The sequence below is a fragment of the Zea mays genome, chromosome 3 (assembly GCF_902167145.1).
Source record: "Zea mays cultivar B73 chromosome 3, Zm-B73-REFERENCE-NAM-5.0, whole genome shotgun sequence".
NCBI classification, from domain to species: domain Eukaryota; kingdom Viridiplantae; phylum Streptophyta; class Magnoliopsida; order Poales; family Poaceae; genus Zea; species Zea mays.
Window position 1 is genome coordinate 150,355,687 of NC_050098.1, and position 72,089 is coordinate 150,427,775.

The 72,089-nt window shown below is 45.8% G+C and overlaps 2 protein-coding genes and 1 pseudogene across 2 annotated transcripts; 2 read left to right on the forward strand and 1 right to left on the reverse strand.

The window, feature by feature from the left end:
* Nucleotides 1-10,077: 10,077 nt before the first annotated feature.
* Nucleotides 10,078-12,539, reverse strand: LOC100279357 (CRR4). Its single transcript, NM_001152374.1, has one exon. It carries the CDS (start codon nucleotides 12,241-12,243, stop codon nucleotides 10,438-10,440), a length of 1,806 nt encoding a protein of 601 aa, NP_001145846.1. The 5' UTR covers nucleotides 12,244-12,539; the 3' UTR covers nucleotides 10,078-10,437.
* Nucleotides 12,540-15,877: 3,338 nt separating this feature from the next.
* On the forward strand, nucleotides 15,878-18,033 carry LOC109945298 (glutathione S-transferase T3-like). Its single transcript, XM_020551141.2, has 2 exons — nucleotides 15,878-16,873; nucleotides 16,955-18,033. The coding sequence occupies exons 1-2, from the start codon at nucleotides 16,103-16,105 to the stop codon at nucleotides 17,531-17,533; spliced, it is 1,350 nt and encodes a 449-aa protein (XP_020406730.1). The 5' UTR covers nucleotides 15,878-16,102; the 3' UTR covers nucleotides 17,534-18,033.
* A 23,393-nt stretch (nucleotides 18,034-41,426) lies between these two features.
* On the forward strand, nucleotides 41,427-42,076 carry LOC109945122 (xylose isomerase-like; annotated as a pseudogene).
* The last annotated feature ends 30,013 nt before the right edge of the window (nucleotides 42,077-72,089 follow it).

Below are 72,089 nucleotides of genomic sequence, written 5' to 3' on the forward strand. Positions count from 1 at the left end.
CGCCTCAGCTCCCCGTATTCGATGGCCACTCAGACCCGAAGCAGTTTTTGATGAGCTACGAAGCAACGGTGTCTTCGTATGGTGGCAATGCTTCAGTCATGGCCAAATCTTTCGTTATGGCTGTCAGAAGTGTTGCTCAAACCTGGTACTCCTCCCTTCGACCAGGAACGATCACTTCATGGCAGAAGCTGAAGGACTTATTGTTAACTAGCTTCCAGGGATTTCAGACGAAGCCGGTCACTGCTCAGGCTCTGTTCCAGTGCACCCAGGATCACGAAGAATACCTTCAGGCGTATGTCCGAAGGTTCTTGCGTTTGAGGGCACAGGCACCAACCGTGCCCAATGAAATTGTCATTGAGGCCATGATCAAGGGGCTTCGGCCAGGACCGTTAGCTCAGTATTTTGCTAGGAAGCCTCCTCAAACTTTGGAGAAGCTGCTCCAGAAGATGGATGAGTATATTCGGGCCGACAATGATTTTCGCCAAAGAAGGGAGGAGGCTTTCAGGTTTTCTGAAATGACCAGGGGCTTCGGAGGGAGGTTCTACCCAAGGCACGTGAGATCAATTCATAACTCTACACAAAATGATGACAGAGGAAGCCAACAGCAAAGGCCACAATGCTCCTCGCAAGCTTTGGGGCAACAGCAAAGCTCCTTCCGACCACCAGCTCCAAGAGGCAGAGGCGCCAGGGGCTTTGGAGGAAGATTTGGAGATCAACCGAGAAGAATCTTTTGCTTATTCTGCGGTGAGAACAAAGGCCATACTACCAGGATGTGCCATGTTACTATTCAGAAGCAAAAGGAAATAGCTGAAGCCGCAGCACAACAAGCTCAGCCGAAGCAGGTCATGCATACAGCTTCGTATCATTCGCCCTACATCCCAGAATATGTGGGCAACCATCCTGCAGTTTCTGTTGCTTCGGCGAGTCAGCCTCAAGCTTCCTGGCAGCAGCCTCCGCCTCCACCTCCGTTGCAACAAGGCCAGCAGCCAGAAGGGAGCCAGTATGCTCCACACCAGAGAGATTTCAGAGAGCAGTCCGAAGCTCGTACAGTCAATAGCACTGTGCCAGAGTCAAAGCACATCTATTGACGAATATCCTACCTTAATAACAATCTTTTTCATTCAGTTTTATTTTCTGTAATAAAGGACATTGTTTAGGTTTCATGTAATTAGTTTCGTTGATTCCTACAAGAAAAATATGTTTTTCTCACAGGCTTGTGATAATAAAAAGAACCTTCGAACTATCGAAAATTCTTCGAAGCAACAAAAAGCCGTTCTAAGGAACGCAGAGTAAGTTTGCCGAAGTCACAAAAAGTCGTTCCAAAGGGAGCGCAGTGTAAGTTTCCTGCTCCAAAGTCGTTCCAAAGGGAATGCAGAGCAAACAGCGAAAAGTCAACGCTGATACCGCCTAAGTAAAAGGCGAAGCGCGAAAAGTCAACGCGAATACCGCTGAAAGTAAAAGGCGAAGAAGCTCCTAAGGGAGGCTTACAGCGAAAAATAAACGCTGATTCCGCTGAAGTAAAAGGCGAAGAAGCTCCTAAGGGAGGCTTATAAAAGATTGTGTTTTATTGCAGGGATGCGTATGTATCTTCGGAATAAACATCATCTCATACATAACATAACATCATCGCATCATCTCGCATAGCATAAGCATCATACATCATTTTGCACATAGCACAAGAGATGGACTCATTATCAATCTACAGAAGAATGCTTTGGAAAAAATGGGAGAAATCATAGTCACAAAAAGATACATCATTGATCTTCGGAAGTGTAGCTTCGGAAAATATTTTCACACAGCCTGGATATTATCAGAACATTGGATATTGCTATGACAAAGAAGAATCCTTCTTCACGAAGCATGAAAAGAAGGGAAGGTGTTTTTTCGTCAAAGACTCAAAAGCGGTATGTGTAAAGTTTCATGCATCGTAAAGAATTGACTAACAAAAATAGGTATTTTACATTTGAGTTACAAAATGTTACACTATATTACATTTCAGAAGTTTTTACAAAAATATTTAATCTTCTCTCAAAACGACTTCTGCAGCCTCGTTCAGGAGCCGGTTGACCACTTCGTCCATAATATCTTCAGCCATCTTCTTAATTTCATCGTCTCCCTTCGGCTGAGGGTCCGAAGACGCTTTAGTCGGATCTGAAGTAAGACAGGATACGGCTACATTGCTATTACAAATCGCAAACAAATCTTAAAACCTAAGATTACAACACGATAAAAACTATTAGTTAATACCTAATTGACCTTCGGCCCCTGCGCTCTTTTCAGTAGCCTCAGCTACTTCTCTAGCATCGTGAATGCCCTTTTCACTTCTTCGAATAATTTCTCCGGCCATTTCTCGGCCACCATTATCCCAGATATCAGTAAAAAATTTTCCACCAATTATGCTAGCTTCAGCCGAAGGATCTCTTGCATCTTCAAAGGGCAAGGCAACTTCAGATTGAGCTAAAATTTTTACATGTTCGCAGCCCTTTTTCTCTAAGATGGTGGCAATCCCTCTGGCACCAGAGAAGGCACATATATCTCCTCGGCTAGTTAAAATTTCTTCGAAAGCTTCAGCTTCGTGGTCAATCCATTCGATGACACCTTCGGGATTGCCTCTCGAAAAGTTTTCCTCACTTGAGAATGCGCCGACCTTGGCGAAGCTAGCCTTTAACTTCTTAACACAATCTATAGATTTGTTATAGCATCTCTTTTTGGACGAACGAAGCTCTTCAACAGTCACTTCTAGGTGATCTGCCCATTGATCGCTGAGTTCACGCTTTGTTTCTTCAAGCATGCGTTCTTCCTTGGCTCTGGCCAGTTGTTTCCGAAGGTCTTCAATTTCGCGCTTCTGAGCTTCAGCTTGACTTTTAAAAGCAGCTTCGTCTTCCTTTATTCTATCTATCAATGAGTATAATATTTTATCTTTTTCAAGACCTTCGTTCCTCAGTTCAATCACTTCGGAACGAAGGTTGCTCAGGGCTATGGTACAACTTTCGTCTTCAGCATCTTTCTGTGCCCTAAGGGCATTGCTAAGTATCAGGCCCTGCAAAAAAAGTATGTGTGCGTCAATAGGGTTGAATAAGCCAAAAATACAAGGATTTCATTTGTCGTACCTTTAAGCTATTGTAAGCTAGGCTGTCGGCCAGATCGTTCTTCGACAGCACCGAGAGCCCGTTTTCTAATGTTGGGAATCCGAAGCTCTTGCTCATCTCCCGACAGACAGAAATCTCCTTGCTGTCGGGAAGACAATACAAGAAGTCTTCTTCTCCACTGCCATTGAATATTAATGCCCCTTTGGATATTTCAGTTTTTGGGCGTAGTGCTGGGCCTCTTGCTCTTCTTTTTCTGATAGTTTTTTCCCCGAAGCATGACGAATAATATAATCACGAATTTTGGGGGATGCTTCGGGGGCAGTAACACCGGTTTCTTCAACAAAAATTGGCTTTGTTATTTTTCTGTCTCACTTTCCAAGGGTTTTATCTTTGCGGGCTCTGAGGGCCCAGCTTCGGCTTCAGTCTCTTGCTCTGGAATTTTAGAACCAGAAGTTTCAACTGTTGTTTCAGGAGTGACAGCAGCCTTCTTCGGAGGTGTGCTCGAAGATTTGATCGTTTCCAGTACATCTAGCACATTAGCCATTCTCTTTCTTTTCGGAGTTACGGCTGGCATTTTTTGATTTTTTGCTGTCTCAATGTTTGCTGCAGGACTCAAAACTTCTGATGTTTTGGAGCCCTCAGTTGCTTCCTTTACCTCTTCCATTTTTTCTGGGGACGGCGCTTCGGCCTTCTCTTTTGTTTCTGATAACAAAACCTTTGATTGCTCCAATTCTATCTTTGATGACACTTCGGCCGTTTCTACGACTTCTGGCAGCAAAGTTGGCTCGCTTGGTTTTTCAGCTTCGGTGGCCGAAGGAGTTTCTCCGGTAAACTCAGGCACCGAAGCTGGTTCAATATAGCGCGGCCGATGCGTAAGGACCTTTATCTTCTTCCTTTTCGGTTCTGGCTCGCTAGGAGCAGCTGCAGCTTCTTCTTTTGCAGAGGTTGTGTTTTTTCTCTTCTGCCTTCGAATGGGATAGCAATAGTCAGGGTAGACAAACCCGATTGCATCGAATACCCGATTCAGCCTCTTCTTCTTTCGGCCTCCGAAGGCTGCTGACATTGCAGTGTCTTCGGCCTTCGAATATGCCCCAAGCAGTTCATCACTTAAATTTTCAATACTTTTTAACCAGTCATCATCTGGCTCGACGAATTTATCTCCAAATTTAAAAGTGTACTTCAACCTGATAAGTCCACCTTCGTCGGCTTCTTTTACCGTTTCTTGTGGCATTTCCCATTTCTCCGCAAGTGGTCATACCCTGAAGGCAATATGCTCTTGAACTAAGTCTCTTGTTCCAATGAAAGAGCAGACTGCGCCGAAGGCCCTCTGGCATTCTTCGGCAGTTTCATTCATTTCAACCTTCGGCCTCCGAAGGCCGAAGCTTTGCCAAATAGGGCGCATAATTATACCCTTGATATCTTCCCGTATTGTCAGATCATTCTTCACATAGAACCATTCTGTCATCCAGTCTCCGGGCCATCTCTTCCGAAAGGTTGGCACGGGGCAGCTTGACCCGGACCGAGAAACGAAACTGTAGCAGCCAAAATTGTTGTGATACTGTTCCTTACCCCAAGGTTTTGTTTCATATGATAATTCATGTATATTGCAGAAGCTTTTTACGTCAGGCTTCAGACCTTGGCTTCTCACGGCCCACACGAAGATATTCAGCTTTATAATTGCTTCCGGAGTAAGTTGATGGATATAAATTTCAAACATTTTCAGCACCTCCACAACGAAGCTGCTCAAAGGAAATCGCAGTCCAGCTTTCAAAAAGCTTCGGTACACTACGACTTCATTCTCTTCAGGGTGTGGGCAAGTTTTTTCCCCTTCATCGGCCCTCACAATGGACAAATCCCGGAAATACCTTCCTCTCATGTTGACAAGATGGTTCTCTTTGATAGTTGATTTACCATAAACTGAATGGCTCGGTCGCCAGGGACGATCTTCGGAGTCCTCGCCACCACTGTCCACATCATAGCTGTCACTATCACCAGTATCTTCGGACAAACCTTCCAGAATCTCCTTGGTAATCTTTTCTGTATTGGTCTTTGACATCGCTATAAGAAACCCCAAGTTTTTCTCTTCGTCAAGGCTCAGCTTCATCTCAGCAACAGTCTTTTTATCTTCAGACATCTTCGGAGACGCTAAAAAACTATTTTCAAAGCCGAAGCTTCAAAACCAAAAGCCTAGCAAATGGCAGGGCACAAGAGCTAAAAAATGAGTAAGCAAGAGCAGTTGGCCAGAAAGCGTGTCAAATGAGTTTGCGGTATGCTCGTATTTATACGCCAAGAGCGTTGAAAATTCAAAGACCCCGCTTGTCAGTGATTGTTGCTATTCTAGCAAAGGGAAGGTGTTTTTTCGGACCTTCGGCGTAAAGCCTTCGTTCACGTCGCAATCTAAATTCGTCATTTTAAACAAATTAATATTGCGAGGGGCTACTGTTGGGGACCTTCGGCATCCGAAGGTCCTCAAAAACAGGATTTAACAGCATTTCTGGAAGTATAATGTGTGACCAGGTACCTTCGGACTTAAGTCGGTATCACGGCAGGAGAAGACCAGGACAATACGAAGGTCTTGATACGGCGCCGAAGATGTTAGCAGGAGAGCTTCGGCGTGGTTGCAGAAAATGAAACCGACTTAAGGATGAAAAGGCTATTCAGACCTCGATAGATTACTATAGAATTATTATCAAATGTAAAGGGCATGTATGTAATTTTGTATGGGCTGTGCCCCGTGCCTATAAATAGGTGAACAGTACCCCCGTACTGTTCACGCTGACTGGGCATTCGCTTTTTGCGTCACGCTTGTACTATCATCTCCTTCCGATTGAAGGTACACTTGTAATTCAACAATGTTTTTGTTTATGCCCGATAATAATATATGATTGTTAACATTGTCTTTTATATTCTTTATATTTCATCCTTCGTCGTTATTTAATAAATATATGAAGGTATGCTCTTCATAACCTTCGTCCGCAAGCCATTATATCCTAAGGGAAATAATGCTTCGGAGGGCGAAGGGCTTTAACGATTAATATTTTCTATGTTGCCTTGTTCTTAATTCATAGCACTTGAGAACAAGTCCCCAACACTCGTGCTCCTATTGATCTTATCGCCATCCCACATTCTAGAATAATGAATTTTGATGCTTCTCGTCGTGCTGAACTGATTATAAAGTTGCATGAACAAACTAAAGCAAATATTAAAGCCATGAATGCTAAGTATGAAGAAGCAGGTAGCAAGGGTAGAAAGCATATTACCTTTGAACCTGGTGATTTAGTATGGGTGCATTTAAGAAAAGATAGATTCCCTGATATGCGCAAATCTAAATTACAACCAAGAGCTGTTGGACCCTTCAAAGTGCTTCATAAAATTAATGATAATGCATATAAAGTTCAGTTGCCTACAGATTTTGGGGTTAGTTCCTCTTTTAACATTGCAGATTTAACACCATACTTGGGAGAGAATGACACGTTTGAGTCGAGGACGACTTTGTTGCAAGAAGGGGAGGATGATGAGGACATCACTATCATTGATACAACTATACCAGTGACCACTTCACCATTCGTAGCTAATCAAGGACCAATGACACGAGCCTGTGCACGTAAACTTAATTATCAGGTGAACTCGTTCCTTGCTATTGAAGCTAATTCTTCTTTAAATGAGGTACTAAAGCCTTGCGATGACTTTATTATGCTCAGGTGTTTGGGAGGTGAACCATCTTGGACTGGAGAAGGCAACAAGGCAATAAAGACTGCTGCACCCGAGAGGATTTCGTAACAGCATCAAGTACAAGTTTAAATGGGGCATATCTTCCAACTTCCAAGGTCGTTTAATGCAAATAAATACTTGTTGGAAAGCTCCCTTCGTCTACTTGCTGGTGGATCAAGAATTAATGGGAGACTACACCCGAGGCGTCCATGAACTGCCGAGGGAACTTCATGACTCCACCAGAATTCCTTCTTCCTATTTCTCTATTTAAGCAACTAGCAGCCACCAAAGAACTTGGGTTTTGTTTGATGTAAGTTTAGCCTTTGCTACTTCCTTGTAAACGCGTGTGTCGGCTAGACCACCCGAATACTTGAAACGGGACCCCAACTTTATCAGATCCGTGCATGTTTGCTTGTTATCTTGTTCTTGCTTGTTCTCGATTGCTTGCAGGTTCAAGGCTGTTCTTGGCACGGCAAGAGCAGCAACAACAGGAGCCGGTGTAACTATCGCTAAGGCGCAGCACCCTTGTGGTTGTTGTAGTCGGATAGCACAACGTCGACCTCCACCCCAAATCGTAGTTATCAGGAGACGGTGTACCTGTCGCTCAAGGCGCCACACCATCTTGGTTGTGGTAGTCGGGCAGCCAACGTCGTTCTCCAACAAGTTTTCCACCTCCATCATCTCTCATCGAAAGATCGGGCACCCTTCTACCCTTTGGGTTCATCAGTACCCCTTCATAATATCTTCTCTAGAACAATGCACAACTTTAGCGAGCTTCCATGGAGCCACAACCCCCAAATCATCTAGGATGTGGCAACTGGCAACCTCTAAGAGTAAAAAGAACCATTGACATACAAATTGGCCATCTAATGCCCACTTGATGCATTCTCTCAATGCAACCCACTAGGAACCACTCTCACATGTTATCGGGCGTGTTCTCACGTGAATAGAGGGCCAATACTAAGCACAAGACTTAAGAAACATATTCCAAGATGCTCTTCCTCTTCAAATGGCATATCACCCTTCAATTTATAGAGGAGAGGGAACAACTAGCTGTTACAAAGACTTGTGCAGTCACAGGTGCACCAAACAAGTCTAGTGCACCACCGGATACCGCACTGGACATGCTAATGTCTCTCTAACAGCTACTTTCCAGTGACTATCAACCTAACTATCTGTCGTTTCAGACATCTAGTGCAAACACAGGACAAACCATCGGACACGTCTAGTGAGTTCTAAGCATGCACTTCTACATGCACTCTTTGTGTTTCTAGAACCTTTGTTTGGTCGATCATTTAGGATAAGATTTTGGCGGTTCTTGGGTATTAGTTGACCCGATGTCTGGACCAACTGATATGTAAACATGTCTCCCCCCTTGGTTGATAAAAGGGGGAGCAAAATAATGATTGGAGAGACTATCGAACTAGGAGACCTCCGGGGGAAGCGTCAACCAATTCATATGATCTTAAAGAGTGCAACGTCTAAGGACAGCCATAAAGGTGAGCTAGGGACTGATAGACTAGAACTCTTACTAGACCCATTTCTGAAGGGAGAGCTAGATGGTCATGTGCCCAGTAGCTTCTTAACTTATAATCTTGTTCATATTTGTGTTCATTAATCATCAGTCACAAGAAGATATAGGATACTACACATACTGTGATTCGAACTTTTGTAAATCGTCTACGTGTTAGTACCCTATTGTGCCCAGTTCAAGACACCATCGCTCACCTATGTCCCCACGCTTCCAATATGTCTAATTTTTTAGCACCATAATACCCCAATGTCATACCAATATTCTCTCCATTTTCAATTATACAAAATTGTAAGACTGGTTGAATTTATATATACATTGCTTTTTACTATGTCTACTCCAACTTGCTTGAGACTTAAAAGTCTTTGTTGTTGTATTGCTTTTAGCGTGCATTAAAATGGTGTATATCTACGAATCTAAAAAAGACAAAGCATCTTATAATTTGTAATAGAGGAAGTATGTAACACCCTGTCAAATCTCTGGACCGGCGGTACTCACTACTGACAGCTCTCTAGGATCATATATCGTCCTCATAGACCAACACGAGTCTTTTGTGCGCACTTTGTTTTCACTCATGCGCACCTGAGAAAACTTTCCGGTCGGTCACCCATCCAAAATTGCTCCAAGTCAAATACGTTTAACTTGGAGATTCTTTCGAAATAGGCTTCCGAAAAAGAAGATATACCTTGTTGACATGGATACTCTATTAATTATATTAATCCTTAGATCATGATATCACCATCACAGTGGCCAGGATACCACAAAGTAGATCCTAGTCTATCAACACAATATTGCAATAGAGGAAGTAGATCCTAGTCTGTCAGCACAAATTTGAAGTAAATCGATAGAATCTTTTGAGCAACCTCCCTATCCACTGAGGCTCTTATTCCAAATACCAAGAGTATGAGTTTTAAAAATATTTTTGAACAACAACTAAATGCATGGAGAAACTTATTTTTCCTACCTATTTTAAAAAGGATTGGCTTTTGCTTTGTACTACTCAATATCAAATAACAGCACCAGAAAACCATTGACAACTCTGCTGGTAATTTAGAAGAGATGTACAGAACTTCATATCACACATTCACTCGGTGTTGTTTGGTTACTCACCTCAAAAGCAATGTCAACGCAAATGAATCAGTTCCACAGCCGCAGTGCTACTCATTGCCAGTTTTATTTGGTTCAGTCGCTGGATCGGAACCCAGAATGAGCTAACCAAACAGCCATTTTTTTCACCTCCTTATTGGTATACAAACTGCAATTACTATAGTTCAATTATATAGAGTGAAATTGTATCAGCGCCGCGGCCCTGTCAGCTTCCGACTCCAACTCGATCTAAGCCCGGGTTTAGGACTTTAGGGGAACGGAATCTGGTGTTCTGGGCTCTGGCCGTCTTGTGCTTGGGAGACCTAACTGCTAAGGGGCATATACAACTCACATAAATGCCTCGTATTTTAAGGGATATCAAGTAAGTATAAAAAAACATAAAAGACAGTATCTTGGTAAAATAACGTCCTTAGCACGGTTCTCTAAGTCTAGATAAGGTTTTATCCATACAACCCACATAAATTAGTTGTATAATAAGAGTTTTTAGTGAATAAGATACAAGACTTAAATACATTAGATTGTACTAAGGAGTTTTTTAGATGTATCCAGTGTTTGTAGAATCGTAACGTGGTATCTAGACTGTACATACTCTAAGGCCTTGTTCGTTTGTGCCGGATTGCATCCAGAATCGTTCCAGCTAATCAAAGTTATATAAATTAGAGAAGCAATCAGGTTAGGAATCGTTCCGACCCACCAATCCGTAACAATCGAACGACGCCTAAGCAAAGCTCTTAGGCCAAATCTACATGCATTGAATGCATGAGAATTTAGGTGAATACTACTATACTAGAGTTTCAATGCATGTGGTTACTGCACTGGAATAATAAAAATATAAAATCATACACGACTACACGAAACATAAAATAGCTAGGAAAGAAAAAAAAACATGAATATCCGACGCATTTCACCTTTTATGCTTCTACAACTGTACTCCTACAGAGCACAAATTGCATGACATTTGGCGAGAAAGTATTGTAACTGACATGACAGTAATTTTAATCAGCAAACCTCTGAAATTAACTCATGATCAGGACTAGTCCTCTCCAGCTGCAAGCCCAGGCCATCGACGACGTTGTAAATCTCAGCTGACCTCGGGTGATACGTATCCTGTACCAGGAACCTGTGCACCTCACCGTCTAGCTCGATCCAGCTGTAGGCGGACAGCTTCTGCAAGTTCTTGCTCCTCATCAGGTCTCTGATCTCCCTCACATCGCCCCAGAGCCCTGCGTCAGCGTAGATGTTGGAGAGGAGAACGTAGATCGACGAGCTATTGGGCTCCAGTACTACAAGCTTGCCCGCGGCGAGCTTGGCAAGCTCGACGTCCGCGTGGGCTCTGCAGGCGCTGAGCAGCGTGGTCCAGATCACCGCGTTTGGCTCGACTTCCATGTCGCAGATGAACTTGTAGGCTTCCCACAGCCTGCCAGACTTGCAGAGGAGGTCCACTATGCAAGCGCAGTGCTCAACTTGAGGAGAGGCATGCTGCTTGTTCTTCTTCATCTCTTGGAAGAATGCCATGCCTTTGTCTACCAAGCCAGCATGGGTACACGCTGTCAACAGCGCGAGAAAGGTGATCTCGTTGGGCTGAACCCCATCTCCTACCATTTCCCCGTACAAGGCGATTGCATCTTCTGCAAAGCCGTTCAGTGCAAGGCCTCTGATCATGGAGTTCCAAGCAATAACCACCTTCTGTTCCATCCGGTGGAAGACATCGCGAGCTCTGGCAACATGCCCGCACTTGGTGTACATATCAATCAGAGCAGATCCAAGGTAGCTGGTAAGTGGCAGTGTCTGACTCTCGATGTAGCTCCCGATCTGTTCCCCAAGTTCATCAGAACCCAGCTGTGCACATGCAGACAACACACCAACGAGAGTAACCTCATTTGGCTTGCAATTGGTCGCCTTCATCCTCTCGAACAGCTCAAGAGATTCATGTGGTCTCCCATTGTGTGAATAACCAGCAATCATGGTGCTCCATGCTACAACATCCCTTCGTGGCATCCGATCGAACTCGCGACGTGCCTCGTCGATAGCACGGCACTTGACGTACATCTCCATCAGAGCGGTGTGGACTATCACGTTCTGCAAGTCTTCCTCGCTAACCCACGCCTTTGCCCGCCTTCCAGTCTCAAGATCACCGGTTTTGGCGCAGATGGAGAACACCGTCGTGATAGTGATAGCATTCGGACTTGCACCCTCGCGCAACATCTGATCAAACAATGTCAATGCTTCCTGGAACTCTCCGCCATGTGCATAGCAAGCAATCATCGAATTCCATGAAGCAGACGTCTTTCTCGGCATACTGTCGAAAAGCCTCCTTGCCTCCTCCACATCCCCTGATCTGGAATACCCAGTGATCAAGCAGTTCATCGGTATCGGATCCTTGATCGGCATTTCCTCGAAGGCCATCACAGCTGAGTCCATGTTGCCATTCTTGGCGTAGAAATCGACCAGAGCAGTCTGCACGAACACATCTCCTAGCATCCCACGCACAAGGGCATGACAATGCGTCTGGGTGCCCTGGCAGGACGCTGCCGACAGCGCACAGGACTTTAGGACAAGCGGGATGCAGCCCGACGGAATGGCGCCACCCCTGCGGTGTAGCGAGGAGACGGCCTCGATGAGCTCCTGGTGCAGCGAGAGCTTTGAGAGAACGGAGACGAAAGCGCAGCACAGGGCGGCTGTCGGGCGGGGCACCGCGTCGAACAGGTGGCGTGCGGCGCGGTAGGTGGACGCGTCGGACAGGAGGGCGTGCAGCGGTTGGGTCTTGAGGAGGCGCGTGAGGTGAGCGGGCAGGTGGGGCTCCATCGGCGAAGGTGGGCGGGGTGCCGTGCGAAGTTTGGGTGATCGGCGGCGGGGATGGTCGACGCCTCGATGGGGTGTGCCGGCAAGGCATGTCGCGGTGCCAAAGGCGTAGGGTGGGTGGCTCACGGTCACGGGCCAAATGCCAGGCGGGCTGTTGTGCCCGTCGCGCCGGCGAGGCGCCGACGTGCGTTAAGCAGATTGCTGCTTGCAGTTGCTTAGAACAGGCAGGGAGGCGCGGCGCACGGGCGCACAGCAGGCAGGGGCCAGCAGCCGGCAAATCTCTAGGCTACCTTGTGCCAATGTACCTTGTCTTCTATGACAGTGAGATATATTTTTTTTAAAAAAAAAGAACACACCAACATACGGCTTCGTCAAAATAACCATCAAGCTGTACAGCAGTTTAAACTTTGCAAAAACATCTGACCAAATCACTATACACTCATAACCTTCACTAAATTTATCATCAAATATAAATCCAATCCAATAAATAATAACCTCCAATAACCCATCAAACAAATTACCCAGACTTAATACAACATCAAGACCTCCACTAAATGTAAATCCAATAAATAATATTATTTACATCATCACTTATCACTCCCCCTCTCATTCCCCGTGATCCTGCCTCCCCACTCCCTCCCCACCCGCGTCGTTGTCTTCATCATCAACCTTTTCCCGCGTGCCACCGTCATCGTCAACCCCTCCTCTCCCTAAAATCATAGTGTTAGCACGCGTATATGCTAGTGTTGTTAAATTATTAAGGAAAGGCAAGACACCGAAATAAACATGGCTAGAATTTACTCGTCCACAATAAGATTGGTTTCCATAGAAAATAATCTTGTTATTTACCTATTTCACTATGCTATTTTTTTGTTGCTGATTTGTTTTATCATCCGGTAAAGGGAAATATTTTATTGATACTATACTCATGTCAGGTTTAGTTATACATACTACATGTTATATAGCACTGGCTCCATGCCAGTTTGTGATACACAACAGGGCCTGGTTGAATGCCGATTATAATGCCGATTATATGCGGGAAACCAAACAAACCATTAGAACTGTTATCTGGGGATGTGTTGTGCCACTGCCGTGTGTCTACTATTGAGCTCTTGCATTAGATTTTCTTGAGTTTATTTAGCCTATTCGATCTTGCTGCTCATAGGTGTAGGTACCCGAAAGCATTTTATACCATCCATTAGAAATAAGGTCTATTTTCGTTGTGAAGCAGGCGAGTATGTTGTATTGTCACGCATTGGTCTCTATGTGTAAACTTGTCGAGAGATGGAATCCAGAAAAGTTAAGTATAAAGAATGTAGAGAACAAAGGGGAGATTGTTGGGTGTGTCCTCTACAGCCGGTCAATAGAGACCGGATTGAGCTTAACCCAACTATCGTTTCTTTTAATCGAGCCATTGATCGAGAGGGCCCACGCTAACCTTGGTTGGAGCCCCCAGACACACGACACTATATATAGGACTAAGGGGTCGCAGGAAAGACTAATGTTAGTACCTCGCCCCAAAACTCTAGTCCCCAGAGACCTCCATCGCCTAAGTGTCGGAGTGTCTGGAAATGCTACAACCTACAATAGCTCGGATTCGATGCATGTTGTTTCTTTGCAGGGCAACATTATGAAGACGGCAACTGCAACTCTCCAACAACAACAAAGGTATGTTTTCCTATTCCTCTTAGTACATCAGATATACTCGTCATTAAGATTATACTTCCAATTACGGATTGGTTTTCTAGGGACTTAGGAATCGATTCTAGACAGTATAGATTCTAACAATCTAATGTTGGTGGCTCTGATGATTTTGTCCACGCTTGCCGTCGTCCTAGCCAGATAGCGCTGCTCACGAAAATTCTCGGCGCTGGCCGCTGTAAATACTGAGAAAATGCAGTTTTTTTAGTTTGAAAACTTCACTCTACGCCCTCTCTTCTTTTCTATCTAAACTAAGGTTTTGCATATCTATATATTTTTTATTTTTTTTAAAAAAACAGCAGTTTCTTAGACTGACCGCAGCGGTCGACCCTACCGCTCCCCCTCCCCTTCCATGTCGGCTGTAGGGGGCACCCTATGGCCGCAGCGGTGCCCCCTACAGCGCCCTCTACGTGTCGGTCCCCTTCTCTCTCCCCTCAGATCTAGCGTGTCACTGTTCATCACCCTAAACACTGTGCTGTGGGTCCACGAGTAATTGTTAGTAGATAAAAAAATTGATAGTTGGTATATAAAATGATATTTTATAGTGGTAGTGGGGTATAGGGGGAGTATTTAGGGGGAACCGATGCGGGAGACGAAAAAATAGAGGAGAAAATAGGGGGAAAAAGTGATATAGGGGGAAAAATTTAGGGGTAACGGTTGCGGATAGCCTTAGACTATCTGCAGCGCTCCCCCCTTCGCACCCCCTCCCCTATCACTGTGCACGCTATAGGGGGTACTGTTCACCCCTTACCGCCGCAGCGGTCGCCGCTATCCGCCTCCCCTCGCCGCCGCCCTCTTCTCTCTCACGCCAGATGCAGGGCGTCACTGTGCACTCCCCCTCCACTTCTTCGCGTGGAAGAATCCGCCCGCGGCACGGACCGGAAGCTTCGCGGTCGTCTTCTCTCCTGTTCGAGGCGACTGCGTTTCGGCGATTCGCGACGAGGCGACGGCGATTCGGGCGCGCTAGGGAGCCGGTCCGCGTCGGAGCTGTGGACGACGAAGCCGAGGTGGTCAGCAAGGTGCTCCGTTCAAGACCGAAGACGAAGAGGGCGCAAATCCGGCTCCCTCCAGGTTCGTCGCCACTGCTTGGTTGCTTTCACCGTCCGACCATCGACTCCAGCATCGGATCCCCAATCCAGCAGTTCGAATCGTCTTATTACCGCCCAAATCTTCGGATCTTGAGGTACGCCCTTGGACCCGTAATGATTATGTTACTCTTCCGCACATCTTTCAACATCTTTTTAATACGGCAATCCAGTTATCCTTTGAACCGTAAGATATTTCATCCGCAAACAACCGATGAATCCCCAGTTCACTCATTTCCGCGGATCTGGTCTGCCTATTAGGGTTTCACACTTCTAAGGTACTGACCCGGTTAATGTATTTCAAACTTGGTCCAACTAATTTTGGTTGTGCTTACAATTCGGGCGTCAGGTTTTTCACCTGCCATAAATTTGTAATCCCTAAACTACGAAGTTGCTTGCATACTGGCTTCAACTCTAGTCGTCTCCAATTAATTTAGGATGACCACTGTCCACAACAACAGGTCATTTTATAAAATGTAGTAGAGTGATAATAGTTGGGTGCCCAACAATGTGTTAATTCAACCAACTCAGTGTAATGTTCATTGTTTATTATGCGTTCCAAAACTCTCATTGACATAATCAGAGGGGGCATTACTTCTGAACTTAGTATGCCTCAAGTTCAACCGACATCTCCTTCGACCCCTCCAACAGATACTGAACCATCTGTCGACGAAGAGGAGTTCTACTGCCCGGATGTGAGTGACGAGTGGTACTTCAGCGACTCAGATAGGTCAACTCGTAATAGCTACTGGAATATTTATTAGTTGACTGTACTGGAGATGTACAAGCAGGATTTGCTTTTGAACAACCCACTAGTGGGGTTCTCGTAGTTGTCATGTTGTCGAACTAGTCGTGTCATGTATGTCTAATTCTCCATGCTACCTCGTCCGCTTAAGTTAGTATGATGTCCAGAACGTTGTCGTCTGCGAACTGTGATGACTCTTAAATGTTCTGATGCTAGTCCTTAATAAGTTGATGAAATTATGGTTCTATTATTTGAGTGTCTTTATATGCTTTGTCTTAAGTTTAACGTACCTCGATTTGTCGATTGGCTACAATGTGTTTCAAAAGACTAAATGTGTGCCATCTCCACATATCCTAGCATGGACCCTGCCAGCAATGCGACATCGTCGCAGGCGATGTCGAATCCGTCAAATGCCCAGCAATTTCCTCCACCACCACCCTTATGGCCAACAGGTTACATGCAGCAGAATCCAGTCGATTGCAACATGATGGGAAACATTAATTTTCCTAGTCCTGGTCAAGGTCCAACTACAATGTGGGCGCCAATTCAGGCAGGGAACACTAGTTCCCAATCAACCATGATCCCTGCTTCCCAATCTGCACTATATTGGAATCACTACATGAATTTTGTGAGGAACCCTCTTGGCTCGGTGGGAATGAGTCCATACACGGATTCATATCCACCTTCACTATCAAGTACACCGTTGCAGGGTTCTAATACTATACCACAAATGCCTGTAAACTTGGAGTCAGATGCTGAACACAGTGTTCAGGACATCAATAGTCCTGAGAAAAATGCACCTCCAGTTCAAAAACAAAAGAAATCTAAGGAACAAAACTTTACAGCCCCAGAAGACAGACTCCTTTGTACTACTTGGTTGCAAATAAGTAGTGACCCCATTGTGAATACTGGGCAAAGGAGGGAGGGTCTCTGGGCCAGAATTGAAAAAAGGTACAATGAACAAAGGGGGGAATTTCCTTGTCGACTTAACAGAGCACTCAGTAGCCGATGGGACAAGATAAGGGCTGATGTCAGTAAATTCTCTGGATACTACGCGAGAGTTCTACGAGAAAAACAAAGTGGTCTAAGTGATGACGATAAGGTACGACTAATGAAACGATGATTATATCAACTACATATGTCTCTGCTGCAACTAATTGTACAATGAATTCGAACTTTGCAGACATCGAAGGCAGCCACATTGTTCGCTCGTGAGGAGGGCAAACCATTTCATTATATGCACTGCTGGCATCAACTGAAGGGGGAACCCAAATGGGAGAGCATATGTCAAGGACACTCTTTTAGAGGATTACATGCAAGATCAATACCTTCGTCGGGGTGTCCATCAGTGCAAACACCGGAGACTGACAGTGGATCCGCTGGACTCTCAGGAAAAAGGCCCCGTGGCCGTGATTTCAGTAAAGCTGAGAGAAAGAAAGCTGGTTCATCTTCGTCCCCGGAGTACTTAAGCCGATTACAAGAAATTACTGAGAAACAAATACAGAGGTCCATTGAAAAGGGGGAAAAAAAAGAAAAGACCACTGAAGAAGATAGGGAGATACAAAAGAAGAGATTGGACTTGGAAGCCCAAAAGTTAAGCATAAGACAAAGGGAACTCAAACTAGAAGAACTCAAATCAGCAGAACAACGTTTGCAGATGCTGTTGTCGACAAACGAAGAAGATGTAGATCCTGAAGTTTGGGTTGTCATGAAGGAACAGAAAAAAAAATTGCAGCAGTTCATATTTACTTTTGAGCAATGATGAAAGGTTGTGTACGCTGTGCGCCTGTGCTATTCACACTTGTTGAGACAATTTTAGGTTACTTCGTTTACGAATTTGTAATATGCGGAACCGTATTTGTTTGGTCGAACCACTGTATCTTAAGTTGTTTGCTGTTGTATTAGACAATAATGAGCTTGGATGTCATAAATGTTTGAACAATATTATTGACAATCGAATGGTATGTTATAAATTGTTCAAGAAAACATGATTTCTTATGTTCCGTTGTGTGTGGTACAATAAAACTTAGTATGTGAACTAAAATGTACAAGGCTGTTTGGCAAATTTGCGAAACGTAGCTTATTTATTCGAATACAAACTTAGACGAGAACACATAACAAGTAGTGATAGTAAGTACGAACTCAGCTGCTACGACACTCAAGTATTACATACTTCCACGGCGACTCCATAAGTGCTCGACAAGATCATTTTGAAGGGAGCACGATCTATCTTGGCGACGTAGATCGAAGTGGTTAATAACCCATTCGACACGTCCTTCCGCTATTATTGTAATATTTTATTATGTACTAAGTATGTCTTAATTAAGAGTAATAATTTAAAAAAATTTGTGAACCAAGTTTCATGTAGTAATGACAACGTGTTGAAAAAAGAAATAAAAATGAAAAAACAAGTTAGTTATGTTAGTTGTAGGGAAATGTATATTTAATGAGTAGAGGGATATGTAGGGGAATATTTAGGGGGAACGGTTGCGGAACGAGTAAATTTAGGGGAGGGAATCTTGCTGACGTGGCTGCATAGTAAGATTTAGGGGGAAAAATATAGGGGGAACGGCTGCGGATAGTCTTAGTACAAACGGTAAGCTTGAACACTACAGCATCTATTGGGGTCGTCCCTGATGAAGGCCTGAACAACCGATTGAGGTGAATCTGGTCTAAATCTTCAGAGGATACGCCCAACTTGTTAACGCAGATCACGCGTTGGGTAAAGTACGGAGGTCGTCCATACCAGCAGATTCGGATGACGAGCAAGTTGACAACTGATCGCATGGAGGATGAAGCTGCCAGGTTTGGGCTGGGCCGCAGATGGGCACGGGTGGAGAGATGGCCTAGAGACTGTGGCTCCGGACGTCCGCTCTGCAGGATGGGCCGCCGCTGATGAAATGTAGGCCCGAAACGGGTCCATGGGCCTGGGCTGGCACTTTCGGTGGTCCTGGCAGTAAAATATACGTACTCCTCCGCCAAACCAAACATGCCTGATGCCATGAAAAGTCCGTCCGCGCAGTCTGAAACCACAGGATACATGCCGAAACAGAGTCCGGCCCGAGGCCCGGCCGGCCGTCGAGCGAGAAAAGAGTCAGACCACCGCTTTACGACGCCTTTACCCAGAGCAATACAATGATTGCCTCCATGATGGTGGTGGTGGATGAACTACGCCTGCATGCGTATCCGGTATCCACCCAGCGACAGCCTGGGTGTGTGTGTGCTGCTGCTGCTCCTCCATGGATGGACTGCGAGCGGTGCTCTGCAGCAGGCTATAATGGCCGGGTGCCCGTCCATCGTCAAGAACAATGGAGCGAAAGATGACGGAGGCAGGCACGGAGAGTGAGAGATCTGGGGGCTGTTTGATTCGTGGCTAAATGTCATACTTTGTCTAAGGTTAGCCGTTTGAATTGAAAAAACTAACCTTAGGCAGAAAAGTTAGGCAAAGTGTGGCAAGTTAGACGTCAAACCAAACAAGCCTCTGGTCTCTCTATCTGGGGCGAGGCCGGCTTCGTCGGTGTCCCGATGGAGATAGCTGTATCGATCCATCGGCTGGACGACGATCTAGCCTGCCTCACGATCCTAACCAATTAGATCTTGTTTGGGTAAAAAGGGATTAAAGTGTATTTTAGGAATTGAAACAAAAATTAGTCATATTACACTTCAATACAACTTATACCACCTCAATCCACTCCAATCCAAGATTACCCAAACAAACTCTTAGGCCTTGTTCGATTAATCCCATTACCCATGAATTGGATAGAATTGAAAAAAATTAATAAGAAGTTTGACTTACTTGGGATATAAATTCACCCAATCTCACTCAATCTACATGGATTGAAAGCTAACCGATCAAGCTCTTAATGAGTTTTTCAATCTCATCTAGTCCACATGAATAACCCAATAAGGTCTAAAGTATATTATTCACGAGGTCGGTCCCAACCCCAAACGCAATTCTCAAACACTGAGCATATGCATGCCCGTTTTGCGTCCGAGGCGAATTCAATAAGCATCATTAATTGCCTCCGACTCCGACATTACTAGCAGCAACAAGGGTGTCTGCTCCAAGGTCTAGCTATTTCGCTAGCTAGATTCGTTCTCTTTTTTATGTGGATAGAAAATATGGAGAAAATAAAAATAGCTAGCAACGACGCCGAGCAAATAGATAGAAGATTTCATGTATTCCAAAAAACTGAGTATATTACATGTAGGATCAAATGCTAATGGTGCAATAAATTACTGTTTTTATTCTTCTTTCAGCTCTACATCAACTAGCTATTTGATACAATTATTGTGGATGCGAGCTTACATGTAGGTCTGCCGCTCGCTTTCCGCGAAGGCTGGGGAACATGTGCCATGCATGCATGCTATGATGCCGGGCGTGAGGAGCGGCGTTGGCACTGTCGAACCAAAAAATCAGGTGCTGCTGCCATGCCGCAGACCCGCAGTCCTGCACCGCACGTAGGTAGGAAGGACTGTACGTGCGTTTTTTTCAAGTCGCTTTGTGGTACGTAGAACTGATCGAAAAAAAAAATCAATAAACAAGGAATAGAATGGCTATGTCGCATCATACTGGGAAACCAAACACTATCTAATGCCCCATTTAGTTTCTAGTCATCTAACTAAACTTTAGTTAGTCATTAGAGTACTACGTTTGTTTTTAGTGACTAAACCTAACTAAAAAATATTAATTGGTGCGATTAATGATTGCATTATCTCTATTAATTAGTGGATGTCTGTTGCACTAAGAAAGATGAGAGGACAAATGAGGTAAAATTTCTACTTAAGTCCCTTTTAGTCATCCTTTAGTGACTAAAGAATTTAAATTTAGTCACCTCATTTTAGTTACGGTATTTGCTTTTTTAAGGACTAAAATGACTAAAAGTTAGTCACTAAACTTTAGTCATTCCAAACCAAACCAAACCTAAAAAGAGACTTATTTATTTATTTTATGTGTATGACACCGTCAACCCAAGCTAGCAATGGTCCACCTCCATCCCCCTTGCACTTTGGTTATTATCAACCGGAGGAGCAGCAACAGCACGAGCAGTTAGATGATCGATTGCGTCGTCGCCCCACTGACAGATCAATCGCTCGCCCGGCCGGCTGTCCCGTACCAAAAAAGTTGCCACAACAACCAAAAAAGGAGCATGGACCGTGGATTGGACCGTTCGGTCCAGGGAGGAACGATCTACACGGACTGTTTATTAATTCATCGGCACATTGCTGCTACTACGAGCTGCTCATGTATGCGCTGTTGCTTACTCGCTATATCAGTCAGTCTTCTGCATGCCCTCTCAACATTGTTTAAGCTGTACTGATTAAGGGCCTGTTTAGATCCACCTAATTTTTTTAAAAAAAATTATTTTATAGAAACTGAGCTGGTTTCGAACATATCAGTTTATGCCACAGATTATAGAAATTTGATTCACATGTTTCTTTTAAAAATCAAGAAGCCAGCCTCTTCTATCTTAAAAAAAATAAAAAATGGTTTTGTAAAAATTGGATTGCTAATTTCAAACAATACCTAGATCTAGTGGTTTCTAATAATTCAAGTGATGATGCCCCCATCGCCATCACCATCGGAGTATATCATCATGCACGCTTCACCTTGGGGCGGGTGGTGGTGATAGCGATCACGTCAGACAGGTTTGGCAAAAGCACATGCCGCTGCCGCTGCCGCTGCGCCCAGAAACTCGCGGCACGGTCGCGAACAAGGGTTTAGTTGGCCCGTACCGTACAATGGTTTATTTATTTTTTGTTTAATAGTTATAATTGTTTGTATGCTCGTATGTCCTCTCCTCCCTCGACGGCGACGAGGCGGTCGCCAGGTTTGGCGATGTCAGTCGCGAGGCCGACAGCGATGTTCGCATGCAGGTCGGCCAGTTGCTACACTAGCTGAAAACACGAGTACACGTAGTTGCGTGGCATCGGCAGGACGGCAGGCCTGTACCGGAGGGGTGGAGTGGTTGGTTGGGTTTGGTTGCCAGCGGTAGCCGCCGCGCCCCACCGAGGAAAAGGGGGAATGCACGGTGAGCAGAACCACGCGAGCGAGCACGTGCTGTCCAACGACTCACGACTGGTCCGCGGCGCACGGGCGGGCGCAGGGTACCGCTACCACACGAATGGTTGGTTGGGATGCTTTTTGCTTGGTTCGACTTCGCTCTCGCTGTGTGCAGTGTGCAGCTGCAGACTAGTACTACGCGCCACCACGGAGTCAGGGACGGGACTGCTGCGGGGAGTACCTGTAACAGTGACAGCATTATGGGAGTACTCGGCTACTCGCCAAAAAAAAAAGAGAGTGGTACTATAGGGTTTTTTATACGATCAAATCCCATTAACTTTAGCTATATTTATTAAAAAAACACCAGCAACGTTTACATCTCTAAACAAATATACTACAAAAATATATCTAAAGACTTTTCTCCCCCCCCCATCTCTCTCTACATGATAAAAAACTACGCCATGTGATGGGGGTAAATGAAAAAAATATAGATGACCTTTCGTGAAGAGTCTGTCTCTCCACGATCCTCCATACATATTGTCTCTTAGATTTATTTATGATTTAAAGATTTAGTGTTGTATCATGCAATCTCTTATCTGTCTATTACACTTGAAAAAACTGATCTAAAGTCTCTGAGTTGTACAAGCCTTCGGTCCGCCATAGCCAACCATGTCTAGTGAAGGCTGAGGATGTCCTAAGTATTCCATGTTTTCCCATGGCATACCACGAAGAGGATGGAAATAAAAAGGAATAAACATCATAATAAATCACCCCTCATACACAACTCTATGCTTGTATCAATCAATATTGTAGATGAAACATAAGGGGCAACCCCCTACTGGTTTTTGTTGAAACGAAGGAGTGTAGGAACTTGTTACAATATCTATTACTACTTATTAAGGCTCTAAGGGTAGCCTGCCTCTCCTTTGTTCTGCCTCCCGACGATCTCAACCGTCCAATACGCTCTAGAGTCTCTCTCCCGTCGGATGCGCGCATTCTCTCCCCCACGCATCGCCCCGCCCCCACCCGGTCGTCCAACCGTGCGAGTACCCTAGGAGGCCCCGTCGTCCGGGACCCGAGGAGGCCCCGTCGAGATCGAGTGCGCCGGGTTCGTGTGCGACGTCTGCTTCCTCCTCGTCGCGCTCTGCTACCTCCTCGCCGTGCTACTCACCAGCTCCGTCACCGTCTGGGTCGCCGCCTCCTTCCTCTCCCTCTACGCTGCGTACGTCCTCCTCGTCTGGACGTCCCACTGCTGTGCGGAGGATGGCACGACGAAGCCTGTCGTTGACGACGTCGCGGCCGCGGGTCCCGATCCCGACCTCGCCGCCCCTCTCCTCGCCGAGGACCTCGACGAACCTCCCGCGCTTCCCATCTCGTCCAAGAACGTCGAGGCCGCCGCACCGCCGCGGCGGGGGAGGAGCAGCCTTGCGCGTCGCGCCCTCCATGCACTGCAGTGGTTGTTGTACTTGCCGCGTCGCCTCACGATCCCGAACATCGCAGCGCACCGGTGGTCCAAGCGCTATGCGGTGGCATCCGCGCTCCTCGCCCCTCTCCTCTTAGCGGCGATCTCGTCGCCCTCCAGCCCCGCTGCCGCCCTCTCCGACGCGGTGACCGGGACGGTCCTCGCGGCGGCGGCCGCCCGCAGCAGTGCAGGAAGATATCCGGAGCGTGCCAAATTCTGTACATCACAACAATGAGATAGAGTCAGATTCTCCACCTCACGTCTGTGAGATAGAAAGTGTGAAAAGCAACCAAGAAGGATACCAATCTTCGGATGGTAGTGCTTTCCCCAAGACAAGATCTGAGCGAAGTATTGACCAATGGGTATTTGCAAAGTCAAAATCTGAGGAAAGCATGGATCAGTGGTCTGAAATACCTTCAGATGTCGAATCCTTCAGCGAAGGTAAAAGTTATCTCAGTAACGAGGAGCTGAGTGACGTTGATAGTGCCAACGTTGTTGTCATGGACAAATACATGGATTCACTCCTCTCTGACCGGAGGAACCTTCCCTGCGCTAGCTCCTCGGTGCGCCAGGATTCAGTCAGACGAAAACCTACTTCGTCCGCCGATTACAGCCACCGACCTCTGCAGCCAACTCCACCTGCATCGCTGTCAAAGAAGGAATCGTGGGATGTCATTGAAGATTCGGAGTTCGATATACTTGACAGTTAGTAATTGATATCTTTGCGATCTCAAGGTTGTTTATCCTTCTATTTTCTTCCATGTTTCCCCACACTTCACCTGGTTTGTAAATGTGGACGTGCAGGTGGTGTCAGTGATAGTGGGAAAGGACTAATGTTCTTTTTACCAATATATAATAACAGTGTGTGCATATAAATCTTCTGAGCTCGCAAGCTGTGAGCCTCCCAAGTTAAAAGTGTTTATATGTTGGCATCACTGTTTGTTTCAGATATTTTTCTAGCGCTTTGATGTGATCATGAAAATGCATTCATCCCTTTTGTGAGTTTTGGTGATTTGGATAACAACACATTTAAAGGTCTAACAAGTTTGCTAAGTGTTGAATAGGAAATTCAGTATGATGAACATACTTGAATAGTGTATAATGATCAGTGAACAAGGTTCAACACAAGGTCAAATAACCAGTGAGACAATGCAAATGGATATAATATGGTCTCTATATTGGTTTGAATATATGGACAAGTCCTGAGAAATCACTATGCATAAATATGATCATAATAGAGGTTGAAGTGATTAAGAGGATTGGTCAAACCAAAGTGAATAAGATATGAGGAACCGTGAATTGGCTTGACCATATTACTATTAGTCCATATATGAATATATGAGAATCAAACTAGAGCTTGATTGATCTTAGCAGTTATATCTAGATGACATTCAAGCAAGGTTCACAATATTGAAGAAATGATTCTCTCAATGGATGCTCAATAGGATGTGACTCAAGAATGACTTGATAGGGTGAAGATAGCAAGGAAAGGGCTTCGAGGAACTAAGCGAAGGTGAAGGCCAAGCGACGGCTTGTAGACCGAGGTACCATGGCTAAGGTGAAGAAGAGAGTACTTGCACTAAGTCGATGAACTAATCAGCTATGAAGAGTTACAACATGTTGATGCATCAGTAAGGTGACTTGAAGCCATGATTTGAACTCATATATGGTGAAATGGCACAAGTCACAGGCTCGATTTGTGTTTGCTTCAAAAGGTGAGACAAAGATTTTTGTGATCCTTATGAAGCAACATCATGGAGAAATCACACTTGAGACACCAATGACTCAAGGAGTTTACTTAATTATATTTTATTTGACTTGAGTATAGGAATCGTCGTACTATCAAGGGGGATCCATAAAGAAGGTTGGTGTTGGTACTAAAGCTCAAAATTCTTGATCTAAAACTTCCATTTTACCCTTGTTAATCCTTAGTGAAAGTATGTAGTACAACCTTTTTAAGTCTATCTTGTCCAAAATTGCTTTTTGGAAAAACAGGTTCAACCGGTTTTTGCACTGTTCACCTTTTTGGAAAATACTGGTTCAGCCGGACACTCAACCGGACACTCAACCGGTTTTTGTCTGGTGGAAACAGGTTCAACCGGTTTTAAAACAGGTTCAACCAGTTTTTGCACTGTTCACTTTTTTCTGCCAGTCTGCTGTGTCAGCCAAAAAGCTGTGCACAACTTTTTGAAAAACTGGTTCAACCGGTTTTGGGACCGGTTCAACCGGTTTTTGGGCAGAAAAGTCAAAAACGGCTAGTTTTGGAGCCCCACCTATATATACTCACTCCCACCTCTCTCCTCCATAGAAGAGCACACACAAAACTCCATTTCTAACCTGAGAAACACCTCCCACTCTCTCTCACACACCTCTTGCCTCTCCCATTTCAAATCTTTGGAGAAAATCTTTGAGTGAGTTTGAGAGCTGTAGTTTTTGTGCTTCATCTCCAAATCTCTCTTGCTCTTCTTGATTCGAGATTTGGTACTACATCGAGTTCTTTGTGGATTCATTATTCTTGGAGCTTCTAGCTCCTAGACGACTAGGTGTCTCTTGTGAGTCTCCAAATCTTGTGGAAGACCACAAGAAAGTTTGTATTACCCGCTCGTTTGAGCAAAGATTATTGTGTGGGCTTGACCTTTGTGGTCGGCAAAGGGAGGATTAGGGTTGAAAGAGACCTGACTCTTTGTGGGCGCCTCAACGAGGAAGTAGGGCACCTTGGTGGTGTGACCGAACCTCGGGATAAATCTTGTGTCTCTTGTGTTCTTGCTCATTGTGTTTGTTTGTGTTCTTCGTTCTCTCACCATTGTGTGGAAGATTTGTTTATATCTTTTTGGTGTGTGGATTTTGAGAAGTGCCCTTCTCAGATCTACTACTTTGAACCATGTGGATCATTTAGAACATCTCATTTCCAAAGTTAACTGGGTGAATTTCGAGATCAATTTAGTTCTACCCAGTTTGCTTCTAGTTTTTGTTGAAAAAGTTTTAACTTGCCTATTCACCCCCCTCTAGGCAACTTTCAGATCATCAGGTATAACAAATGCATATTCTTAGTAAAACGATAGACCATTTTTTCCAGGGACCTTTGGTGTCTGGAGATTCGATGTCAGAAAAATTGATAGCGAACTGAGGGATACATGCACATACTGCTCATGATGAATAGGCACTGTTGTGTTATTTCTAATCCTTATAATTAGAGATGGGGTTGAGAAAAATTATAAAGGTTTTTAACAGATTCAAACCTATCAATCTCCTTTAATTTATATAGATTATATGAATTGGGTTGAAAACGATGAGGCCCTAAAATGGATCTCATCCGCTGCTATAAATCAGACTGTTCGGCTTGCAAATTATTGGGAGCAGATTAACGCCAAACCTACCAACACTTGATTCTCTTGTGGTCCATGGGTGGATGTGATTAGTTGTTGCATTATTATTGCTTTATAAACCTTCTATGATTCTTTATAGCATTTGCGTTGGCAACCAAAGTTGGTTTCATGTCGCATGTCATTTATTCCAGTTTTCTGATGGGTCTCCATCTTGATATATTTGTGACAGACTGAAATGTTTGATGACATTTACAGAGAAGATGGTTTTGACAGTCTTCAGGGTAAGTTGCATGCATTTGTGATTTTCTTGCCAATTCAAGCTTTGGATAACATGAATCTCACTCGAACGATTGGAGAATTCTTATAGGATCTCACTATCCTATGGATGACCAAGAGCCTGATGGACGACATCCATGGGTGGGGAGTTCTCTTCGATGGCAGAGTTGGTTACAAAACCATCACTGTAAGTGCACAAGATCCACACCCTCTTAACCACTCCGCAGTGAAGATTGTCTACATGGGCTCACCTGACAGCAACCTGCAATAGTTCTGTTTATTTGATATTTTAGTGTACCTTTTACTTGCAACTCAATTAATCATGCTCTACTGGATTAAGAGTTTTTAAACTGGTCATTGCAAATATCATATGATTTTGTAGATTGGTTCATCTATGATCTTTCTCATCTCCTTCGAATTTGTTCTGTTTATACATCATGTAGGGGGAAAACTGGAAGCCATTTGAATCGAATACGATTCCACCACCTCTAACTCTGGGTGATTAACCCACTTGAATTGGACTTCACAAAAGCAATTGCTATCAGAAACCAGGTATTCCAATTCCACCTGTCAATGCATGGTATGAATTAAGGGCCTTGGCTAGAAAATGGGAACATATAAATTTTTACGTGCTAGATAGTGTTGGAGCGAAGGCAGAAACGCCACCCTTCGCTCGAAGTCTCCGCTGCTAAGCCGCTGCTCTGACAGACAAAGCAGGCAGGGACACCCTTCGCTTGATCGGCACCAGACGAAGACCGGCGACGAAGGCATCCCACAATGCGGCCTCGTCCAGCTCAGAGGCCCACGTGCGATACGGCCCATTGTAACGGGCCCTGCGTGGCCACCGCGTGTTACGAGCCTAATTTGTAAAGGCATCCCTGTAATTACAGTCTGTAACCCTGCTTTATGGGAATATTCTGGGGATAACCTAGGTAGCTGAGGGCACATGCGTCCTTAACACAAGGCGCTGGGCGTTCAGGTACCTATAAATACCCCCGCACAGTGCCCGTGAGAGGCCTGGTTAATAGAGCTATTTGCCATCTCACGCGTAACCCTACTGTCCACACTGTTCACCCCTGTTGGCTTTCTTGCGACTGATAGCAAGTCCCAACATTTGGCGCCCACCGTTCGTGCTACGACAAAACCACCCGCGATGGCACCCAAGAGAGCTAACCCGAAGGCTGACGAGGCTGCGAAGGCAACACTGCTTGCCGCAAGAAAGGGCAAGGCCCTCGTCCTCACCCAATCCACCCACCAAGAGCCCACTGAAGACAATGTTCCCCGCACCTGCGAAGACGACACCTTCCGCACCTGCGGGCCCGAAGGACAATCGCAGCCGCCCCCAGGCTTCGCCCCACTGGAAGGCGTGGATCTCATCGAGGAAGGCGAGGTCCTCGGTGTCTCAACAGAAGAACAGCTACAGCTGCGCGCCCTGCGCCTCAAGAACCGCAATCTCCAGAGGCAGAAAGAGATACTGGAGGCCAAGCGCCAGCGTGTGTCCGCACTAGCCAAGGTGCGGCAAATGATACGCGACGAGGAGCAGAAGGCCCAAGACCTCGAGCGCGAGATCGCGCTGATGCAGCGCGAAGGCCACCTCGGTCTACAGCAAGAGCCGCCCCTCCAGCAGCGCGCGCAACCGGAAGACACGCGCGAAGGCCACCTCGGCCTGCAGCATGGCCCACCCCTGCAACACCGAGCACAGCCGGAGAATCCGCGTTTCCCCCAGCATGACTACACCTTCCAGCACGGCGCACCATTCCAAGGGGTCAACTACCTCGACGAGCGAAGTCCCCTGGCGCCACACCTGCAAGTGACGCCTTGGCCAGCTAACTTCCGAGCAGGGACCTACCCCAAGTACAACGGCAGCACCGACCCGGCGCAATACATAATGAGTTATCAGGTCGCCGTTGCATCCGCCGGAGGGGACGACGCCACAATGGTGAAGTCTTTCATCATCGCCCTAGAGGGCCCAGCACTCACCTGGTTCACCAGATTGCCTCCGCTGTCCATTGATTCATGGAGAAGTCTCAGGGACAAGTTCCTGCTCAACTTCCAAGGGTACCGCCCAGACACCGACGCCTTGGCCGAGCTCTCGCTTTGCAAGCAGCTGGAAAAGGAGACTCTGCGGGAGTATTACCGCAAATTCTTAACACTCAAGTCACAGCTGCCCTCCGTCGATGATCAGATCGCTATCCACTACGCCATCAGTGGCCTTCGTGCCGGCGTCCTCTACAGTCATTGTATCAGAGATCCACCCAAAAACCTCCAGGAGCTATATCAGCTCTTTGAAAAATATGCCAAATCCGAAGAGCTCCACCAGCGCAAGGTTGAGTCACAGCGGAAGCCCAAAAATGCCCCGCAGTCCAGCCGCACATGGACGAGGACTCCGCAGCCAGACTCCGGTCGAGACGGCCGCAGTCAGCAGCAAGTGCACAACATCGCCAACCAGCACCCCGCTGCTGACCCCCCTCGCCGCCAGGAATATCCCCCAAGGCCGCGGAAATGGAACTCGTGGCAGGGGCCGAGGGCGCGCACAGCCGCCGCGCCGATTCTACTGCCTTTTTCACGACGAAGACTGCGCCCACCAAACCAAAGACTGCCCCGAAACGAAGGCCACCGGAGACAGAATGGCACGGGCGCAGCCAGCCGACAACCCCAGAATTGTCGCGCACAACTACCAGCAACCCCCTCCACCATATATCCACGCCCCCGCTCCGCATCCACCGCACCACGCTTACCAACACCATCAGGAAGTACAAATCGTACCTCCTCCACCCCCACCTCCACACCAACAACATCAAAACATCCCCCATGCCCCAAAGCAGGAAGACTTCGCCGATCAACCATATCGCGGAGTCATTCACATGATAACAGGGGGGTCAAGCACTGACTTCGACACCAAGCGGCAGAAGCGGGACCACTACCGCAGCATCAACCATGTCGCCGTCACTGGCCCAGTCGTGCAGACAAAGTGGTCCCACATACCGCTAACCTTCGACGCACGAGACGTCGACCTGCGCAGCGCCCCCCACATCGACGCCATGGTCATCAATTGCAGCGTGGCAGGCTGGGACTTACACAAAGTCCTAGTTGACAACGGCAGTCAGGCGGACATCATCTTCCTCCACGCCTTTGACCGCATGGGTATAAGCCACAGCCTGCTCAAGCCTTCGGACAACCCGTTGTATGGCTTCGGCGGCAAGGGCACCTTTCCCGTTGGCAAAATAGAGTTGCCCCTCTCCTTCGGTGTAGCACCCAATGCCCGAAGTGAGCAAGTAACCTTCGACATTGTCGACATGGTATATCCATACAATGCCATCATGGGCCGGGGCTCCATCAATAAGTTCGAAGCTGCCATCCACGGACTGTACCTATGTATGAAGATACCAGGTCCGCTAGGCGCTATTACGATCTACGGCAACCAGCAGACGGCGCGCAACATAGAGCGGGTCTTCGTGCCTGGTCAGAGGAACATGCACTGTCTCACGACCCAGCGCGAGGTCCCTGCGCCCGCCAGCCCAACCGATAAGCTGCATGACAAGGCACAGTTGCAGAGCCAAGACGGGACCAAGACTGTCCCCCTCGATCAGGCCATGCCCAAGCAGACAGTCACTGTCTGCGAAGACCTTACCTCACATGAAGAAGAGAAGCTTCTCTGCTGCCTGGCCAAGAATAAAGATGTCTTCGCCTGGTCCGCCCTCGACCTGGTCGGAGTCAGCCGATCCATAATTGAGCACAGCTTGGGAATTGACCCTTCGGTGCGACCAAAAAAGCAAAGGCTTCGCAAAATGTCCGACGAAAAGACAGAGGCCGCCAAGGCGGAGGTGCACCGCCTCCTAGAAGCTAAATTCATCGAGCCAGTGGCTTACCCCACGTGGCTCTCCAATGTCGTAATGGTGCAGAAAAAAAGCGGGAAATGGCGAATGTGCATAGACTTCACCAGTCTCAATAAGGCCTGCCCAAAGGACAATTTCCCGTTGCCGCGGATCGACAAAATAGTCGATAGCGCGGCCGGATGCGAGGTCATGTCACACCTCGACTGCTTCTCCGGCTATCACCAGATATACATGAAGGAGGAAGACAAGGCTAGCACCAGCTTTATAACACCCTTCGGCACTTATTGCTTCATCAAAATGCCGGAGGGACTCAAGAATGTCGGGTCCACCTTCTCCAGACTCACCAAAACAGTACTCGAAGGGCAGGTTGGCAGAAACATATTTACATATGTGGACGACATCGTCGTCGCCAACAAGAATAAGGAGGACCATCTCACCGACCTCGCCGAGACATTCGCAAACATGCGAGATGCACGACTCCGCCTAAACCCAGAAAAGTGCATCTTCGGTGTTCGCCAGGGCAAGATATTGGGCTACCTGGTGTCACACCGCGGCATCGAGGCCAACCCAACCAAGATCCAGGCCATCGTCGACATGTCGCCTCCGCAGTCCGCCAGGGACGTCCAGCGTCTGACAGGCAGATTGGCCGCTCTCAACAGATTCATCTCCAGGTCCGCCGAGCGAAGTCTCCCCTTCCTCAAAACACTCCGCGGTGCAAAAGACTTCGCCTGGGGACCGGAGCAAGCAGCGGCCTTCGCCTCACTAAAACAGTACCTGTCGGAGCTGGCCATCCTCACGAGCCCCGACTCCTCGCTCCCCCTATTGCTCTATGTCGTGGCTTCGCCGCACGCGGTCAGCGCGGCACTAGTGCAGGAGCAGACAGTTGAGGGCGCGGTCAGACAGTGCCCTGTTTACTATGTCTCCGAGGTCCTGACACCGTCCAAATGCAACATGACAGAGCTGGAGAAGATCGCCTACGCAGTTGTTATGTCCTCGCGCAAACTGCGCCATTACTTTGAAGCATTCAAGGTCCGAGTCACCTCAGACAGGGGGCTCGGCAAACTATTCAGAAACCCGGAGGCATCGGTGAGGATTGCCAAGTGGGCAGCCGAACTCTCCGGCTACCACATCAGCTTCGAGCCCAGGACAACCATCAAGTCACAAGTCCTGGCAGACTTCGTCGTCGACGGGACTGGGCCAATAACACAGCCGGACCCGTCCACAGAGAAGGTTTGGACCATCCATTGCGACGGCGCATGGTGCCATGCGGGGGCAGGCGTCGCTGCAGTCGTCACCTCACCAGCCGGAGTCAGACACAGATATGCAGCACGCCTCAGCTTCGCTCTGGAATCCGACAGATGCACAAACAATATAGCAGAGTATGAAGCGGTTATCCTGGGCCTCCGCAAGCTAAGGGCCCTCGGAGTCACCACATGTATCATCAAAACAGACTCCAAGATAGTTGCCGGCCAGGTCGAGAAGGACTATGCAGCGAAAGACCCCGCGCTCATGCAATACCTCGCGGCCATCCGAAGTCTCGAGAGACAGTTCAAGGGATTCACCTTGTAGCATGTGGATAGGGCCAAGAACGAGGAGGCCGATGCACTGGCCAAGGCTGTCGCCAGGGGCGAGCCCTTGCCCTCCGACGTGTTCTTTCACACCATCGGCACACCAGCCGTCCGGAGCCCCGAAGGGCTCCAAATAACTAATGACAGCGAGGGCCACCGCATAGTCAACCTAATCATGACCGAAGACTGACGGGCACCAATAACCCTGTTCCTACAGGGGTACTATCACCCAACCGACGTCAGTGAGGCCAAGCGCCTCAGACATCGAAGCCAGGACTTCGCACTGATTGAGGGCCAACTCTACAAGAAAGGGGTCAGTCAGCCAATGCTTAAGTGCGTCACCGAAATCGAAGGCATGCAGATCCTACGTGAAGTCCACAGTGGCACGTGCGGTTCGCACACAGGGCCAAGGGCCCTAGCTGCCAAGGTGATCCGCCAAGGGTTTTACTGGCCCGCAATGATCTGCGCCGCAAATCGGGTCACAAGGTCCTGCGAAGCCTGCCAGAAGTTTTCTCCTCGGTCAGGCAGCCCCTCGCAGTATACAAAGCTGATTGCCCATACATGGCCTCTCCAGCGCTGGGGCCTGGACATCGTCGGGCCCCTGCCCACCGCTGAGGGGAACCTCAAGTTCGCCTTCGTAGCCGTCGAATACTTCACCAAATGGATCGAAGCGAGGGCTGTTTCTACAATAACATCAAAGACTGCCCAGAAATTCTTCTAGCAAAACATTGTTTGCCGCTTCGGAGTACCGTCCGAGCTAACAGTTGACAACGGCAAGCAGTTTGACAGCCAAGATTTCAAGGATTTTTGTTTCTCCATCGGCACCAAGCTTGCCTTCGCTTCAGTCTATCATCCGCAATCCAATGGGGTCGTGGAGCGCGCCAATGGGAAAATCTTCACAGCTGTCAAGAAGATGCTCCTCGATGAAAAAAAGGCAGATGGACCGAATTGTTACCGGAGGCAGTCTGGGCGCTAAACACAACTGAGTGCAGGGCAACTGGGTTCACTCCTTTCCGCCTTCTATACGGATCGGAGGCCATGACCCCGCAAGAAATAAAGCATGGGTCCCCGCGTACAGTTCCGTCAGCCGTCCCCGACGTGGACGAGCCAACTTCAAAAGATCTCATTGACGGAGACCGGGTCTTCGCCCTACAGGCCCTAAACAAATACCAAGCCCAGACCAAAGCATGGCGCGACCACGCAGTCATCCCGAGGGAGTTCAGCGAGGGGGACCTCGTACTCGTCCGCACAGCTCGGACGGAGTCCAGGGGCAAGCTGGAGCCCAAGTGGGAGGGCCCCTTTATAGTCAAGACAAAAGCTTCCCCCAGCGCTTACAGGCTCACAGCGCCAAATGGCGAGGACCTGGAGCACTCCTGGAACATCGACAACCTTCGAAAATTTTTTGTTTGACTCATTAGGGCTGATTTCGCCCTTGTAATTCGCCAAAAACAATCTTGTACCGGCCCGCACTCTTTTCCTCCCGGGGGGTGAGGTTTTTAACGAGGCGGAGCCATGTAATATATGTGTGAAAAATCCCCCGCAAAAACATGCGTCGAAAAAAGACCGCGACGACGGTCTTCGACATTCGACCAATTCGAGGTCACCGCGAGGCTAAGCGCTAGCCACCCTCGCGTGCGACAAATCCGCGCAGAAGTCGCCTAAGGGTGCAGCCGGACTAGCACAACAAGTGCGAAAAAACACGAAGTCTATCGCGAAGACTATCCGCACAGAAGTCGCCTAAGGGTGTAGCCGGACTAGCACAACAAGTGCGAAAAAACACGAAGTCTATCGCGAAGACTATCCGCGCAAAAGTCGCATAAGGGTGCAGCCGGACTAGCACAACAAGTGCGAAAAAACACGAATTCTATCGCGAAGACTATCCGCGCAGAAGTCGCCTAAGGGTGCAGCCGGACTAGCACAACAAGTGCGAAAAAACATGAAGTCTATCGCGAAGACTATCCGCGCAGAAGTCGCCTAAGGGTGCAGCCGGAATAGCACAACAAGTGCGAAAAAACCCAAAGTCTACCACGAAGACTATCCACGCAGAAGCCGCCTAAAAGGCGCAGCCGAACTAGTACAACAAAAGCAGAAACGACAACATCAAACCGTCCGCGTTAAGACCGACTATAACCACACCAGCACAGCATAACAAAACATACCAGACAAAGTACACAACGCCTCCGCAGGCACAGGCAAGCGAGGGCACACAACTTCATCGTACAAGCCTTTACACATATACACGCGAGGGCGCCACACTCTACATCGGCTCAACCTTAGGAATAATTCCCATCTCCCTATAATTAAATAACATTATCCTAAGCTCCTCACCCGCAAAAAGACTCCGCAGTTCCCCTTCCCCTGTACTCGCGGCGGCCGGCAAAGACAACAGTTCCTGCCGACCAGCCCTACTCACACGAAGCCGAGACCTTTCCTCCGTACTAACTCTACGCTTTGCAACCACCCTTCGCCGTCGGCGCTCGGTGCTAGGACCTGGCACATCTTGCGCGTCCGCAGCGTGCGGCGAGGTCTCCGCCGCAGCCACATCCAAAGCCGCGAAATAGTCCAAATCCTCCTCCGACGACTCCTCAGTCCACTCAACCGAGCTCCCAGAATCAGCAACATCAAAAAACTCAGAAAATTCAGATCCAGATCCACCACATTCATTACCACCTTCCGCGGTTGAAGCCGCCAAAAATTTAGCAGTAGCGGTTGCGTGCGCAGGCCCAAAATCTTGAACCTGCGCAGCAACCAAAATTCAGTAACATATCCAAAATTCCCCGACCCTATTACACCCACTATGCCACCTGCGAAGGCCCTGACGCTGCGGGAGCCTCCGCCGCTGGCTCCGCCGCCGATTCTGCTGTTGGTTCCGCCGCCTCCGCCGCGGGATCTTCAGCACTCGGCATAGCAGCTATGGGGGCATCAGGGGCGCCTTCGGCCACCTTTGGGGGCAGGTCTTCGCCGACCGCAGTAGATGTGGGGGCAGCCGTCGCGGTCGCCGCGGTCTCCAGGGTTGGCTCCAGGGCGACCCCGGACACGGCCTCCGCAGGGGTTGGCTCCGGGTCAGGCAGCGCGCTGTTCAGCGCACCGAGGTCGTCCACCCGCTCGCCGCGCAACGCCTAAGACAAAACACGCAAGATTCAGCAAACACACGCACGCCCCACATCCAACAAACGCCAAACAAACGAAAATATTACCTGAGCCATCGCCGTCTTCGCCCGCTCCCTGACCACCTCGTGACCGTGCGGACCCCACATCCGGTCGTAGAGGGCCCCGGCAGAATCCTTCACCACGAGGTCTTCAACCTTATAGACATCTCGATCAAAATCTTCATCCGCCTGGTCAAAGACCTCGAAGTGCCGGCACCCTTCGCGGGAGAGCGCGTTCATCGCCCCCTCGCAGGTGACCAGGGAGGCATACGACATAAACCCCCCCACGACAGCGGGGAGTTCCTGCAGCTCCTCCTGCACCCACTGCAGACAGCGAAGCCCGGGCTCTCGGTCCGGCACCTCGAAGTCACCGGTCCGCGCACCCAGCTCACGATATGTATCCATAAGCTGCGTGCGCGTCCGTTCTGCCTCCGCACGCACCGCGGCCTCGGCCCCCTTCGCGCGGCTCTCTAGGGCGGTGAGCCGCTCCTGCAGATGTTCGGCGAGCTGCTTGGCAAGATTGCCCTCCGCCCGCGCCAGTTTGGCCTCCGCCTGAGCAGCCTGCTCCTTGGCGATGGCCTCGTTGGCCTCCCTCCTCTCCGCCGCCAGTTGGCGCCGAAGGTCAGCCTTCTCCTTCTCCAGCACGACCACCTTGTCCGTCAGTTTTCGGCACTTGCTGTCGGAGGCTGATTTCTCACGGACAGCGTCAACATGTTGCGTCCGAAGTCTCTCGACTTCGGCAGACACAGCTGCCGTGAGGGCCCCCGACGCAGTACGGCTGGCGAAGCCAGCCACCTGCCGAACACATGTAAGGTCGTTGCCCGCGTAAAAAAAAGGGGGGGAGAGAGTATAGCTCAGCGGACCTGACTCAGCGCCTCCGTCACCTGACTCAGCGCCTCCGTCACCCCCTTCAGCCGGCGGGTCGCTGCGCCCGCCTCGTCCCTGACAACCGCGAGGGCCGACACCTCGCCTCCGGAGCCAAGAGCCTCGCCCCTCGCCTTCGGCACTATGCCAGCCGTCGCGATCGCCGCGACAGGCGCAACCATAGCAAGCTGGCCCTCGTCCGACCCTGCAACGCACCAGCGAATTAAAAAAAAACACAAGCCAGCGACTTACCACCAAGATAGTCCTCCACACAAATGTCGGTGGCGAAGTCGGCGACACGCTTGCCTGCCGATGGCAACGCTCGGGCCGCCTTCGCGGCCTCCGCCACCCTGCTGAGCGGCGGCACAGCCTTCGACGGTTTGGAGCCTCCGGCGCCCGCCGCTGCCTCTGGCGCCTTGCTAGATGCAGGGACGCCTGACTTCGCCGCCAGCGGCGGCTTGCCTCCGCTGGGGGCCGCATCCTTCGCCGACCCACGCTTTTGCCTCTTTGGCCTGGCTTCAACAAGCCTGATAGCCGCCTGCCGCTTTTGTGCAGCCCCCTGGCGATCCTTGTCCATCACTGCCGACACAACAGCAGCAATATTCCGCCCGTAAGGAAAAACTCTCCATTTGCGAACCATGCGAGATGTAAAAACGTCCCCGCTGGCCGCGCGGGGGATAGGAACATTCCTAGGCCAGCAACCCCCGGTAACCTTCAGCATCCGAGCCGAAGACTCCCGGAGCTCGGGCGAAGACATCCTTTCCCCCGGGGCCGCGCATGTCCTCATCAACTCTCTAGCAAACCCATCGGAAACCCCAAGTCCTCCCATGGCAGTACCTAGTTTCCTCTTCTTAGAGGATGGGGCGGCCGCCGGCGCAGGGTCGTCTTTAGTCTCCACCACCGGTTTCTTCCCCCAGCGGTCCGCGTCGTCTTGACCGAGATAGCCGTCATATGGCAGTTGGTTCAATTCGAAGACCCTATTCAAACGGTCATTTGACCCACGGATCTCCCAGCTGCGCTGGCCCTCGGTCCTCGGCACATAACGCCCAACAAGCCGCACCGCCTCATCCTCAGCTTCACGCACAAAGGCGGCCGGATCACGGTTTCGCAGATTTAGCGCAAAGTCGGGACTCCGCACCATCTCTCCACCACGGAAAGGCATCTAGCGAGGGCATACTTCGCCCAACGCCCAACCATGCGCCAAGGGCCATACCCCGTACGCCACAAACTCTTCAACCAAGTCGCGCCCACTGCTCTGGCCGGCGGCACACCGAAGGGCCCCTTCGTCCACATCATCCTCCGCCACTTCAAAGGGCGGGTACGCCGAGTAAAAATGAGAGCACATCTCGGACACGGGAAGTCCCTCGTGGCCTTCGACGGTACCCTCAGCAACGTAAAACCAAAATTCATTCCAGTTGCCCCACTTGTTGCGGACGCAAGGGACCAACTCGACTACTGGCATCGTGGTCTTGCCGGTCTTCGGCGTGAATGTGCAGGACCCAAACTGAGCAACTTCGTCCCCGATCATCCTCTTCTGCCAGTGTAAACAATAATGCTTCGCAAAAACTTCGACCGATGGCTGTCCGCCGTACGAAGTCGTCGCCCAGACATACTTCGACAGGGCCACCACGGCATTCGGCGTCAGCTGATGTATTTGCACGTTGAACCTACGCAGGACTTCGCTAACAAACCGATGCGCAGGCAAGCGGAGACCGGCGGCGAAAAACGCCTCGAAAACAACCAACTCGCCCTCCGGCTCGGGGACTTTCTCCGTCCCCGGGGCACGGGCAACTCCGCCGCCGAAGTAGCCCAACCGCTGCATATCCTCCACGCGGGCCGACGACATTCGCGACACGCCGAAATCAACAGAATCGCCGGCGCGCAACTCCTCCGGCATCAAACTGCTCAGCGTCTCCTCCGACGAGGCGGCGGCCGGCGGCGAGGAACCGGCCGGCGGCGTAGCGGCAGCGGAAGAAGAGGAAGACGACATCGCTACGTACCGTCGGCGGCGGCGGGTAGTCTGATTCACTCGCGCCAGATCTCCGGCGAACAAGAGCACGGCGGGCAGACGAGCAGCAAGACGGCGGGCGGCTAGGGTTTTCGCGGAGCGCGGAAAGTAAAGTTCAAAAAGCGCCGGCCCCCGCCCCCTTTTATAGGCAGGGCGCGGCTCTTCGGGAAACCCGCAATCCAACAGAGCGCGGCGCTTCGGGAAACCCGCAATCCAACAGTACGCGGTCAATCAACGGTCACATCAAAAACCCCCGCGGAACCACTTCGAGCGAGGGCAACGTCTCCGCCATCTAGCGACGTCTTCGGCACCAGGTGACTTTGTCGAACTGGTCCCTCGGAGGGCAGATGTTGGAGCGAAGGCAGAAACGCCACCCTTCGCTCGAAGTCTCCGCTGCTAAGCCGCTGCTCTGACAGACAAAGCAGGCAGGGACACCCTTCGCTTGATCGGCACCAGACGAAGACCGACGATGAAGGCATCCCACAGTGCGGCCTCGTCCAGCTCAGAGGCCCACGTGCGATACGGCCCATTGTAACGGGCCCTGCGTGGCCGCCGCGTGTTACGGGCCTAATTTGTAAAGGCATCCCTGTAATTACAGTCTGTAACCCTGCTTTATGGGAATATTCTGGGGATAACCTAGGTAGCTGAGGGCACATGCGTCCTTAACACAAGGCGCTGGGCGTTCAGGTACCTATAAATACCCCCGCACAATGCCCGTGAGAGGCCTGGTTAATAGAGCTATTTGCCATCTCACGCGTAACCCTACTGTCCACACTGTTCACCCCTGTTGGCTTTCTTGCGACTGATAGCAAGTCCCAACAGATAGTTGTGGGAGTGTCAGAATCTCATTCTTTCTAAGAACACCATGGAAGGTATGGAATTTGGCAATTTGTTCTATAGTACAGGTTGGTAGGCTTGATAGTTTAACTATATGTTTGCATGTCACCGATATTGTATTTAATGAATTTGCTTGACATCCCAAGGTCTATATTTGGAATGGTGAAGGTACAATCTGAAGACTAGCATTAAGTTGTTCAGTATTTATGCTTTTTGCTCAACTTGTTGAACTAGCAACTATTTTTACTTCTGCAGAACCTAAACCTAACAAGGGACATCTTGCATGGGCTGATGCTTTTGTCATAACAGCAGACTCGATAAGTATGTTAAGTGAAGCATGCAGCACAGGGTAAGCTATTGTCTTATTGGACTGATGGCTTGCACATTGCAACCTTTTTATGAAGTTTCAAGAGTGTGAATAGCTTCAAACTGTTTTGGCGCACTAGCAGTAGCATTAGTTGCTTTTGAGTTCTAACCAAACAGGACAAACAGAGTAAATGTTTCCACAAATTCCACTGAACATGATTTCTGTATAGGCATCAATTCACGTAAATTGCATATCATGTCTGGTGTTTTCTTGGGGACAATGTAACTTTTAGCTGACCAATATAATGAATGCATAGTACAAAATTTGAAAAGTATAGTAATGTTCCTTTCTTTTGTTAAATAATAGTCAGTAAGGATTCCTGGCTGGGATGCAACCCTTTTTTGTTGGGGACTGGCATTGAGTTTGTGGGTTTTTTTACTTTCACTTGCATAGCTATCGACTGGTTTATTTTTGGTGCTCCAGGTGTTTGATGTAATCACTCTGTAGGTGTGCACATTCAGCTTGATACTGAAGAACGTCGCGTCGCTGTTCATGAATAAGGATTCCCTCAAGGTTGAAGCTGATACTAGGCTTGGGGAGCTCATAAAGTATGTTTATAGCTAGCTAGCATCACGTGAGACTCACAGAAATACAGAATTCCCTCAGCCTGTGATTTCTCCATCTGTTTCGTTTCTCCATGCGATGACATACTAGGTCTGTAAGCGGGGCCGCGCATGGCGGGTGTCAGGTGAGCAGCAAGGGGCAGAAGTGCCAGCCATGTGGACGAGCAGCATGGGCGAGAGGCGAGGTACAAGCAGCAGCAGTGCGGGCATGCAAAGAGCCAGGGAGGCAGCAGCCATGCGAGGTGTGCTGCGTGCGGTAACGACATCAATTTGCTTCCTTCTTTACTGTGCTTGATTTGGGATTTCTTCTACTTGCTTCATTTATTCTTTAGTTTATTTGATTTGGGGAAAGCAATCCGAACTTCAGTGAAAAACCGAACACCACACCAAAAAAGTCGACACTGAATCAATGTGTGCTTTCTCTAAATTCTATCAGTAGCCATGTAATATAGTTGTTACATGCCATGAACTTATACCTGCAATTTTTGTGCTGCAAAAAAACTAGAGAAGAGGCCCGTAATTTACACTTGTCAGAATTTCTATACTTCTCTCTATGCTGGATCCAGATGTTCATGTTAGATATGTTGGTCGTACTTTTGATACGGTAAGCAAGATTGCTCCACTAGATGACTGTACAGCCAACTCACCTGTAACTGACATGAGTTTGTTGAGTGTAACCCTAGAACTTATGATTATGATAAGCTGTCACCCACATTTAGCAGTATGTTCAAGAAGATAAAAAAGAGCCAGCAAACAAACTCTCCTAAACTTCATATTTCTGATGTAACTCCTTATTGTGTTTTAATTGTGTCTATATATGAGAAATAAATTAGGGAACAAAGGTTTTTATTGTGTTTTAACTGTGTCTACATCTGAGAAATAAATTAGGGAAGAAAGTTTTTTATTGTGTTTTAACCGTGTCTACATCTGAGAAATAAATTAGGGAAGAAAGTTTTTTCATTGACGATGGTATATATTCTGATAAACTGGGCATGGTTAATACAATTGTAGAGCGCATTTCTATGAGAAATCGAGTTTTGACCAGAACAGATCAGATGCAAGAAGATATTGAAATGAAATTGATGGCTACCAGAATTCACAGGTTAAGTACCGATCATTTTCTTTTACATGTTTGTTTGAGCCAACAACTCATGTATTATGTTATCAGTCATGAATTACTGGTATTAAAAGGACCATAAATTCAATGGACTATGTTTGCTTCATACATTTCGCAGGGCATCCATTACCAAGGGATGGAGCTCAAGGACACGCCTGCACCGCTAGAGAAGTTTTTTTGCAATTGTGAGTACTATTGTCAAATGTTTCTTGTTGTGAAAAAAATGGAATTGAACCAACATAGGATTCTATTGTGGTAACAGGCGAAGGGAAAGTACTAATGTTGAGGACATGTTTCTTGCTCATATCTTTGGAATGGACACTCTGGCCCGTGGCCTCCACAATGTTGTCAAGCTAATTGAGGTAATTGAAAAAACATTAAGACCCACTAAACTTTTCCCGTGCAAAGGTTTTTAAACTGGGAGTGTTGTTCTGTGATGTTGGGATGGTTTCCTAGATGATCTTTTCCGCAAAGCGATACCAGAGTTTTGATAGTGAGATTGGTGCCTTGATCGAGGTACGTCACTTTCAAGTTTGGAGTTTGATTTCTTGGTTGCGAAGAATTGGATTCGAATTTGTGTATGTGGTAACATTACTTTATGGCTCTAAATAGGATGGGAAAGGAGACTTTGAGATGCTAAAAAAGAAGGTTCTAGAGTGCAGTGCACTGTTCCATCCGGCAAGCAGGTAAATGTGTTGACAGTCTAGGCGTCCTCTCTATTTCTAAAGGTTACTGATTGGGTATATATATCATGATGTGCTTTCCTGATGTAGGAACTAGCAAAGATTCTGTTTTAGTATGCACTACAGATGGTGCAATGTCCATAGCTCCAGGAATAAGCACAAGCATGCGCTCTCCGAACACGCATTTGTTCTCCTCACCACGGGTTAGTACGAGCGTGGGACTGAGATAATCCAGATGTAACATATCAGAATTTTTCAGAATTGTTACCTCATTTATTTCGAGTGGAATCAAACTGAAGTTAGTTAAAGCTTATCATGCATTTCATCGTTGATGTGCACGATCGTGTTTGGTACTTGATATTATTTCATAGTGTGGCAACGATGCTGCTGCTCAGTAGCACAACGGAACACTTGGCATGTATGAGTTCTTCCAGGGGCGGACGCACAGGGGGGGCAAAGTAGGCCATGGCCCCCCCTCAATCTTGTAAAACACCTTATACCTACTTTTGAGTATAGAAAAAAATGAAGTTTTGGTATTCCAAAATAGTCCTGTGCAGGGCCTCCTCGTCGGATACATATAGTTCTCTCTGAGAGTCTTCCTCCTCGATCTAGTCCTCGCATTTATCTGTTTGGCCCCGTTATTTCCAACGCCACTCGAACTAGTCCGGCCTAACTAGGGGTGGTAATGGATCACGATCCAAATGTTTCTTCACAGTTTGTTTGAGCCCTTAATTAAGTTTAGTTCAAAAATAAATAGAAATAGGACTTGATCTTAATTTGATCCGATCCTTTAATTTTATAGTGTAAAATTTAGAGCCCATTACCACCCCTACGCCTAACACCACGTTCGCTACGCCGTCCCCTCGACGAGTGATGCCACCTGACCCCAACCCCTTTCTGGCGTCGCCGTCCCGCTCATCATCGTTGTTATGCCAGCCCACCCGACAGTTTCGATCTCGTTCATCGTGACGACATGAACTGTCCTTGGTGGCCAGCAAGCTTAATTTGGATTGTGAATTGGAGATTAGGTAAATTGATGACGAGATCTTAAAAAATCCTTAGATGATGAGATCATTCTTCGACGATTTCAACGTCTTAGAACTAGAAAGATGCAATTGCCGCGTCCAACAAGAATTTAGTAGTATGTTTGCTTCTGTTTATATAGCTTTCTTCTTTGAACTTGTATTGTGTATTGGTGTGAAACTTGAATTCTATGTGACACTAGTTTTTTACGGTATTACTTGATTTTGTCATGCGGTTTTTTTGGCCCCCCATGAATTCACGTTCTGCGTCCGCCACTGAGTTCTTCCCATTACATGTTTTGTTTCGTACTTCTAAAAGTATATATTGTAGCATTTTTCTTATGCCAACTATGCCTCAAGCTGAGAATTAGTAGCATGCTATGCAAATTATTGTACGATTTATTTTTATGTGTTGCTTGTATTCATGTAATGCACTAACATTGTATCGAATAATTTGTGCGCCTCTGCCTCTCCCTCCCTCCCTCCCCCGCCACATCGCGGAGCTCCGTCTTTGTCGGTCGCTGCGCAATCCCTTCGTCGGCATCCACGTGTACCTTATCGACTGCACGCCGCCGTCACCAAGGCCCTTGTGACCATGCACCGCCACTCCATTGTCGTCCTATGAAGATTATTCCCTCCTTGAAACTGCCCCCTCGCCCTCAACCTCACGCGCCTTGTAGACGGGTGGCCTCACGCCGTGGGGTCGGTGCACTCGACTGTAGCCCGAGTTTCGCTTCGACACCATCTCGAACGACTCGCGGACGTCGTGCTCCATTTCATAACAGTATAATACACATTTGTACATAAGTTATCGTGAAATTATATGTCTCTGTTGCAACGCACGGACACTCACCTAGTTAAAGAAAGAAAGCTACAAAGGAAACAAGCAAAAATACATAGAAGACTTCTACCCCTGAATAATTAGTGGTTAGTAGACGTGCTTAGCTCGAAGAATAACTTGAGAAAATTCTTTCTTGAAAGCCACCACCCTAGTTCGAATAAGGATTTCAAGGAGGAAGTTTCTCCTCGTTCTCCCACAAAAAATACTAAGATCTAGAGTGAGTTATGTAATGCCCCAATAGTAATACAAACTATATATATATAGAAAAACCAGAACCACTTATGATCTAGAACGAAAGGAGTATTAAAATGATCTAAGAGGCAGACCGAAAACGATATTACTCTCTTCCACAAAATATATGGCCTTGATATTTAAGACGTATGTTGATCAAGATTTGCTAGGGTTATAAAAAATGATATCAAGATGCCTTCTTCGGCTATTCCTTTTTTTGTAAAAAGTACATTTGAAGGTTAATACATATCATAAATATTGTTTTTTATATACTCCTCTTGCCCCGAGTGACTCAAATTGAAGAGCTATTAATGTTTCTATTCAAAAGTTTGACCAAATTAAGAGGAAAAACTATATTTGTGATACAAAATCTATGCTCCTTATGTTCCAAATTACAAGACATTTTGATTTGTATAGATATATTATTGTAATTATGTATCTAGACATACCATATGTTTAAGTGTATAGCAAAAGCTATAAAATTTAAGTTAAACATCTTATAATATAGAGCAGAGTGAGTAACTCATATACCATTCCATTTTTAATTTTAAATTATGTTAGCATAATATTATATATATCTCTACTACTACTTAAGTGTGTAGTGTAGGCGTCCACAGTGGTGCACGTTCTATCGGTTCCCTCTGCCCACCCACCGCCCTTCTGCTCCCCGCCATCAACGCGACGCAGAGCCCCCATCAACGTCGATCTTGCGATCCGGAGCCCCAGCAACGCGGCCGACGCACCCTCGATCCGAGATCCTCGATCTGCCATCAACGCTCCTCGGTCTCTGTTCCCCGCCATCAACGCGGCCGCCCCGCTCACGTTCGATCGACGGGATCGGCGTTGATGGCGGATCGGCGAGGGCGGTGGGTGGGGCAGCCCCGGATCCCCGGCTCCGTGCCACCGCCCGCGACCTCCCACGATGCCCCCGCCCCCTGAGCCCCGAGCCCAAGCTCCCGACTCAAGCGTAGTCCTGCCCCTCCCCCATCCCGCGCCCATTCCCTTCCTCTGTCTCTACGCTCAGCGCCCTCACCGTCTCTCCCTCCGCCTCTGCTCCACCTCCCCAGCCGCCCACAACCACGTACTTTGACATGGTTGCCGCCTCTCCTCTCACCTCCTCATCTCCCACTCCTCCTAGTGCAACTGACAGTGACAGGGATGAGGTTGGGTGCGGTGTGGTGCCGCTCGATGCGTTGCTCCTCGCCCACGCTCACGCAACGCAGGAAGACCTTCCCCAATGCAAGAAGGGCAGGACGCGTGGACATCGCGCGGCGGCAGGTTCTATAGGACGGAGGAGGCCACGGCGGCCGCAGAAGCGGGTGGTGGTGGTGGTGGACCAGAGCTCCGGTGCCAAGCACGCCATGATGTGGGCGCTCACTGAAAGGGAAATAGGGTCAAACCTTTTCTTAAATGATTTTGGTGGTTGAAATGCCCAACACAAATAATTGGACTAACTAGTTTGCTCTAGTTGATCATTTCACAGGTGCATAAGTTCATCTACAACTATTCTAAATCGACTATCCGGAATACCGTAGATTATTCCGGACAAGAGAAGTTTTTTGGAAAAACAGACCAAGCGCGGACCGTCCGCGACACCAAAGTGAGCCTCGGACAGGAACACTGCATAAACGCAAGTCAACACTGCGGACCGTCCGATGGAAAAGCAAGCACCGTCCGAGACCAGGCGCGGACCGTCCGGTCGGCATAGAACCGAAAAACCAGAAGGTGACGGGTTCGGTAAAATAAATTATAGCGTCCTTGCGGACCGTCCGGGGTGCACGACCGGACCGTCCGTGACTGCCTTTATCTGACATCTGACGACACATTTAATGCATTATAGCCGTTGATATAGTCGTTACCGCTGACCGTTTGGATTTCAGTCGTTGATGTACAGGGGCAAACCATCCAGACCAGGAGCGCGGACCGTCCGCGGTTGGCAGAAATGAAGCAACAGCTAGGAAGTGGTTGGGGGCTATAAATACAACCCCAACCACCTCCATTCACTTCACCCAAGCATTCCAATCCTCTACATTCAATACAAGAGCTAGCAATCCATTCAAAGACACAATCAAAGCTTCAAATCTCTCCAAGTTCCACAATTAATACAAGTGATCATTAGTGATTAGTGACTTGAGAGAGAGAGAGACTGATCTATGTGTTATTTGTCGCTCTTGTCGCTTGGCTTTTGCAATCGTGCTTTCTTCTTCCTCCACTCTTGTTCTCAAGACATTTGTAATCAACGCAAGAGACACCAAGTTGTGGTGGTCCTTGTGAGGGGTCTAAGTGACCCGTTGATTAAGGAGAAAGCTCACTCGGTCTAAGTGACCGTTTGAGAGAGGGAAAGGGTTGAAAGAGACCCGGTTTTTGTGACCACCTCAACGGGGAGTAGGTTTGCAAGAACCAAACCTCGGTAAAACAAATCACCGTGTCATCCGCTCTATTTCTTTGGTTGATTTGTTTTCGCCCTCTCTTTCGGTCTCGACTCTATTTCTAACGCTAACCCCGGCTTGTAGTTGTGTTTAAAGTTTATAAATTTCAGATTTGCCTATTCACCCCCCTCTAGGCAACTTTCAATTGGTATCAGAGCCCGTTACTTCATTAGAGTCTAACCACTCGAAGTAATGTCGGGAGCATCCGCCAAGAGGGAGATTGGGACCGGCGGCGACAAGTCCGCAAGCTCGGGGAGAACCCACTCAAGGGAGTCCGGCCACAAGCACAAGGAGGAATCCTCTTCCTCCATCAAGACACAACGGAAAGGTGACAAGAAGAAGAAGATGAAGAAAGTGGTCTACTACGAGACCGACTCTTCGTCACCTTCCACCTTCGGCTCCGAATCGGCATCCGCCACTTCTAAGCGCCATGAGCGCAAGAAGTATAGTAAGATGCCCCTCCGCTATCCTCGCATTTCCAAACACACTCCATTACTTTCCGTCCCATTAGGCAAACCACCGGTTTTTGACGGTGAAGATTATTCTATGTGGAGTGATAAAATGAGGTATCACCTAACCTCACTCTACAAAAGCATATGGGATATTGTTGAGTATGGAGCAAAGGTATCGAAGGAAGGGGACAAGGACTATGATTCGGAGGAGGTCGACCAAATCCAGCACTTCAACTCCCAAGCCACTACTATACTCCTCACCTCTCTAAGTCGAGAGGAGTATAATAAAGTGCAAGGGTTGAAGAGTGCCAAAGAGATTTGGGACGTGCTCAAGACCGTGCACAAAGGAGATGAGGTGACCAAGATCACCAAGCGGGAAACGATCGAGGGGGAGCTCGGTCGATTCATGCTCAACCAAGGGGAGGAGCCACAAGCCATGTACAACCGGCTCAAGATCTTGGTGAATCAAGTGAGCAACCTCGGGAGCACAAAATGGGATGACCATGAAATGGTCAAGGTTATTCTAAGATCACTCGTTTTTCTTAATCCTACACAAGTTCAATTAATTCGTGGTGATCCTAGATACAAGCTAATGTCTCCCGAAAAGGTTATAGGAAAGTTTGTGAGCTTTGAATTGATGATCAAAGGCTCCAAACAAATCATCGAGTGAGGCGCCACCTCCACACCCGAGGTGCAACCCGTCGCATTCAAAGCGACGGAGGAGAAGAAAGAAGAGTCTATGTCAAGTAGGATCCCCATCGACGCCTCCAAGCTCGACAATGAGGAAATGGCGCTCATCATCAAGAGCTTCCGCCAAATCCTCAAGCAAAGGAGGGGGAAGGATTACAAGCCCCGCTCCAAGAAAGTTTGCTACAAGTGTGGTAAGCCCGGTCATTTTATTGCTAAATGTCCATTATCAAGTGATAGTGACAGGGGCGGCGAGAAGAAGGGAAGAAGGAAAGAAAAGAAGAAGTACTACAAGAAGAAGGGCGGCGATGCCCATGTGTGTCGGGAATGGGACTCCGATGAGAGCTCTACCGACTCCTCCTCCGACGAGGATGCCGCCAACATCGCCATCAACAAAGGCCTCCTCTTCCCCAACGTCGGCCACAAGTACCTCATGGCAAAGGACGGCAAAAAGAAGAAGGTAAAATCTAGAGCTTCACTAAATATGCAACATCTAGTGATGAGGCTAGCTCTAGTGATGATGAGGATGATTTGCTTACAATTTTTGCCAACCTTAACATGCAACAAAAGGAGAAGTTAAATGAATTGATTAGTACTATTCATGAGAAGGATGAACTTTTGGATAGCCAAGAGGACTTCCTTATTAAGGAAAACAAAAAGCATGTTAAAGTAAAAAATGCTTATGCTCAGGAAGTAGAAAAGTGTGAAACATTAACTAGTGAGCTTAGCATTTGCCATGACACTATCTCTAACCTTAAAATTGAAAATGCCAAATTAATTGCTAAGGTTGAGAAATTAAATGTTTGTGATGATTCTCTTGTCAACCTTAAAAATGATAATGCTAGTTTGATTGCCAAGATTGACAAGTTAAATGAATCTCTTTCTAGCCTTAAGATTGAGAATGATAAATTAATGTCTAAGGCTAAAGATTTAAATGTTTGCAATGTTTCTATTTTCAATCTTAGAAATTAGAATGCCATATTACATGCTAAGATTGATGAATTGAATGTTTGCAAACCCTCTACATCCACCGTTGATCATGTTTCTATTTGCATGAGATGTAGAGATTTTAATGTTGATGCTATTCATGATCACCTAGCTTTAATTAAACAACAAAATGATTACATAGCACAACTAACTAGCAAAATTAATGAGCATGAGATAGACAATGAAAATTTAAATTTGCTAGAAGTATGCTTTATAATGGGAGACGCCCTGGCATTAAGGATGGCATTGGATTCCAACAGGGAGACAATGTCAAGCTTAATGCCCCCAAGAAATTGTCTAATTTTGTTAAGGGTAAGGCTCCCATGGCTCAGGATAACGAGGGCTATATTTTATATCTTGCTGGTTATCTCGAGCACAAAATCAGGAGAATTCATGCTAGGAAACCTCATAATGTTTCACATCATGCTTTTATGTATAAAAATGAGGCTTCTAGCTCTAGGCAATCAACCCATGTTAAATTGCCTAAAAGGAAATCTCCTATTGCATCAAATGAACCTAATGTTTCATTTAAGACTTTTGATGCTTCTTATGTGCTCACTAACAAATCAGGCAAAGTAGTTACCAAATATGTTGGGGGCAAACACAAGGGCTCCAAGACTTGTGTTTGGGTACCCAAGGTGCTTGTTTCTAATGTGAAAGGACCCAAGACCATTTGGGTACCTAAGAACAAGGCCTAAACTTGTTTTATAGGTTTATGCATCCGGGGGCTCAAGTTGGATCATTGATAGCGGGTGCACAAACCATATGACAGGGGAGAAAAAGATGTTCTCCTCCTATAAGAAAAACAATGATCCCCAAAGAGCTATCACATTCGGGGATGGAAATCAAGGTTTGATCAAAGGACTTGGTAAAATTGCTATATCACCTGACCATTCTATTTCCAATGTTTTTCTTGTAGATTCTTTAGATTACAATTTGCTTTCTGTTTCTCAATTATGCAAAATGGGTTACAACTGTCTTTTTACGGATATAGGTGTTACTGTCTTTAGAAGAAGTGATGATTCAATAGCATTTAAGGGAGTATTAGAGGGTCAGCTATACTTAGTTGATTTTAATAGAGCAGAACTCGATACTTGTTTAATTGCTAAGACTAATATGGGTTGGCTCTGGCATCGCCGACTAGCCCATGGTGGGATGAAGAATCTTCACAAGCTTCTAATGGGAGAACACATTTTAGGACTAACAAATGTTCATTTTGAGAAAGACAGGGTTTGTAGCGCATGCCAAGCAGGAAAGCAAGTTGGTGCCAATCATCCACACAAGAACATCATGACGACCAACAGGCCACTTGAGCTACTCCACATGGATTTATTCGGCCCAATAGCTTACATAAGCATCGACGAGAGTAAGTATAGTCTTGTAAATGTGGATGACTATTCTCGCTTCACTTGGGTATTCATTTTGCAGGATAAATCTAAAACCCAAGAGACCTTAAAGGGATTCTTGAGATGGGCTCAAAATGAGTTCGGATTAAGGATCAAGAAAATAAGAAGTGACAACGGGACGGAGTTCAAGAACTCACAAATAGAAGGCTTTCTTGAGGATGAGGGCATCGAGCATAGGTTCTCTTCTACCTACACACCTCAACAAAATGGTGTAGTAGAGAGGAAGAATAGAACTCTACTTGACATGGCGAGGACCATGCTTGATGAGTACAAGACCTCGGACCGGTTTTGGGCGGAAGCAATCAACACCGCTTGCTACGCCATCAATCGACTCTACCTTCATCGAATCCTCAAGAAGACATCATATGAACTCCTCACCGGTAAAAAGCCCAATGTTTCATATTTTAGAGTCTTTGGTAGCAAATGTTTTATTCTTGTCAAAAGAGGTAGAAAATCTAAATTTGCTCCTAAGGCTATAGAAGGCTTTTTACTTGGTTATGATTCAAACACAAGGGCATATCGAGTCTTCAACAAATCCACTGGATTAGTTGAGGTTTCTTATGACATTGTGTTTGATGAGACTAATGGCTCTCAAGTAGAGCAAGTTGATCTTGATGAGCTAGATGATGAAGAGGCTCCATGCGTCGCACTAAGGAACATGTCCATTGGGGATGTGTGTCCTAAGGAATCCGAAGAGTCCACACAAGCACAAGATCAACCATCATCTTCCATGCAAGCATCTCCACCAACCCAAGATGAGGATCAAGCTCAAGATGATGAAAATGAAGATCAAGAGGATGAGCCACCTCAAGAGGAGGACAATGATCAAGGGGGAGATAGAGTTGATCAAGACAAGGAAGATGATCAGGGTCAAAGACCACCACACCCAAGAGTCCACCAAGCGATACAAAGAGATCACCCCGTGAACTCCATCCTCGTCGATATTCATAAGGGGGGTAACAACTCGATCTCGTGTTGCTCATTTTTGTGAACATTACTCTTTTATGTCTTCTATTGAGCCATACAGGGTAGAGGATGCACTAAGAGACTCGGATTGGGTGTTGGCAATGCAAGAGGAACTCAACAACTTCACGAGGAATGAGGTATGACATCTTGTTCCACGTCCTAACCAAAATGTTGTAGGAACCAAGTGGGTATTCCGCAACAAGCAAGATGAGCATGGTGTAGTGACAAGGAACAAAGCCCGACTTGTAGCCAAAGGATATTCACAAGTTGAAGGTTTGGATTTCGGTGAAACCTATGCACCGGTAGCTAGGCTTGAGTCAATTCGTATATTACTTGCCTATGCTATTTACCATGGCTTTAAGCTTTATCAAATGGACGTGAAAAGTGCCTTCCTCAATGGACCAATCAAGGAAGAGGTCTATGTTGAGCAACCTCCCGGCTTTGAAGATAGTGAGTACCCTAATCATGTTTACAAACTCTCTAAGGCGCTTTATGGGCTCAAGCAAGCCCCAAGAGCATGGTATGAATGCCTAAGAGATTTCCTTATCACTAATGGCTTCAAAGTCGGCAAAGCCGATCCTACACTCTTTACTAAAACTATTGCAAATGATTTGTTTGTATGCCAAATTTATGTTGATGATATCATATTTAGGTCTACTAACAAATCTACTTGTGAAGAGTTTAGTAGGATTATGATTCAAAAATTCGAGATTGCTATGATGGGGGAGTTGAAGTATTTCTTAGGATTTCAAGTGAAGCAACTCCAAGAGGGCACCTTCATCAGCCAAACCAAGTACATTCAAGATATACTTACCAAGTTTGGAATGAAGGATGTGTTGGGGGCCTTCGGCTTACGAAGGTCCTCAAAAACAGGATTTAACAATATTTCTGGAGTATAATATGTGAGCAGGTATCTTCGGACTCAAGTCGGTATCACAGCAGGAGAAGACCAGAATAATACGAAGGTTGATACAGCGCCGAAGATGTGAACAGGAAAGCTTCGGCATGGTAGCAGAAAATGAAACCGACTTAAAGATGAAAAGGCTATTCAGACCTCGATAGATTACTATAGAATTATTATCAAATGTAAAGGGCATGAATGTAATTTTGTATGGGCTGAGTCCCGTGCCTATAAATAGGTGAACAGTACCCCCGTACTGTTCACGCTGATTTTGACATTCGCTTTTGCGTCACGCTTGTACTTTCATCTCCTTCAAGCTGAAGGTACATTTGTAATTCGATGTTATTTCTGTTTCTACATAATAATAATGCAAAAATAAGTTAATAATAATATACAATTGTTTATGTTATCCTTCATATTCCTTTTGATTCATCCTTCGTCACTGTATAGTGTATTTATGAAGGTATACCCCTCATAACCTTCGTCCGAAAATCATTATATCCTAAGGGAAATAATGCTTCGAAGGACGAAGGACTTTACCGATTAACATTTTCTATGTTGCCTTGTTCTTAACTCATAGCATTTGAGAACAAGTCCCCAACATTGGCGCCCACCTCCGGTGAACTCACTTCCACTCTTTGAGTTTTTGAACACCTTCGGCGATCATAAACCTTCGCTATGGCGCTGAAGAAAGCTTCAGCAACTGGCACTGCAGCTCTTCAACCGCTGGACCACAATCAGGAGACTGTCTCTCTTCGGGAGGCCCGAAGCCAGAAAAGGAAGGCTGTTAGCCGGACACAGCCAGAGGATGAGATAGACCAAGAAATCAGAGACATGGAGATGCTTCATCAACAGGTGCAAAGGAAGAAGGAAAAGATGGCCAGGCTAGCTGAACTGCAAAGGCAGATAAACGAAGCCTCTGAGGAAGTTCGTCATCTTACTCAGGATGAGCAGCACCGAAGGCCTCAGCACCAAGACCTTCATCAGGAGGGTTTCCTCAATGAAGATGACTGGTATGACAATTTCCATCATGGGAATTTTGTTTTTGATGATGCTTCTCCTTTGTCCGCTGAGCTGCAGGCTACACCTTGGCCTCCGTCCTACAAGCCGCCTCAGCTTCCCATATTTGATGGCCACTCAGACCCGAAGCAGTTTTTGATGAGCTACGAAGCAACAGTATCTTCGTATGGTGGCAATGCTGCGGTCATGGCCAAATCTTTTGTTATGGCTGTCAGGAGTGTTGCTCAAACCTGGTACTCCTCCCTTCGACCAGGAACGATCACTTCGTGGCAAAAGCTGAAGGACTTGTTGTTAACCAGCTTCCAAGGGTTCCAGACGAAGCCGGTCATGGCTCAAGCTCTATTCCAGTGCACCCAGGATCACGAAGAGTACCTTCAGGCGTACGTCCGGAGGTTCTTGCGTTTGAGGGCACAGGCACCAACAGTGCCCAACGAAATTGTCATTGAGGCCATGATCAAGGGGCTTCGGCCAGGACCGTCAGCTCAGTACTTCGCTAGGAAGCCTCCTCAAACTTTGGAGAAGCTGCTCCAGAAGATGGACGAGTACATTCAGGCCGATAATGATTTTCGCCAAAGAAGGGAGGAGGCTTTCAGGTTTTCTGAAATGACCAGGGGCTTCGGAGGGAGGTTCTATCCGAGGCACGTTAGATCAATTCATAACTCTACCCAAAATGATGATAGAGGGAGCCAACAACAAAGGCCACAATGTTCCTCACAGGCTTCGGGGCAACAACAAGGCTCCTTCCGACCACCAGCTCCGAGAGGCAGAGGTGCCAAGGGCTTCGGCAGAAGATTTGGCGATCAGCCAAGAAGAATTTTTTGCTTGTTCTGTGGTGAGAACAAAGGCCATACCACCAGGATGTGCCATGTTACCATCCAGAAGCAAAAGGAAATAGCCGAAGCTGCAGCACAACAGGCTCAGCCGAAGCAGGTCATGCACACTGCTTCGTATCATTCGCCTTACATCCCAGAGTATGTAGGCAATCACCCTGCAGTTTCTGTTGCTTCGGCGAGTCAACCTCAAGCTTCCTGGCAACAGCCTCCGCCTCCACCACCGCTGCAACAAGGCCAGCAGCCAGAAGGGAGCCAATATGCTCCACACCAAAGGGACTTCAGAGAACAGTCCGAAGCTCGCACAGTCAACAGCACTGTGCCAGAGTCAAAGCACATCTACTGACAAATATCCTACCTTAATAGCAATCTTTTTCATTCAGTTTTATTTTCTGTGTAATAAAGGACATTGTTTAGGTTTCATGTAAATAGTTTCGTTGATTCCCACAAGGAAAATATATTTTCTTCACAGGCTTAAGTTGTTGAAGTTTAAAGATTTGTGATAACAAAGAGGACCTTCAAATTATCGAAAATTCTTCGAAGCAACAAAAAGTCGTTCTAAGGAACGCAGAGTAAGTTTGCCGAAGTCACAAAAAGCCGTTCCAAAGGGAGCGCAGTGTAAGTTTTCTGCTCCAAAGTCGTTCCAAAGGGAATGCAGAGCATACAGTGAAAAGTCAACGCTGATACCGCCTAAGTAAAAGGCGAAGCGCGAAAAGTCAACGCGAATACCGCTAAAAGTAAAAGGCGAAGAAGCTCCTAAGGGAGGCTTACAGCGAAAAATAAACGCTGATTCCGCTGAAGTAAAAGGCGAAGAAGCTCCTAAGGGAGGCTTATAGTAAAAAGACAACGCTGATTCAAAAAGACTATGTGTTTTATCGCAGGAATGTGTGTGTATCTTCGGAATAAAACACCATCTTACACAACATAACATCATCGCATCATTTCGCATAGCATAAGCATCATACATCATGCTGCATATGGCACAAGAAGGGGACATGATATCGATCTTCGGAAGAATGTTTTGAAAGGGGAAAATCATCGGATATTGTTGTGACAAGTTGCAAGCAGATACACTATTGATCTTCGGAAGTGTAGCTTCGGAGAACATCCTCACGAAGCTTGGATATTATTCATCAGAACACTATGGATATTGTTGTGACAAATAAAAATTCTTCTTCACGAAGCATGAAAAGAAGGGAAGGTGTTTTTTCGTCAAAGACTCAAAAACGGTACGTGTGTAAAATTTCATGCATCGTAAAGAATTGAGCAGTAAAAACAGGTATATTACATTCAGGGTTACAAAATGTTACACATATTTCATTTCAGAAGTTTTTACAATAGTGCTTAATCTTCTCTCAAAACAACTTCTGCAGCTTCGTTCAGGAGTCGGTTAACAACTTCATCCATGATAACTTCAGCCATCTTTTTAATTTCCTCGTCTCCTTTCGGGTGAGGGCCCGGAGATGCTTTAGTAGGATCTGAAGGAGGACAGGATATGACCACATTGCTATTACAAATTGCGAACGAAGTTTAAAACCAAAAATTACAACACAATAAAAACCATTAGTTAATACCTATTTGCCCTTCGGGCTCTGAGCTTTTTTCAGCGGCCTTAGCTACTTCTCTAGCGTCGTGAATGCCCTTCTCGCTTTTCTGGATAATTTCTCGAGCCATTTCTCGGCCACCATTATCCCAGACATCGGTGAAAAATTTTCCACCAACCATGCTAGCTTCGGCCGAAGGATCTCTTGCATCTTCGAAGGACAAAGCAGCTTCGGATTGCGCTAAAATCTTTACATGCTCGCAGCCCTTTTTCTCTAAAATGGTGGCAATTCCTCTGGCACCCGAGAAAGCACATATATCTCCGCGGCTATTTAAAATTTCCTCGAAGGCCTCAGCTTCGTGATCGATCCATTCGATGGGACCTTCGGGGTTGCCTCTTGTAAAGTTTTCTTCGCTCGAGAATGCGCCGACGCTGGCGAAGCTAGCTTTCAACTTCTTAACACACTCTATAGATTTGTTATAACATCTTTTCTTGGATGAACGAAGCTCTTCAACAGTTCCCTCTAAATGATTTGCCCATTGGTCGCTGAGTTCTCGCTTCGTTTCTTCAAGCATGCGTTCTTCTTTGGCTCTGGCCAGTTGTTTTCGAAGATCTTCAATTTCGCGCTTCTGAGCTTCAGCTTGACCTTTAAAAGTAGCTTCGTCTTCTTTTATTCTATTTATTAATGAATGTAATATTTTATCTTTTTCGAGACCTTCGTTCCTCAGTTCAATTACTTTGGAACGAAGGTTGCTCAGGGCTATAGCACACCCTTCGTCTTCAGCATCTTTCTGGGCCCTGAGGGCATTGCTAAGTATCAGGCCCTGTAAAGAAAAATATGTGTGTGTCAATAGATTTAAGCAAACGAAAAATTTTGGTCTCAACAAAAAATACAAAGATCCCATTTGTTGCACCTTTAAGCTATTATATGCCAGGCTGTCGGCCAGATCGTTCTTCGACAGCACCGAGAGCCCGTCTTCTAGTGTTGGGAATCCGAAGCTTTTGCTCATCTCTCGCCAGACAGAAATCTCCTTGCTGTCAGGGAGACAATACAAAAAGTCTTCTTCTCCACTGCCATTGAATATTAACGCCCCCTTTGGATACTTCAGTTTTTGGGCGTAAAGCTGGGCCCCTTGTTTTTCTTTTTCTGATAATTGTTTCCCCGAAGCATGACGAACAATATAATCAAGGACTTTGGGGGATGCTTCGGGGGCAATGACACTGATTTCTTCAACAAAAGTTGGCTCTGTTATTTTTTCTTCTTCGGTTTCCAAGGATTTTATCTTCGTGGGCTCTGAGGACCCAGCTTCGGCTTCAGTTTCTTGCTCTGGAGCTTTAGTATCAGAAATTTCAGTTTTCGCTTCGGGAATGGCAACAGTCTTCTTCGGAGGTGTGCTTGAAGATTTAATTGTTTCCAGAACATCTAGCACATTAGCCATTCTCTTTCTTTTCGGAGTCACTGCTGGCACCTTTTGATTTTTTACTGTCTCAACATTTGCTGCAGGACTCAAAACTTCTGATGTTTTTTCCTCAGTTGGTTTTTTCACTTCTTCCATTTTTCCTGTGGATGGCGCTTCGGTCATCTCTTTGGTTTATGGTAACAAAATCTTCGGTTCTTCCAATTCTATCCTTGTTGGCGTTTCGGCCATTTCTGCGACTTCTGGCAGCAAGGTTGGTTTGGTTGGCTTTTCAGCTTCGGTGGCCGAAGAAGTTTCTCCGGTGAACTCAGGCACTGAAGCTGGTTCAATATAGCGTGGCCGATGTGTGAGGACCTTTATCCTCTTTCTTTTCGGTTCCGGCTCGCTAGGAGCAGTTGCAGCTTCTTCTTTCGCAGAGGTTGTGTTTTTCTTTTCTGCCCTCGAATGGGATAACGATAGTCAGGGTAGACGAACCCGATTGCATCAAACACCCGGTTCAGCCTTTTCTTTTTTCGGCCTCCGAAGGCTGCTGACAGTGCAGTATCTTCGGCCTTCGAATAAGCCCCAAGCAGTTCATCACTTAAATTTTCAATACTCTTTAACCAGTCATCATCTGGCTCAACGAATTTATCTCCGAACTTGAAAGTATACTTCAGCCTGATAAGTCCACCTTCGTCGGCCTCCTTTATGGTTTCTTGCGGCATTTCCCATTTCTCCGCGAGCGGCCATACTCTGAAGGCAATATGTTCTTGTACCAAATCTCTCGTTCCAATAAAAGAACAAATAACACCGAAGGCTCTCTGGCATTCTTCGGCAGCTTCATTCATTTCAACCTTCGGCCTCCGCAGGCCGAAGCTTTGCCAAATAGGGCGCATAATTATACCTTTAATATCTTCCCGTACTGCCAGGTCATTCTTCACATAAAACCATTCTGTCATCCAGTCGCCGGGCCATCTCTTCCGAAAGGTTGGCACGGGACAGCTTGACCCAGACCGAGAAACGAAACTGTAGCAGCCAAAATTATTGTGATATTGTTCTTTACCCCAAGGTTTTGTTTCATATGATAATTCGTGTATGTTACAGAAACTTTTCGCATCAGGTTCCAGACCTTGGCTTCTCACAGCCCATACGAAGATATTCAGCCTTATAATTGCTTCGGGGGTAAGTTGATGAAGAAAGACTTCAAACATTTTCAGCACCTCTACGACGAAGCTGCTTAGGGGAAATCGTAGTCCAGCTTTCAAAAAGCTTCGGTACACTACGACTTCATTCTCTTCAGGGTGTGGACAAGTCTTTTCCCCTTCGTCGGCCCTCACAACGGACAAATCCCGGAAATACCTTCCTCTCATATTGACAAGATGATTTTCTTTGATAGTTGATTTGCCGAAAACCGCATGGCTTGGTCGCCAAGGGCGATCTTCAGAGTCTTCACCACCACTGTCAACATCATAACTGTCGCTGTCACCAGTATCTTCAGACAAACCTTCCAGAATCTCCTTGGTGATTTTTTCTGTATTGGTCTTCGACATCGCTATAAGAAACCCCAAGTTCTTCTCTTCGTCGAGACTCAGCTTCATCTCAGCAGCAACCTTCTTATCTTCAGACATCTTCGAAAACACTAAAAAACTGTTTTCAAAGCCGAAGCTTCAAAACTAAAAGCTCAGCAAATCTTAGTGCACAAGAGCTAAAAATTGAGTGAGCGGGAGCAGATGGCAAGAGAGCGTGCCAAATGAGTTTGCGGTATGATCTTATTTATACGCCCAGTGCGTTGAAAATTGAAAGACCCCGCTTGTCAGTGAATGTTGCTATTCTAGCAAAGGGAAGGTGTTTTTTCGGACCTTCGGCGTAAAGCCTTCGTCCATGTCGCAATCTAAATTTATTATTTTAAAACAAATTAATATTGCGAGGGGCTACTCTTGGGGGCCTTCGGCTTACGAAGGTCCTCAAAAACAGGATTTAACAATATTTCTGGAGTATAATGTGTGAACAGGTATCTTCGGACTCAAGTCGGTATCACAGCAGGAGAAGACCAGAATAATACGAAGGTTGATACAGCGCCGAAGATGTGAACAGGAAAGCTTCGGCATGGTAGCAGAAAATGAAACCGACTTAAAGATGAAAAGGCTATTCAGACCTCGATAGATTACTATAGAATTATTATCAAATGTAAAGGGCATGAATGTAATTTTGTATGGGCTGAGTCTCGTGCCTATAAATAGGTGAACAGTACCCCCGTACTGTTCACGCTGATTTTGACATTCGCTTTTGCGTCACGCTTGTACTTTCATCTCCTTCAAGCTGAAGGTACATTTGTAATTCGATGTTATTTCTGTTTCTACATAATAATAATGCAAAAATAAGTTAATAATAATATACAATTGTTTATGTTATCCTTCATATTCCTTTTGATTCATCCTTCGTCACTGTATAGTGTATTTATGAAGGTATACCCCTCATAACCTTCGTCCGAAAATCATTATATCCTAAGGGAAATAATGCTTCGAAGGATGAAGGACTTTACCGATTAACATTTTCTATGTTGCCTTGGTCTTAACTCACAGCATTTGAGAACAAGTCCCCAACAGGATGCTAAGCCCATCAAGACACCCATGGGAACCAATGGGCATCTCGACCTCGACACGGGAGGTAAATCCGTAGATCAAAAGGTATACCGATCGATGATAGGATCTTTACTCTATTTATGAGCATCTCGGCCGGATATTATGTTTTCCGTATGCATGTGTGCAAGATTCCAAGCCGATCCTAAGGAAGTTCACCTTAGGCCCGTGAAAATAATCTTGAGATATTTAGTTCATACACCTAAGTTTGGTCTTTGGTACCCCAAGGGATCCACCTTTGATTTAATACGTTATTCAGATGCTGATTGGGCAGGGTGTAAAATTGATAGAAAGAGCACATCAAGGACTTGTCAGTTCTTGGGAAGATCCCTGGTGTCTTGGGCTTCAAAGAAACAAAATTCAGTAGCTCTTTCTACCGCCGAAGCCGAGTATATTGCCGCAGGCCATTGTTGCGCGCAATTGCTTTGGATGAGGCAAACCCTTAGGGACTATGGCTACAAATTAACCAAAGTCCCTCTCCTATGTGATAATGAGAGTGCAATCTACATGGCGGATAATCTCGTTGAACACAACCGCACTAAGCACATAGCCATTCGGTATCACTTTTTGAGGGATCGCCAACAAAGGGGGGATATCGAGATTGCTTATGTTAGCACCAAAGAACAACTAGTCGATATCTTTACCAAACCATTAGATGAGAAAACCTTTACCAAACTTAGGAATGAGCTAAACATTCTTGATTCTAGGAACTTTGATTAAATCTTTGCACACATAACTCATTTATGTACCTTTGATCATATCTGTTTTATGCCTATGACTAATGTGTCTTCAAGTGAATTTCTACTAAGTCATAGATTGAAAGGGAAATGGAGTCTTCGGCGAAGACAAGGCTTCCATTCCACTCTATCGGTATTATTTACCCTTCGCCGTCACTCCGCACCGCTCTCCACTTTGTTATAATCTTCACTCATATTTACTTGTACAATTGAGGAGAAAGTACAAAGGGCTTATATTTCACTCTCAAAATATCCGTTTTTGGCGATTCATGCCAAAGGGGGAGAAAGTATTAGCCCAAAGCAAAAGGACCGCACCACCACCAATTTCAAAGTTTTAAAGAAGATTTTCAATTGGTATAAATTGGTATCTTATTTTTTTTATATATTTCAAATTGGTATGACCACTTTCAAAATTGGTATCTAAAACCCTCTTGAACACTAAGAGGATAATTTCATTGAGGGGGAGTTTTGTTTAAGTCAAAGGAAAATCATCTGAAACAGGGGGAGAAAATTTCAAGTCTTGAAAATGCTTCTCGAAATCTTACTCATATACCTTTGACTATTGGAAAAAAGACTTTGAAAAGATTTTCCAAAAGAATTTGCAAAAACAAAACAAGTGGTGCAAATGTGGTCCAAAATGTTAAAAGAAAGAAAGCAATCCATACATATCTAGTGTAAGTATAAAATTGGTTTAATTCCAAGCAACCTTTGCACTTGCCTTGTGCAAACTAGTTCAATTCTACACTTATATATTTTCTTTGGTTTGTGTTGCCATCAATCACCAAAAAGGGGGAGATTGAAAGGGAAATAGGGCCAAACCTTTTATTAAATGATTTTGGTGGTTGAAATGCCTAACACAAATAACTGGACTAACTAGTTTGCTCTAGTTCATCATTTCACAGAATCACAGGTGCATAAGTTCATCTACAACTATTATAAATCGACTGTCTGGAATACCGTAGATTATTTCGGACAGGAGAAGTTTTTTGGAAAAACAGACCAAGCGCGGACCGTCCGGGCCCTTGCGGCAGACCGTCCGCGACACCAAAGTGAGCCTCGGACAGGAACACTGCATAAACGCAAGTCAACACTGCGGACCGTCCAATGGAAAAGCAAGCACCGTCCGAGACCAGGCGCGGACCGTCCGGCCTCAGGCGCGGACCGTCCGGTTGGCACAGAACCGAAAAACCCGAAGGTGACGGGTTCGGTAAAATGAATTATAGCGTCCTCGCGGACCGTCTGGGGTGCACGACCGGACCGTCCGCGACTACCTTTATCTGACATCTGACAACACATTTAATGCATTATAGCCGTTGATATAGCCGTTACTACTTACCGTTAGGATTTCAGCCGTTGATGTACAAGGGCGGACCATCCGGACCAGGAGCGCAGACTGTCTGCGGTTGGCAGAAATGAAGCAACAGCTAGGAAGTGGTTGGGGGCTATAAATACAACCCCAACCACCTCCATTCACTTCACCCAAGCATTCCAATCCTCTACATTCAATACAAGAGCTAGCAATCCATTCAAAGACACAATCAATGCTTCAAATCTCTCCAAGTTCCACAATTAAGACAAGTGATCATTAGTGATTAGTGACTTGAGAGAGAGAAAGAGTGATATGTGTGTTATTTGTCGCTCTTGTCGCTTGGCTTTTGCAATCATGTTTTCTTCTTCCTCCACTCTTGTTCTCAAGACATTTGTAATCAACGCAAGAGACACCAAGTTGTGGTGGTCCTTGTGAGGGGTCTAAGTGACCCGTTGATTAAGGAGAAAGCTCACTCGGTCTAAATGACTGTTTGAGAGAGGGAAAGGGTTGAAAGAGACCCGGTCTTTGTGACCACCTCAACGGGGAGTAGGTTTGCAAGAACCGAACCTCGGTAAAACAAATCACCGTGTCATCCGCTCTATTTCTTTGGTTGATTTGTTTTCGCCCTCTCTTTCGGTCTCGACTCTATTTCTAACGCTAACCCCGGCTTGCAGTTGTGCTTAAAGTTTATAAATTTTAGATTTGCCTATTCACCCCCCTCTAGGCAACTTTCACTCACCCACATCGCCAACAGGGGCAACTTCCTCACCCTGCTCCACATCCTGCTTTCATCTTCTCATTAAGGAACCTGCAAAGAAGCCCGCTGCTAAACCCTTGGCTGAAGTTGCAAAAAATGGTTCGAAGACGGTCAAGCAAGAGAGCAGCAGCAATGAGGACAATTCTGAAGATGAGTCGGATGACAACAGTGATGATGTGAGTTGAAATTTCATGTTTGTCTTATGTCTTGTGCACAGTTAATTTCATTTACCACCAATGCAGCACAGATTAATGGTTTAGTTGTCATTACCCTAGGAATTTGGTAGCCAACCAATTGATTATTTGAATGCACTTCTCAGATGTTGAGCTACCAACCCATTTTCTTTTGATTCAGGAACCTGTAAAGAAGGCTGCTGCTAAACCCTTGGGTGTCGTTGCTAAAAATGGTTTGAAGAAAGTCAAGCAAGAAACCAGCAGCGATGAGACCACTTCTGATGATGAGTCAGACGATGATGTTGTGAGTGGAACATTCATGTTTGTTTGCCTTTAATTCCATTTTACTGTAAGATTAATGATAGCATTTTCATTGGTTTTCTGATTCAATGTCATTTCTAACCTAACATACAGATATGTGTTCACTGATTTATCATCACATTCACCCTGACCTGTATTATGTTGTGTGTGCCGTGAAATGCTTTTATTTAACTTAGCCACTTGATGGTATAATTCCTCTTCTGTATGCATTTTTCAGAAACCTGCTGCCCCACTTAAGAAAACATATGTGGCTGTTGCACAAAAGAAAAAGGGAGATTCTTCTGAGAGTGACTCTGATGATGACTCGGATGAGGTGTGTGCATTCTTCTTGTTTGTTCACATATATTTGGGTTAACCATTGTATATCTTGTTCCTGTTCTTCACCTTGAGCAAATAATTTATGTTCAGTTCAGTTGTATTTCATCAGAAAAATAGCTTTCAGTTTTGTTGGCCTTCTGATAAGCGCCACTTCACTTCGAAACTGACTACTTATTACGATGAGTGCTCAGGTACGACAATCTCGACTTCCCTGTGTTGTAGTGCTGCAGATGTTTAGTATTCTAAGTATCTTAGTTTATTTAACCTTTGTAGCAAAAGGTAGCAGTATGTTTGGTCCTAACTTAGATATGTATATCTGAAATCTTAAGTATTTTTTGAATAGAAGATGTCTAGAAACTTTAGTAACGACATGAGTTTCAGCTATAGCAGTCTTATTCGCTTTTAAGATAGAGAAGATATTTATTTAGAGTTTAGAAAGAGTAGGTGCTATGGGTGCATCTTATCATTTATGTGGGGAACATCTCCGGTGGAAATTAAAATATTCCCTTATGAAGTCTGTATGGTTATCACATAGGAGTGGCACATAAATCTCTACTGGAACCAGAGACGTGGCCGACGGTGTGGGCGAGCAACGACAACTCCTAGGTCCACCGGAGGCAGAGCGCGACGGTGGTGCGGCTAGAATCAGAGACGTGGGTACTAGAGTACAAGAGGAGCACGCTATTCGAGGGCACACGACTACTACCAGCCGTTGTAGAGTTGATCGCCTCCCGGTGCTCGACGATGGCGCGACGAGCACGACGCAGGATGCAGGGTAGACGGCGAGCGCGATGACCACGTTTGGTATGGTGAATTATACGTTTGGAATGAGATATTCGATTCCATTTTGTTTGTGCAATGCGAGCAGTCATCTAAAATGATGCATCAACGACAATTCAGTGGTCGTCAGTAAACTGGCTAATTTTACATTTACTTCTGCAGGAAATGCACTGATAGATCTACATCATCTCAAGTAGAAGACCATGCTGGTTTGATTTCTCTGGGAAGTCCACAGTTGAACTTTAGTAGCACAGTCGCAGGTTTTGTAATTGATACTAACATTTTTGTCAAGAATTTTTTGTATCTTGGCACGATGAGATAACTATTTCACAATGTGGTAGTGTTTAGTGTCTAATATCTAATGTACCTTCTCTTTGACATCAGGGGGCAGAGAAATTGGAATATCTCAAATCCGTAGGAGCTGATCATGTAATTGACTCAAGCAAGGATAATGTTATAGAAAGTGCCAAGTCCTTCTTAAAGGCTAGAGGCTTGAAATTTGTTGATGTTTTATATGACTCGGACTAGGGTAAACTAACTCAGGATAGCCTAAAGTTCTCAATCACTAAATAGTTTCTCCAAAAGAAGAAATAACTGACCATGGCCTCATGTTGTTTCAAAACTGGTCAGATCATGGTTTGTACTTGGGAAGCTACTTAACTCACCAGCCACAAGTACTCATTGATTCCCTCAATGAACTCCTTTCATGGCCTTCAAAGGGTCTGATAACAGATCCAATTTCACGCTGCTACAGAATTGTTGAGGTAAGCAACATTTAGCAGCTATCATCTTTGAGATGGCATGGCTGAAAGGCAACAACTTGTATTGACAGCAACACTGAATGTATCCCATGAGCTTGTTTTGAACCAAGGTGGTCTAACTTGTTAGCATGTATTGTCCACACCATTGTACATTGTACTGTCATGTTGTCGTATCTTTTTTTAGTTACTTTTGTACCATGTTGTTTCCTAGAGTCAAAATTGCTCTTCATTATACATGTAAAAGCATCTATTTACAGGGTAGCATTGTAATGCTATGCAAATGGAGCATTCTATGTAAACAACAATTATTCCATTTGAATGAATAAATATGAGCATTTTTAAAGAGAAGTCCATTTTTAACATCATATCATTGCCCAAGTTTTATTTTGGTCATGCAACTCTAAAATCAGAAATCTTTGACTACTAAATTATAATATCAGATAAATTTTTCTTTTTCCATGCTTACTTAGTTCCTTTTATGACCTTCCAAATATTAATATTTACCAGATCAACTTCCAAATAATTATGAGGGTTGTATTTCTTGGGTAATGTCATTTTTCTGTGAAATTTGGTTCTAAATAATCACATGTACTTGTAGTGCTTGCGCAACATTACAGTAGCCAATCAATGAATTTGACTTTGCGCAGGTGCCGAGCTGGGAGCATAATTGATGTCATGCAACATCCTTGCCATGTCCTTCGTCCCGCGAGACTCCCACAAGGGGTAGATTCAGTTTGCACTAGAGCTTGGCGATGATTGGGGTCCTTGCCTCTAATCGGTTCGCTTATCCAGCACAATCCTTTGACATGGCGCACTGATCTCGTTGCCTCATCCTATGGCAGCTTTATGGTATGTTGAATTACTATCCCCCAGGACTACAAGCCTTCAATGTCTCCAGCTGATTACCCATCGCTTCCTGCTCCCATGTATGTGCAGATGGGTTGTACTTGATAGAGGTTGATCGTATCCTGTGTCCTAGAGGTTATTGGATTTTGTCTGGACCCCTAATCAACTGGAAGGGGTGGCACAGGACTAAAGAGGACCTGGATGCAGAGCAGAAAGCCATTGAGGCAGTTGCCAGGAGCCTCTGCTGGAAGAAGATCAAGGATGAGGGCGACATTGCTATCTAGCGGAAGCCAACTAATCACATTCATTGCAAGGCCATCCACAAAGTTATCAAGTCACCACCCTTCTGTTCTAACAAAAACCCAGATGTTGCCTGCTACATACAACACCATGCTAACCATTTTCAGTTTGATTCATGGTACTCTATGGTAAATCACTAACCTTATTCATGCGATCGATTTTAGGTACGACAAGATAGAATCTTGCATAACTCCACTGCTAGATTAGGTCACCGCGCATAGCAGGGTATTTTCATGATCAAGCACCAACTAACTAATCATTTTGTTGAATATTTTATATACCGTTGCAACGCACGGGCACCTAACTAGAAATAGGGCTAGAAACGAGGTGAGTTGCCTCGGCGACCTAGCAAGCCAGGCTTGGCTTGGCTCGATGGTATAGCGAGTTGAGAAATTAAGCTCAACTCGGGCTCGTTCAACATATTTTAAACTATATCTAATATTAGATTAAAAACAAGAAAATAAATCAACCACATAATAATATAATAGTGCATTAATATAGCATTGTATCATTAGATTGGCTCATGAGTCGACTCGAGCTCGCTCAGACTCAACATGTGCTCGTTCAGGCCCGCGAGCCTCTCTGAGCCCGAGCCTCGAACTTTTCTTTCCGAGCCTACCTAGAAAGGTCAAAATGACTTATAACATGAAACATAATACAATACTAAATATATTTAGATTTAAATGCATCAACGACATCTAAACTTGTCAAAGGGTGCCACTTAGGTCTATTAACTTTGTACATATGTTTTGGGTCCCTAGATTTATTTTATGGTGCACCATAAATCTCTAAAGTTATAAAATGGCGCATCATAGGTCTATTTCTAAACTATACCAACCAATATAACGCACCACTTAACACGTTTAGAGGCTTAGAAACATGTTCTGAAATTTATGGACCACAACAAGGCTACTCTCATATATTTACATAAGGTATTATGTTTTTTCGTCATATATATGAGTACTCTTTTATAAAAAATGGTAAACATTAGAGAGAGAGAAAATTAATGTAAGATAATTTTAAAAGTTAATTTATTTATAGACGGATAAAGTACATTTTGTCGACCGAAGAACCTCAATTTCTATTATTGGCATAACAGAAATACAAATGTACGCACCGGCCGCAAGAGGAACCAGGCACCTACCAACATAGAACACACCACAAACCGACCTGATTTAGGTCACAAACGACAACAAGTTTTTGACCACCAAAAAGACAACTACCAGCAAGACAAAATTCAGGTAAGAAGTCATATTACATCTCCAGACGCAAAGCATAATGCCTACAGAGAGCCATCAAGACTAAAAACACCCAGAAATCGGGAGAATCGGAGTCTCCCGCCAACAAGCATCCAACTTTTAACTGACGACGAACGATCAATACATTCCCCACATCTGATCTTCAACTTCATCGATTCTTTGCATCTCCTGCGAGTCAGTCCTAGCATTTGCACCCTTGAGTAGAAGCTTCATCCCATCATGCAACAAATCTTGCAATTCCTTTTTGCTTAAACATGCCCAATTCAAAATCAACACACAAGCATGAAAAACAATTTCCACAGGAGATTTTATCACAATGTTTTCAAAGCACACATTATTTATGGCCTTCCAAAGAGACCAACAAATAGAAGAAGCACCAACAACACCAACATCTTTGGCATCGTTCAAGTTACTTTCAAGCTAAAGCCAACACTGATCAAGGTTCCCATGATTATTTTTTGAATTGAAACACTTAACAACAGACACCCACACTAATCTAGCAGTATGATAGGTGAAAAAGAGGTCGTTTGTAACACCCTGAATTTGGGGTATAAAATTTTTCTCTAAATACCTACCAAATTCAGGTGTTACCTCTTGTCTCTCTCTAGACTCTCTCTCTTTTCCTTTTTATTAGAATTAGGTTGATTAGGGAGGAATTAATTATTTATTTTGTCAAAACTTATGTGAGTCATGAGATGTTGCATCATGCTGAGCCTAAATTATTATTTTGTTTGATGCACATGTTTGAATTGGTTTGAATTTGAAATTTAGTTTGAATTTGATTTGAAATCCATAGAGAAAATAAAAATAAAAGACATTAGAAAATCCAGGGAAAAAGGAAAACGAAATTCAGCCCACTAAGCCCAATCCAGCCAGTCAGGCCGCGCTGAAAGGGAAATGGGCTTAAACATTTCCTATAATCGATTTTGGTGTTTGACGTCCATCACAAACCACGTGGACTAACTAATTTGCCTAGTTGTCATTTATCTCAGGTGCATAAAGTTCTACATAACCAACAAAGAAAATGAGTTGGGGAACTCTACAATGTTTGGAGCAAAAACAACTATTGGTGCTGCTAGTGGCGCACCAGACACTGTCCGGTGTGTACCGGACACTGTCCGATGCCCAGGCCGAAGCACCTCGTGAACTAGTCGCTCTCGGGTTTTCTCAGAGTCACTCTGCTATAATTCACCAGACTGTCCGGTGTGCCACCGAACTGTCCGGTGAGCCAACAGAGCAACGGTCAACCGCGCCCAGCGGTCGACTGTGGTGAACAATGAACACCGCAGAAGTCAGAAGACACCGGACTGGCCGGTGCCGCAAGAGGACAAAGGACTTCAATGGCCAACCGCTCCAAACCCCAACGGTTGGCTGACGTGCACTCACCGGACAATGAACAGTGTCATGTCCGGTGTGCCCATCGATAGCAACGACTGGAATAGTGGTTGGGGCTATAAATACCCCCAACCACCACCATTCAAGCCATCCAAGTTTTTAGACCTTCACATTCAATACAAGAGCAAAAGCATACACTCCAAGACACAATCAAAAGATCAAATCCTCTCCAAGCCTCATAATCAACTCAATTGCTTAGTGACTTGAGAGAGGGTGTTTTATGTTTCTTTTGTTGCTCTTGTTGCTTGGATTGCTCTTTTATTCTCACTCTAATCTTTCTAATTCTTTGTAAAGCTAGCAAGAGACACCTAAGTGTGTGGTGATCCTTGCGGGGTCTTAGTGACCCAAGTGATTAAGGAGAAGCACTCGACCGGTCTATGTGATCGATTGAGAGAGGGAAAGGGTTGGAATAGACCTGGCCTTTGTGGCCTCCTCAACGGGGACTAGGTTCTTTGGAACCGAATCTTGGTAAACAAATCACCGTGTTCACTTGTGCTGATCTTCACTCGATTTGTTTCTTCCCTCTCCTATCTCTTTTTAAAGTTCTCTTGCTCACATCTTTTTGAGTTTGCTCCCAAAGTTATTCGCATTGATTGAGCAACTCATAGCAAGAGAATCTATCTTCCGCACTCCGAATTATTTCTAACACTAATCCCGGGTATAGTGTGTGTTCAAAGTTTATAATTTTAAGGTTTCGCCTATTCACCCCACTCTAGGCAACTTTCAATTGGTATCAAAGGTCGGTGCTTCATTAGAGTCTAACAACTCGAAGTGATGTCGGGAGAACACGCCAAGAGGGAGATGGTCACCGGTGATAAGCCCAAAGCCTCAAGAAGGAAGAATGATGAACTAACTCCATCAAAGGAGGCCGACGACAGACACAAGGAGGAATCCGTCAGCTCCATCAAGTCACATAGGAAGGGTGACATGAAGAAAAAGAAAATGAAGAAGGTGGTCTACTACGAGACCGACTCTTCATCACCTTCCACCTCCGGCGCCGAGTCTACCACTTCGAAATGCCAAGAGCATAAGAAGTATAGTAAGATGCCTATTCGCTATCCTCACATTCCTAAACGCTCTCATTTACTTTCGATACCCCTAGGCAGACCACCATATTCTTATGGTGAAGATTATTGTATGTGGAGTGATAAAATGAGGCACAATCTAACCTCACTCCACGAAAGCATATGGGATATTATTGAGTTTGGAGCGCAGGCACCACAGGTGGGCGACGAGGATTACGACTCCAATGAGGCCGCCCAAATAAGGCACTTTAATTCCCAAGCCACCTCTATACTCTTCGCTTCCTTGTGTCGAGAGGAGTATAATAAGGTGTAAGGGTTGAAAAGTGCCAAAAATTTGGTACGTCCTCAAAACAGTTCATGAAGGGGACGAGGTGACCAAGATCACCAAGCGCGAAACGATCGAGGGAGAGCTCGGTCGATTCGTCCTCAACAAAGGAGAGGAGCTACAAGCAATGTATAACCGGCTCAAGACGATGGTCAACCAAGTGCGCAACCTCGGGAGCACCAAGTGGGATGACCATGAGATGATCAAGGTTATTCTAAGATCTCTTGTTTTTCATAATCCCACTCAAGTTCAATTAATTTGTGGAGATCGTAGATATAAACAGATGTCTCCCGAGGAAGTAATTGGCAAGTTTGTGAGCTTTGAACTTATGATCAAGGACTCCAAACACATTGTAAACTTGGAGCAAGGCGCCACCTCCACACCCGAGGTACAACATGTTGCATTCAAAGCAACAGAAGAGAAGAAGGAAGTGTCTACAACAAATAGACTCCTAATCGATGCCTCCAAGCTCGACAACAAGGAGACGGCTCTTATCATCAAGAGCTTTTGGCAAAACCTCAAACAAAGGAAAGGGAAGGACTACAAACCCCGGTCCAAGAGGGTTTGCTATAGCTGTGGTAAATCCAGTCACTTTATTGCAAAATGTCCATATACAAGTGACAGTGATAGGGACGACGACAAGAAGGGAAGAAGAAGATGGAGAAGAAAATATACTACAAGAAGAAGGGTGGCGAGGCGCATATGGGGCGGGAATGGGACTCCGACGAGAGCTCCACCGACTCCTCCTTCGACGAGGACGCCACCAACATCACCGTCAATAAGGGCCTTCTCTTCCCGAACGTCGGCCACAAATGCCTCATGGCTAAGGATGGCAAAAAGAAGAAGGTACATTCTAGAGACACCCCAAATACACTACTTCCGATGACGAGGGTAGCTCTAGTGATGATAATGATGATTTAACTTCTCTTTTGCAAACCTTACTAAGGATCAAAAGAAGAAAATAAATGAATTGATAGAAACCATTAACGAGAAAGATGATATCTTGGAAAGCCAAGAGGACTTGCTTGTTAAGGAAAATAAAAAATTTGTTAAGTTGAAAAATGCTTATGCTCTTGAAGTAGAAAAATGTGACAACTTGTCTAAAGAGCTTAGTATTTGCAATGATTCAATTTCTTGTCTTAGAACTGAAAATACTAGTTTAAATGCAATGATAGAAGAATTGAATGCCTGCAATGTTTCTACATCTACTGTTGAGCATGTCACCATTTGCACTAGATGTAGAGATGTTAACATTGATGCTATGAATGATCACATTACTATGATTAAAGAAAAAAATGATCATATAGTTAAATTAAATGCTAAAATTGCTAAGCATGAGTTAGAAAATGAAAAATTTAAATTTCCTCGAAGCATGCTCTATAATGGGAGACACCTTGGCATTAAGGATGGCATTGGCTTCCAACAGGGGAACCAAAGCAACACCAAACTTAATTCCCCCAAGAACAGACTATCTAATTTTGTTAAGGGTAAGGCTCTCATGGTTCAGGATAGAGAGGGTTATATTTTATATTCTGAGAACTATCCTAAGCACAAAATTAGGAAAATCCATGCTAGAAAATCTCATATTGTTTCTCATCATGCTTATATGTATAGTAATGAGGATTCTAGCTCTAGGCATTCAACTCATATAAAATTCCTAAAAAGAAAATTGTCAATGCATCAAATGAACATAGCATTTCATTTAAGACTTTTGATGCATCTTTTGTGCTACCTAACAAATCAGGCAAGGTAGTTGCCAAATATGTTGGGGGCAAACACAAGTGTCCCAAGACGTGTTTGTATACCGAAGGTGCTTGTTTCTAATGTGAAAGGACCCAAGACCGTTTGGGTACCTAAGAACATGGCCTAAATTTGTTTTGTAGGTTTATGCTTCCGGTGGGACAAGTTGGATAATCGATAGTGGGTGCACAAACCACATGACACGGGAGAAAAGGATGTTCTCCTCATATGAGAAAAATGAAGATCCCCAAAGAGCGATTACATTCGGGGATGGAAATCAAAGTTTGGTCAAAGGTTTGGGTAAAATTGCTATATCCCCTGACCATTCTATTTCCAATGTTTTTCTTGTAGATTCTTTAGATTACAACTTGCTTTCAATTTCTCAATTATGTAAAATGGGCTACAACTGTCTTTTTACTGACGTTGGTGTTACTGTCTTTAGAAGAAGTGATGATTCAATAGCTTTTAAGGGAGTGTTAGATGGTCAGCTATACTTAGTTGATTTTAGTGATAACAATGCTGAACTAGACACTTGCTTAATTGTTAAGACTAATATGGGATGGCTCTGGCATCGCCAACTTGCTCATGTTGGGATGAAGAATCTTCACAAGCTTCTAAAGGAAGAATACATTTTAGGACTAGCAAATGTTCATTTTGAGAAAGACAGGATTTGTAGTGCATGTCAAGCTGGGAAGCAAGTTGGAGCTCATCATCCACACAAGAACATCATAACGACCGATAGGCCGCTTGAACTACTCCACATGGGTATATTCGGCCCGATCGCTTACATAAGCATCAGAGGGAGTAAGTACTGTCTTATAATTGTGGATGATTATTCTCGCTTCACTTGGGTATTTTTTT

Coding starts and splice junctions, on each gene's coding strand:
- LOC100279357 (NM_001152374.1), bottom strand. CDS start 12,243: ATGGAGCCCCACCTGCCCGCTCACCTCACGCGCCTCCTCAAGACCCAA.
- LOC109945298 (XM_020551141.2), top strand. CDS start 16,103: ATGTGTGCCATCTCCACATATCCTAGCATGGACCCTGCCAGCAATGCG. Junction 16,874..16,954: donor GTCTAAGTGATGACGATAAG/GTACGACTAATG, acceptor CGAACTTTGCAG/ACATCGAAGGCAGCCACATT.